The sequence below is a fragment of the Ochotona princeps genome, chromosome 5 (assembly GCF_030435755.1).
Source record: "Ochotona princeps isolate mOchPri1 chromosome 5, mOchPri1.hap1, whole genome shotgun sequence".
Classification (NCBI taxonomy): Eukaryota; Metazoa; Chordata; class Mammalia; order Lagomorpha; family Ochotonidae; genus Ochotona; species Ochotona princeps.
The window spans coordinates 8,735,016-8,789,940 of NC_080836.1; the positions used below are offsets into that span (position 1 = coordinate 8,735,016).

General features: G+C 48.0%; 1 protein-coding gene across 2 annotated transcripts; it reads right to left on the reverse strand.

Moving 5' to 3' along the window:
• Nucleotides 1-19,814: 19,814 nt before the first annotated feature.
• IWS1 (interacts with SUPT6H, CTD assembly factor 1) lies at nucleotides 19,815-51,591 on the reverse strand. 2 transcript variants are annotated; one of them, XM_058664348.1, is made up of 15 exons: nucleotides 51,534-51,591; nucleotides 49,065-49,180; nucleotides 40,614-41,601; nucleotides 39,531-39,714; nucleotides 38,629-38,686; nucleotides 34,743-34,840; nucleotides 33,637-33,787; nucleotides 31,531-31,613; nucleotides 30,389-30,518; nucleotides 29,527-29,644; nucleotides 26,718-26,829; nucleotides 25,382-25,438; nucleotides 23,780-23,891; nucleotides 23,161-23,316; nucleotides 20,035-20,158 (listed from the first exon to the last, which is right to left on the reverse strand). In XM_058664348.1, the coding sequence occupies exons 1-14, from the start codon at nucleotides 51,565-51,567 to the stop codon at nucleotides 23,188-23,190; spliced, it is 2,370 nt and encodes a 789-aa protein (XP_058520331.1). In that variant the 5' UTR covers nucleotides 51,568-51,591; the 3' UTR covers nucleotides 20,035-20,158; nucleotides 23,161-23,187. The 2 variants fall into 2 exon arrangements, with proteins under 2 accessions (XP_058520330.1, XP_058520331.1); XM_058664347.1 differs by lacking the exon at nucleotides 23,161-23,316 and having other exon boundaries at nucleotides 19,815-20,158.
• Between the last annotated feature and the right edge of the window lie 3,334 nt (nucleotides 51,592-54,925).

The following is a 54,925-nucleotide window of genomic DNA, read 5'->3' on the forward strand; positions in this document are numbered from 1 at the left end:
CAAATTAGCTAGAGGGGCTGCTCTAGAACTCACAAGCCAGGTCCAATCTCATCAGACACAGAAAGCGAGTCACTGGGGCTTGGATGGTGGGAGCTTCCAGCAGCCTGGCAGCTGTTGGGAGTACCCAAGCCAGGTCAGACTCAATGCTTGGGGCCCTAGCCACCGCCACCGCCACCGCTGCCAGGTGGTGAGCGAGTACCAGGCTTGCCTGAGCCTGAGAGGTTTCTCCCATCATGATAGGTACGCTGTGAAGGGATCTCTTGGGAGCGAGGAGCAATCCCTGGCTCTGCCCACTGCCACCATCTTGCAGTGGGACAGATCTAGGGGAGTTTTACCTTGGGTGTTTTGGGGGGGGGATCTTCCAGCATCTGGTGGGGATACCTGAGCCAGGTCAGACTCAATGCTTCAGACCCTAGCCACAGCCACTGCTGTCCAGCAGTGAGCAAGTCCTGGGCTTTTGGGTGGCCAGCACACCAAGTGGCACCAGGCTCTGCCCACTGTTCACCAGACAGCAAGCTCTGGGGTCTTGGGCTATGGAGTTACTGCCTAGGGACATCCATGGATAAGGCCACTGTGCGTGTAAGTAAGGAATAAACCCTGAGGGACTCTCAACAACAGGCTCACTATACTTGCAGGTAAGCAAGGGGACTGAGACCTGGTGGTTTGGAGGGGAGATACTGGAAAATCTGTATGGGTCAGACTGATAACATCAGCCCACATGGGAGTCCTGAGATGGGCTTGTTATCAAGAAACACTGCTGACCACCACACACCAGCTCATGTGAAAGCTAGGGCCGGGGGCCTGTCCAGCAGGATTTGGGGACCTGTCTAGACTGGATGTTGGAACAGGGGACGGTTCACATTAGGCAAGGCCATGATACTAACCAGCATGTGAGAGAACCAAGTCTAGGGGTAAATTCTGTGGGGGATATGTGGGCCCAACCCTATGGAAATACAAGTCCCACTGATTAGTTCAAGAGTTGGGGTAGGGATGGGCTGAGCTAGGTGTGACCATGGAACCTGCCATCATTCACAGGTACAAGGACAGAGAACAGTCTGGGCTGGCTTAGGCTGCAGCACCCACATGTGCATCCTAAAACAAGATGTGGGGCAGGCCGGGCCGCAACATTCACCAGCTCATACAAGGGCAAGATGGAGGGGCAGGCTATGTTGGGCAAGGACCTAATACCCACTGGCATGTATGAGATCTGGGTCCCGGAGTGGGCCAAGTGGGGGAATGTGTGAAACTCCCCTAGTGGGTCATAGCTCGCACTGATGAGCACATGGTCCAGGCCTGGAGGTTGGGCAAACTGGGCAAGGTAGCTCCAACTGTTGGCTAATGTATAGGTTGGTTATGGAAGGGGGTAGACTGGGCAGGGCCAGGCAAACCTTAGCTCACCGGCAAGTGCAGGAACCAGGTTTGAGCAGAGGTCTTGCTGGGCTTGGCTGTTACACCTACTGGTTTGCATGAGCCAGGGATGGGAGCAGACCGAGCAGGGCCAGGTTCCAGCACCTGCCAACAAGAGTTGGGACTGGGGGCAGGCCAGGGCAGGCCAGGCTACAGCATCCAAAAGCAAAGGTCATGACTATGCCAAGCTGGGTCAGAGTAACCACTGGCATGCCCAAGATCTATGGCTGGAAACAGGCCTGGTTGGGGAGCTAAGTGACCACCAGCTGGGTTGTGGTTCCCACTGAGTGGGTGAGTGCAAGGACCAGAGTGGGAGCTACCTTCTGGTTTGGATATGGCTGCAGTGTCCCTCAGCACAAATGTGGACTGGGGCTGGGCGCACCAAGCCGGGCTAGACTCCAGCACTATCTGCTGCTCTGGAGGACCAGACCGGGTGTAGGATGGGCTAGGCTAAGTTATGCCCCTACTGAGCCATGTGTAAGCTGTGTCTGCATGTGGACTACCCTTGGCTGGACTGTAGCCCCCAATAATAAAAACTGAAATGAGCTGAAGGCCGCTCAGGAAGGCCACTGTTCCTACTAGGACAGGAGGTGGACCGAGTAGAGCTGGCCCATGGAACTATCAATGGGCGTGAGATCCGGCATTGGGAGAGGTTCTGATGGAGGAACTTGGGCCACTCCTCTGTCAGAACACAGTCCCTGCAGGTGAGCACAAGAACATGTTAGGAAACAGCCCAGACCAGGCCATGGAATAGTACCCAGCGGCATACATTTGGCACAGGTTGGGGCGGACCAGAATGGGCCAATTCACATTATCCATTGGCGAATCTGAGCACCAGAATAGAGTGTGGTTCGGGCCAGGTTTTGTCGCAACACATGCCAGTTCACATTAGGGCTGGGGTTGGGTGCCAGCTGGACTGGGCTAGGCTGTAGTTCCCACCAGCGTGAGCTGGAATTGGGGTGGGCCGGGCCGGACCAGATTATAGCATCCACTGGCAAATGTTGAAGCAAGGTGGGCCATGCCAGACCGGGCCGCAGCACCCAACCAGCAAAGTGAGAACCAAGCGGGGAGGGGGCAAAGCCAGTAGTGGGGTACATGAGACTCCCCTGCTGGATCACCACTCCCACTGGAGAAAGCGTGAGTTGGGATGGGAGCAGATCAGACCAGGCAGGGCTACAACACCTGTTGGTCCCATGTGAGCTGGATCAGGGAAAAGCAAGGCTGGGCTGACTGTCTCTACTAATGCAAGCATCAGTCAGAGTGGGTGTGGTTTGGTTGGGCTCTGCCACAGCATCAGCTGGCAGATGCTGGCACAGGGGGGCTAATTCTGTCAAATTAAACTGCAGAACCACCTGGAGAATGAATAATCCAGGAGTGGGAATCGGCCCAGTAGGGAATAGTGGGCATCTCCCTTTTGGGTTGCCACTCCCACTGGTGAACATGAGAACCAGGACTGGGCAGGCATGGCTAGACAGAGTGGTAGCTTCCGGCACGTGTGTGGGCTGGATAGTGGGGCTGGTTGAGTTGAGCTAGGCTTCAATGTCCGTTGACATGTATGAGAGCTGAATGGGATGTGGGACAGACTGGACTAGTCTGCTGTACATACTGGCAAGCATGTGAACCAGGGCAGGGGGCGGGCCTGGTTGGGGTTATTGCCGGTCACTCTGACTAGGCTGCAGTTCCCACTGGTTCATGTGAGGACTGAGCGTCTGTTAGGCAGGATCTGGGTGGACTGTAACACCCGTACGTTTGTGTAGAAGACAGAGCTGGAAACAGAACTGACCCAGCAATTGCAACCACCAGAATATGCATAAGCTGACTGGGGCAACGGACTGTGCCAGACCCTGTAGTGGCAAACACACATAAGAATCAGGTCTGCGATCATCTCAGACGAAGTTTCTTTGGGGATCCCTCACCTGAACTGCTGGACTCAGAACCCCAACCATGGGCCCGGCGGCGTGGCCTAGCGACTAAAGTCCTCGCCTTGAATGCCCAGGGATCCCATACGGGTGCCAGTTCTAATCCCGGCAGCTCCACTTCCCATCCAGCTCCCTGCTTGTGGCCTGGGAAAGCAGTCGAGGACGGCCCAAAGCTTTGGCACTCTGTACCTGTGTGGGAGACCTGGAAGAGGTTCCTGGCTCCTGGCTTTGGATCACATCAGCTTCCAGTTATTGTGGCAACTGGGGGAGTGAACCAGTGGATGGAAGATTCTCTCTCTCTCTCTCTCTGTAGTTCTGCCTTTCAAATAAGAAATCAAGTCTTTTTTTTTTTTTAAGCCTTCTCTCATGTCTTCCTTCTCCTGTGGCTTTCCCATTATCCATATATTTTTCCTGTTGTGTTTGTGCCACAGTGCTTGACTCTTTTTTCCCACTCATTCCTTCTTTTTCTCCTCTTTTGTTTCTGTTTTGGAAGGTTTTAGTGACATTTCTCCAAGCTCACTGATTCTTTCCTGTCATACTGATGAGTCCATTGAAGGCATTCTTCATTTCTTTTCTGTCTTTTCTTTCTTTTTCTTTCTTTTTTCTTTCCTTCCTTATTTATTTTTGACAATCTTCACATAGTTCCTTAGGGCACAAAAGTTCAAGGGCTATAGGAAAGTGGGTAAGACTATTATTTCCACATTGGTATTCTTCATTTCTGCTACAGTGTTTTTTATTTCTAGCATTATGTCTTAATTCTTCCCTACTGTCCCCATCTCTGCTTCTATTACTCAAACGGTCTTGCACAGTGTCTACTTTTTTCATTAGAGTTCTTAGCATTTTCATTAGGGCCATTTTACATTTCTTGCCTAATAATTCAAACATCTTCCATATCAGTCTCACTCCTCTGTTCACTCCATCTAAAGTGCGTGCATTCATCTCTTCACATATGCTGTCATTTTTTGTTGACCCCCATCATGATATGCTGGGTCAAAGGATCAGACAGATGTAAGTCATTCTGTGTGTGTGAGGTTGTGTGTATCTCGCGAGGACTTAGGCTGTATCGACTGCTTGTCCTGGCTGTGAGTGTCAAAGAATAAAATTCACTGTCATGTCCCTGCTCTGTCCCCTGAACTGTCTTTGGGTTGACCTGCAGCTTTCTTCTTAAGTTAGATCTTCAGTTCTTTTAGGCCAATTATTTCTGTTTTTACACAGGAGCCCAGCCGATGTGCTGGTGGCACTGTGTATGTGTCTATGTGTAGAGAGAAGACCTCTCTAGTTCTATGGTAAGCTAAAACACTGCTTCGGACACCCAGATGCTCATAGCTCCTGTTGGAGCCCTGGGCTTGAGTTCCAGCTCAGCTTCTGACCCAACTTCCAGCTAATGCACACATACTCTGGGAGGCAGCAGGCGATGACCCATACAGAGACCTGGACTGCAGCAGGGGGATCAGTGGAGCTCCGAGAGGAGAGAACACCTCATCCCCAGTCACTGTCCTGGCAGCTGGGTGGACAGACCTAGAAGCAGAGAGATGGGGCCTTGGTTGGGACAGGCTTTGGCTGCAGGTACCTGCTGTGCCCAGCCCTTACACTGAGGGGCTAGAGTATTGCTTAGAGACCAGAGGCAAGGCACTGTTCCTCTCCAGCCCCTCCCAGGCCTCGGACAGAGGTGGCTGTCTTGCTGAGCGGGTGCTCCCAACCGCAGGACTTGTGCTGGACTCCACCCAGGCGAGAGGCACATGGTGAAGGCCACGGGGAGAGGAGACTGGCGCCCTCTAGAGGACAAGACAGCACAGCACCATCATGACTGTCACCAGCTAGGGACTGTGCTGTGCTTTGCTGGTGGCCACTGCCAAGTCGCACAAACAAGACCAGAGGGAAGGACCAACTCCCACTTGCAGCAGGAAAACTGTCCTCTCTTTCGTCCCAAGAGACCCATGTAGCCTCTCCTAGTACATGAATGCCTCAGTGTGGGGTGGGAAGACCCTGTCCCTACAGAAGGAGTCAACACAATTAATGGGGAAGGAAGAGGACCCCTAGAGGCGGATTTGGAGCCCAGGACTCAGGTGCTTTGTTGATGAGGATCCCTATGGCTTGGGGGCTGCCCATCCCCATAGTAGGTCTCCCAGAGGTCAGGCAAGATGGCCACTGGCAAACACAGCCGTGGTCAGTGAGCATGTCAGGGTGGCTGATCAGGCAACAGCCCCAATGCCACAAGCAGGTGCAGTCACCCCTGAGAAGACAGCAGTGAGTCCTGACCCCAGCCACCTGTCTCTCAGAGCAGCTCTCACTGACAATGACAGCCAGCTCCAGCTGCCCTGGATGTAATGGAAATGTGGGACAGGTGGGTCCAAAGGCAAATGCTGCCTGTCCCACAGGCAGATCCTGGAGCCACAGGACAGGCTGGGTCGCTGTCCTGTCACATGACAGCTGCTGAGTAGCCGAGTGGGCAGGAGGCCTCACCATGTCGTGCCCAGTCGCCTGCACATGGCTTTTCATCATTTGTGGATGAGTGACAACCAACACAGCCCAGGATTCCAAGCCTTTCCCTGCCATATCCTCTGAAGGAAATGGAAGATGGATAGGCAATGGAAATGTGTTCGGAGCCTTTGTGGTGACCTGACCACACAGTGTTGTGGGACTCCGGGCCTGACACACCAAGATCCTGGGGCAGCTGCAGTGGTGCGGTGGGTGAAGCCTGTATTGGAGTCCTATGCCAGAGTCAGGCTCTTTGCTTCCCATCCAGCTCCCTGCTAATGCATCCTGGAAAGTGGCAGATGATGTTCCAAGGGCTCGGGCAGCTGCCAACAATGGGGTGGGGGTATGACCCAGATGGTGTGCCTGGCTCCTGCTTTGATCTGGTCCAGCCCTGCCAGCGGTAGGCATTGTGGGTGTGAACCGGCTGATAAAAAATACCTCTTTCTCTTTTGCTCTTTCATGCGTGTGACAATAAAGAGCTCTTCTTCTTTCCTTGGCCTTCAGGTATTCCGAAACAGGTATCCTACCTACACCATTTCCTGTAACCCACATCATTAGGGCAGGTCTGTTTCTTTCCCAGCCCATTTGCTCCCTATCCTTTCTTACAATTGATCAGACAGCTAGAGGGGGAACAGCAGAGCAAACTGCCCAAAGCTACACAGCTACAAAATGTTCAGGGGCCAGCCGGTGGCTCCATAGGCCATTCCTCTCCTCGCCAGCACCAGCATCCCATATGGGCTTTAATTCAAATCCTGGCAGCTCCACTTCCCATCCAGCTCCCTGCTTGTGGCCTGGGAAAGCAGTGGAGGACAGCCCAAAGCCTTGGGACCCTGCACCTGCGTGGGAGACCTGAAAGAAGCTCCTGGCTTCAGACCAGTCCATCTCTGCAGCTCAAAGCACATCCAGCAGCATGACACACTCACAGGGGTGGGCTCCTCTGCAAGGGGGATGGTGAATGACCTCAGGAGGCAGATATGAAAGCCCAGTGGCCCACAGTGCCGCCTCCTGAGTGAGATACCTACCTCTTCTCTTCCTGTGTTTCCTGCAATTCTGTCTCCCGCGCAGGTGCAGGGGTCTCAGGCTTTGGGCTGTCCTCGACTGCTTTTCCAGCTACATAAGCAGGGAGGTAGATGGGAGGTGGAACAGCCAGGACTTGAACTGTTGCCCATATGGGATGCCAGTGTCACAGGTAATGGGCTAACTCAGTATGCCACAATGCTGACCCCATTTCTTTTCCCTTCCTGCCTGCCCAGCACATGGCTAAAGCATGAGGACCTGAGACCACAAAGAACTGACTAGAGATGGCAGCTCTCTGAGACTGTAGCCCCATGACCTAGGTCCCTTGTGAGCCTGCTTGCTGACCCCAAGGCACAGGTTGTATCAGGACTCATGCTACATGACTCTGGCTCATACCAAGCAATACATTGCAGAGAGGTGGCACACAGGCAGGACTTAGTGCAGGTTTCCAATGCAACCAGCTCCCTCTGCCCTTCACGAGTGAACTTGAAGCCCCTCCCCCTGGAAGCTTTGACATCCTTTGACTTCCTTCACTGTGCTCTGGAAACCCACCCCATGGCATTCACAGTTGGCTCTGCCCGCCTGCCTGCCTCCCTACCTCATAGGCTTAATCATACTCTGTGGACCAGACATCCTTTGCCAGGGTAGTGCCAGTCCAGGAGTCCAATCCCCAAAGTCAACAGTGGACAGAGTGCAGGACTTCTTCCCAGGACCTTCAGCCAAACACCAACAAGGATCACCTAACCATTGGCATGGGCAGAAGAATCCCAGTGCTCACCAGTGACCCAGTGAGCTTCGCGTCAGGCTGGCAGCTTCATCACCGACACTGAGGGCTTCCAGTGACCATCGGTTGTTGTAGGTGACATCACTGAGCCGTACTAGTGACACCTTGGAAAGAATGAACTTGAGGTTCAACAGCAACACTCTAAGCATACGTGTAAATTCCAACATTCCATCCAGAAAATCTCACTGCTTGATGAGAGTCCTGGGGGCAGGAGGAATTGACTTTCGATGCTCACACGGCTTGCTCCAGACCATGGGGAGCTTTGGGTAGTCATTCACTTTGACCCCATCTTCCAATGCCATTTACCGATGCACAGGCTGCCACCTCTTATAAGATATACATCCTGTGTCTAAAGGTCATGATTACATACCCCATGGGCACAGGCCAGGGCTCCTTCCTCTGCCCTTCAGTAGACATGCAACACCATCTGTCTCCACATTGACTGACAATAATGTTTTAAAAAAGAAAGTTGGCTGATGTCAGATCAATTTCTTTTTTTAAAAAAAGAAAGTATGAAAGGCAGAATTATAGAAAGGAAGAGACAGAAGCACTGTGTGGCAGACCCCGGCACACCAGCGGTGCCATGGCCAGGGCTTTACCAGGTTGATGCCAAGAGCCAGGGTGTCACAGGCCCAATCACTTGGGCCTTCATCTGCTGCCTTCCCAGGGACATTAGCAGGGAGCTGGGTCAGGAGCAGAGCAGGTGGAACGTAAACTACTTGCCACATAGTATTGGCTCTGTAGGCTCAATTTCTTTTATTTTTAATGATTTGTATTTTTATTTAAAAGGCAGAATTACAGAGAAAAGGAGACAGAGAAAGAGAGAGTGAGTGAAAGAGATCTTTCATTTATTGGTCTACTCTCCAAATGGCTGGAACCAAGCTGACCCAAAGCCAGGAGTTTCTTCTATATCTCCTAGAGGGTATAGGGGCCCAAGGACTTGAGCCATTCTCCACTGATTTCTCAGGCCATTAACAGGAGGCTCGTTTGGGAGTGGAGCAGTTGGGACTCAAACCAGCATCCATATGGAACGGTGACACCCCAGGCAGAGGCTCAGCTCACTAGACCGTGGCACTGGCGGCATAAGCTCCATTTCATCCTGAATGCTACTCTGAGGTTAATGCGGTTGTGTTGAAGCCCACTGGGTTGGATTATTTCATATGGAACACTGTTTTTCTAAAGAAAATCCTCAACTGGCTTTATCCAACTCATGCTTTTCTTGCTTTCTCCATAAAGACAGAATAGCAACAATTAGGAAAGAACTGAATGAAAGCTGGGGAAGAAGTCTGAACAATCAAGGCTGTCACATCCGGTGTGTGGGAGAGGTGCAGTAGTGAGGCTGGCCAGGAAAGTGAGGCTCTGTGATCAAGCAAGTGGGAGCCAGCATTCTGGCTGTCCGTGGTGGCTGTCTCTGTGCTACATCCCTCATCTCTCAGGTGAACATCATGTCCTCCTGTAGAATTCACTGAGATTGCTGCTTGCTCAGCTCAGATGACCAGATGGAAGCGGCTCCTGTTGCCTGGAGCTCACGGCCTTCTGCACCTGCCTAGCTCCTTTCTGACCTGGCTCTCCAGACACCAGTCTGGAGTATCTCCCCCAGGTGACATCCATGCAGCCTCCAGGAGGCCACTGCTTACTGACCTGCCACCCTTCTCTACAGGTCTCCCAAAGAACAAGCCTAGAGCTGAAGTGCTTATTCACTTCTTGCTTAAAAAGCATATGATAGCCAGTATGGTGCTGTATCAGGTTAAGCCTCTGCCTAAGGCACCAGCATCCACTATGGGCACCAGTTTGAATCCCCATGCAGCTCCCAGTTTATGGACTGGCACAGCAGCAGATGATGGCCTAAAGCCTTGGGACCCTGCATCCACACGAGAGACCTAGAAGAAGCTTCTAGCTCCCAGCTTCAGATCAGCTCAGCTCTGTTACAATTTGAGAAGTGAACCAATGGATAGATGTGTGTGTGTGTGTGTGTGTGTGTGTGTCTGTCTCTTCCTTCCTCTCTGTAACTCTCTGAAGTAAAATAAATAGATCTTCAAAAAAAACATGACGGGTCCGGCAGCGTGGCCTCGCGGCTAACGTCCTCACCTTGAAAGCCCTGGGATCCCATATGGGAACCGGTTCTAATCCCGGCAGCTCCACTTCCCATCCAGCTTCCTGCCTGTGGCCTGGGAAAAGCAGTCGAAGACGGCCCAAAGCTTTGGGACCCTGCACCCACGTGGGAGACCCGGAAGAGGTTCCTGGTCCCGGCATCGGATTGGCGCGTACCAGCCCGTTGCGGCTCACTTGGGGAGTGAAACATCGGATGGAAGATCTTCCTCTCTGTCTCTCCTCCTCTCTGTATATCCGGCTTTCCAATAATAATAAAATCTTTAAAAAAAACAAAAAACAAAAAAAACATGACAACAAATTCAAGAATTACAGAGACTTACAGAGAAATGCCTGCCACCACTCAAAACACTGAAAGCTCTTCTCCCACTCTCTGATCTCCTTCCCTCAGGAGATCCTCACCTGCTGACGTCATCAGCTTCAGACGCTGCCTCTCATCTCTGCAGCCCTTTCTCCCACACAGGCAGTACACACGGCACTGCACCTGCTCCATCGTCCACAGGGACAGTCGGGAACTGATGCTGCAGGACTGCCAGGGGAAGAGCACAGGTGCACAGGCACAACGGAGCTCGTGCCAATGGCTTCTGCCCATCTGAGGGCCACAGCACAGAGGCAAGTGGGAGAAAGCGGTTCAGAAACAGTGGTTCCTCCATTGGCCTTCACCAATGTGGAGTTTCCCTGCCTTCTAGATCACAAATCTCAGCTGAATCCTGGCAAGGTCAGAAGGCAACACCACGATATAAGGTTAAAAACCTATATATACATACATATTTAATATTTATTTATTTTGATTGGAAAGGCAGATATACAGAGAGGAGGAGAGACAGAGAGGAAGATCTTCCGTCCAATGGTTCACTCCTGAAGTGGTCGCAACTGCTGGAGCTGAGCCAATCCAAAGCCAGGAGCCAGGAACCTCTTCTAGGTCTCCCACATGAGTGCAGGGTCCCAAGGCTTTGGGCCATCCTCGACTGCTTTACCAGGCCACAAGCAGGGAGCTGGATGGGAAGTGGAGCAGCTGGGACACGAAGCAGTGCCCATATGGGATCCTGGTGCATTCAAGGCAAAGATTTAGCCACTGAGCCATCACGCCAATTTATACTTTAAGAAAAGTTGAAATAAATAATTCTGCTGATGGGAAGCAAGGCCACCAGAATTAGAATCGGCGCCCATATGGGATCCCAGCGTGTGCAAGACGAGGACTTTAACCATTACGCTATTGTGCCAGGTCAACCCATATATTTGCTAACTGAGAATACTGTTATCTGGCAAGTTATCCTTCAAAGATGAGGGAGAAATGAAGACATTCTTAAGTAAATAAAAGCCAGGCAGGTCTATTACTACTGTACCTGCTGTACAGAAAGTGGTACAGAGACTCAAGTTGCCAGGAGTGGGCAATGGAGAGGAGCACAGAAGTCACGTGAAGACATACATCGCTCCTGTGACAGTAAATGAGCAGGCAAATATAAACTGCATTACGGTGATAATTTTATTCATGGCTCCACTTTCCCTTACAAGATTTAAAATGGAGAAGCATAAAAAACTAAAAATCTCCGTTAGTTGATACACAATTTATAAAGACATAAATTGTGACAGCAATAACAAAAAGGGAACACAGCTCTAAAGGGATTCTGAATGCAGGGTAAGTTGTTACCAGTTTTTAAAAGATCGCCGTAACTATAGCTGTTTTGTGTCAGCTCCATGGTAACCATAAAGAAATTTTCCATGGAACATACACAAAATAAAATGAGAATGCATTTGCACATGCCGATCTGCTGAGTCAACTAGGCACAGAAGACACTAAAGGGGTAAAACAGGAAAAAATTAAAAAGAAAAAGCTGTAAGATGAGCGTAACGACAAAGACAACAACAAACCCTTCCATATTAGCAGCCTCTTCAACCGTAGTGGAACTTAATATCCCCATCAAAAGACACTGACTGGCAGAAAGCATAAACAAACAAGATCCAATTATACGCTGTCTGCAAAATACTTTTAGTCTAAGGATACTTAGGCGGACGATGAAAGGATGGAAAATGCATTCCATGTGAACAATAACCAAAAAAGGGAGGGCCATACTAACATCAGACCAAATACATCAAAGTAAAAACCGAGATAAAGACAAAGAGAAAGAAAACAAGAAATAAAGAAGGGTACTATATAATAGGAAAAGGATCAGTTCCCCAATCAAACAGAACAATTACCAGCTTATGTGCACCAGACAGAACTCCTGAATATATGAAGTATTTATAGACTGAAAAAGTCAATGCTATAATAGCAGCAAGAAGCGTCCCTCTCCCAGTTTCATTTGTAGCAGACAAAACAGCAACAGAGACCAACAAGGAAACAGAGGACTCCAGTAGCACTACCGACCACCTGCCCCTGAGAGACAAAACCACCAACCAATGGGATGCATACACACAGCATTCTCTGGGATAGACCATGGATTAGGCTATTCGAAGTCTCAACAAGAGTGAAATTATAAAAATACCTTTTAACCATAACTAATCATAACAACGAAATTAGAATAGGTAACAGAAGCAAAACCAGAAAATCTACAGAAATGCGGAAATTTAACAGTCTTGAGCAATCAATGGATAAAACAAAAATGATAAAATATCTTGAAATAAATGAAAATGGAAACACAAGATGCCAAAACTCACGGGATTCAGCAAAAGCAATTCCATGAGAGAAACTCATAGCTTTAAATGTGTACATAAAAAATAAAACATCTTAAGTCAGTAACACAACTCTATCTTAAGTACACCACAAAAAAGAACAAACTAAACAAAAAGCAAGTAGAAAGGTTAGAGATAGACTAGAAAAAGATTAAACAGAGCTCATTATCCAAGAAGATCAACAAAATTAACAATGTCTACTTAGACTAAAAAATGACATTCAAATAAATAGCATCAGAAATGAATGAGGGGCACCATAACCTGTTTTACAGAACAGGACTCTACGACTACTATAAACAACCCTATGCCACCAACATGCCCAACCTTTGTGAAATGGACACACTCCTACAAACATACCAAATATCAACTCAGAATCTAAATATAAACCTGAACAGATCTGTTCGCATGGGGAAACTGAACAGTAACCAAAAAATCCCCAACAGAGAAACCAGGCTCAGAGACTCTGCTGGTAAATATTATCAAACACATAAAGAAAAATTAACACCAATCTGTAGGAGGACATTGTGACCGTAGGTCAGCGAGCACAGAATTACAGTTGATGGGACAATATTTGTATGATAAACAACTGAATGGATGTCTTGTGTGTGACTGATTGGATATCCTTTGCCTGAGAACAACTGTATGGCTACCTTTTGTATACCTGATGAGATATCATTTGTATAAGAACAGCTGAGTGGGAAGTAATATACAAGGCAAAAGGACTTCCAAACTAAGGCATAGAAACAGTTGATGGTTCTGTTGATGAACTACGTATCTCTACCCTAATCCTGTATGACCCTCAGCATATAAAGTCTGTTGCCCCTAATAAATTTTGGCTATTGATCGTCAGTAGCCCAAGCGTGTTATTATCGGCTCCGTGCACCAAGTCCATCGCTGCAGGACAGCGACACCAATCCTTCTCAAACTATTCCAAAAGCTGGAGAGAAGGCACACTCACACTCACTCTGGACCAAGGCAAACCCAGACTGCAAGGAACTGCGCCCATATGGGATCCTGGTGCGTTCAAGGCGAGGACCTTAACCATTATGCTATCGAGCCGGGCCCCAAGAGGAAGCTTATTCTTAAAGATGTATTCATTTTTACTTGAAAGAGTTACTTGGACAGAGGACAGACATGAGAGAGAGATCTTCCAGCTGTTGGTTCACTCCCCAAGTAGCTGCAAGGATTGGAGCTGAGCTGATCAAAAGCCAAGACCCAGTAGCTTCTCCCAGGTCCCCCAAGTGAGCACAGAGAAACTGGAACTTGTGTGCATTCTTGGTACGAATATAACATTGCGCAGCCCTCAGGGAAAGTTACTTGGAACCACAGTGCTTCCTGAACAAATCTCAGCTTATTACATTACCTAGCAATCCTACCTGAGCATATCCAAGAGCGGCATCTTCACAATAGCCCAGCGGTGGGGGCAGCCCAAGGCCCACGGCTGATATCTACAGAAGATGGAGGATTATTCGACCTGGAAATACATGGTGGGATATTAACCATTACAGTAAAAACTGGCACAATACACATGGATGAACCTTGCAGGCTCAACATTAAGCGCAGTGAGCTGGTCACAAACGGAGAGTGTGAATACTTACATGAGCTGCACTGAAGCGACTGGAAGCAGAGTGCTGGCTGCCACGAGCTGGGGGCAGAGAAGGAGTCGTTTCATGGGTAGTTTCACAGGCCATCTCTGCAGATGGATGGTGGTGACAGGCGCACAGCAACAAGAATGTACTCAGTGCCACCATGTGCTTACATGGTCCCAATCGTCACGTTGGTTACCTATACCTTTATTTAAGATTCATTTTTATTGGAAAGGCAGATTTTATAAAGATGGAAATACAGAAAGATTTTACATCTGCTGGTTTACTCTCCAAGTGACCACAACAGCCGGAGCTGAGCCGATCTGAAGCCAGGAGCTTCTTCCAGGACTCCCACGTGGGTGCAGGGTCCCAAGGCTTTGGGCTGTCCTCTACTGCTTTCCCAGGCCACAAGCAGGGAGCTGGATGGGAAGTGGAGCAGCTGGGACACGAAGCAGTGCCCATATGGGATCCTGGTGCATTCAAGGCAAAGATTTAGCCACTGAGCCATCACGCCAATTTATACTTTAAGAAAAGTTGAAATAAATAATTCTTCACCATTTTATCCAATTCATCTCAACTGGATAAAAACTGAAGCATGTGTAGTTGGGAGTATTGGGGTCTCAGGTGATGTAAAAAAGTAGCTCCTTCTACCACGTGGCTGCAGCCTGAAGAACTCAGCTGCCCAGCAGTGCACCCTAGGGACTCGGGATGTGGGGATATAGGAGGTCTGGGGGATGGCACAGATGGGGGCAAGCAGGGATCTGAGGGTGGTTCTTGTCCAGGTGAGGAATGACTTCGGAGGGACTTCCATGGACAAAGCCATAGTACTTGCAGGGATGTATCATGGAACCCACCAGTGAGAGCTGGAACAGGGAACAGTTACTGTGAGGCTTGGCCACAACAGTAAACAAGCATGTGAGTGAATCGGGTTTAGGGGTAGAATCTGTGGGGCAGTAAGCAGGCTCATACATGTGGAACCACAATCTCTATTGGCAGGCCACAAGATCTGTGGCTGGGAACAGACCTGGTGGGTGAGCTGAGGGGATGCCCCGTTTGGGTTGGGGTTCCCACCAGTGAGCAAAGAGCTGGAATGGGGACAGTGGGCTGGGCTGGAAATGGCTGCAATATCCCCCAGCATGAGTGTGGACTGGGTCTGGGGAGTACCAGACTGGGCTAGACTCCAGCACCCACTGGTACTTGTGAGAGCCAAAGTGGGTGTAGAATGGGCTGGGCTAGGTCTCGGCTGCTGCTGAACCATGTGAGAGCTGTGTCAGGGCATGTACCCTGGCTGCAACACCCAGTGGGTAAGAATCGGAATAGGTAGGGGTCATTTGGGCAAGGACACTGTCCCTACCAGAACAAGAGGTGGACAAAGTCAACCCAGACCAAGGACCCACCAGTGTGCACAAGATCTGCCACTGGGAAGTGACCTGATAGAGACGCTTTGGGAACTCCTTTGTCAGGACATAGTTTCCACAGGTGAGTTCAAGGACCAAGGCTAAGGTCCTCGCCTTGAATGCGCCGGGATCCCATGTGGGCACCGGTTCTAATCCCAGCAGCTCCACTTCCCATCCAACTCCCTGCTTGTGACCTGGGAAGGTAGTCGAGGATGGTCCAAAGCTTTGAGACTGTGCACCCATGAGGGAGACTCAGAAAGAAGTTCCTGGCTCCTGGCTTCAGATCGGCACAGCACTGGCCATTGCAGCCACTTGGGGAGTGAATCATCGGACAGAAGATCTTCCTCTCTGTCTCTGCTCCTCTCTGTACATCTGCCTTTCCAATAAAATAAATAAATTTTTTTAAAAAAAGAATCAAGGCAAGCAGCAGCCCAAACCAGGCCAAGTTACAGTAGCTGTGCACATGTGGGTCAGGTCTGGGGGCAGGACAGGCTGGGCCAGTTCATAACATCCATTGGCATATCCAAGAACCAGAACAGGGTGAAGGAGGGGCCAGGAAGGGCCGTGACACCAGCCAATTCACAAAGGGGCCAGGACTAGGAGCTGGCTGGGCTGGGCTGGGCTAGGACGCAGCAGCCACCAGCAGCAACTGGAACTAGGGGCAGACTGGTGGATGCTGAAGTAAGATGAGCCATGTCAAGCTGGGAGTGAGTGCCGGGTCCGTGAGCCTGGGGGCGGGATGTCCAGGAGGGACCGGATAATCTAGCCCTGGTCCTTGGGCCCTCCTGTGCAATAGGTGCTGGATCCATGAGTTCCAGTTCCAGGGTGGCAGTTCTGGTGGGACTTGGGTCTCCTGGCCAGGGTCCTAGGGGGCTGTCTGTGCAGTGGCACCAGGTTCATGAGCCACAGAATGGGTGAGGAGGGGAGAGGTCTAGTGGGGTTCAGGTTGCCTGGCCTGGCTCTTTGAGTCCGCCCTCAAGATGGGTGCCAGGTCGGTGAGCCCCGGGGACAGAGTTCTGGCAGGGCCTTGGTCGCCTGGCTGGGGTCCTTGGGCCCACTTATAAAAACTCGTCCTCTTTTGTGGAAAAGACAGAGTAGTGGATACTTGTCCAGATCCACATAGAGAATATGGCAGTCCATTGGGGCCTGCAGAGGACATCTGGTACCCTAGCAGAGGAAGAACAGAACAGATTGGACAACTAACCCAGCCAAAACGATGACAGCAAATATCTGGGTGAATGGAGACTCTAAGGTCAACTGTGTCAGCCAATGGATATTGGAAGCGATTCCTCATTCACATAGCAGACTGACAGCATTTTAAAACTGTCGCATCCACCAGGGCAGAACCCTTGGAGTGTGAACCACATTGGGACCCTGGGATGCCATCAGCTGGCCTTTCCTCATACCCAGGTACTGGGGTGGTTGGAAGGCTGGGTATGGCTTCTCCCTTTATCTCCCCCCAGAAACAGAAATAGAAAATTCAGAAACAAAGATCACATTTACTTTTCCCTAACCCTGGAGGCTTTCTACCCTGATCAACTATGAAATATCATCTCAAGTAACAATAAAAAAAAGGCATTCTATGTACATCCTTAGAGAATGGACATGGTAAAATACTAACACATATTAAACACACAGGGGAGTTTTAACTGTTGCATTTCTTCCCAAGTGCTGTAAATTAGAAATGCCTTCCAAATGAATAACAAGTTATTCTGGCTGGCAAATTTCAAACGCCCAGAGATAAACTCTAGGAATTTCTTTTTCTTTTATAGGCCAAGAGACTGCCAGCATCTGGAATTCCACAGGTATGATTATCAGTTTATTACCTGGTGCTGCCAGTTGTACCCAGCATAAACGAAAAACTGTGGATGTGGCTTACCCCAGGAAGTGTCCAAATCCCGTGCTAAGATGACAGCCTGTGCTTTCAAGCCCAACTGCTTGCAAGGGTTTTTATACATTGCACAGCAGCTCAAGTCGAGTTTTGTCTCCATCTAGTGGCCTCACCCGCTACCTTCCAATGCTTTTCCGTCCCATCTGTGTTTCTATTTCTTCAATCTATCCCCTCCCCTAAGTTCTAAGAGGTTCTTACAAGCAGATGGTCTTAATGTTGTAAAGTTCATGATTTGGCTGTTCCAAAAGCCAACAGCATGTCATGTGTTTTTTTTTTTTTTTTAAAGATCTATTCATTTTATTACAGCCAGATATACACAGAGGAGAGACAGAGAGGAAGATCTTCCGTCCGATGATTCACTCCCCAAGTGAGCCGCAACGGGCCGATGCGCGCCGATCCGAAGCCGGGAACCTGGAACCTCTTCCGGGTCTCCCACACGGGTGCAGTGTCCCAATGCATTGGGCCATCCTCAACTGCTTTCCCAGGCCACAAGCAGGGAGCTGGATGGGAAGTGGAGCTGCCGGGATTAGAACCGGCGCCCATATGGGATCCCGGGGCTTTCAAGGCGAGGACTCTAGCCGCTAGGCCACGCCGCCGGGCCCGTCATGTGTTTTTAAAAACTGAAACTCCGACCTGTTTAAGTGCAGGATTTCTAAAATTAAAGTGATTCATCAACAATTTTCCTGAGCTTAGTCACTGGACACCAGAGACCTTATAAAATTGTCTATAGATTTAATAGTGCAAAAATAGTCTCAAGAAACATGGCTTCCCCAAGCACCCAACCCAATCACTCCTATAAGCAACCAACATAGGTAACTTCCTAGTTATTTTTCCTCTAAGTGTTTCTTGACTTTTTCCCCCATTACACCCTTTTGTTGCAGAACAGAATTAAGGGAAACTATTCCCTCAAAGGAGAAACCCAAGAAAAATGGCTAGGACATAGCCCCTTCAACTTTGCGGCAGTCCCATCATCCAGTTCCGATGGTGGACATGCAGGACTAGCCTCAGGCCCCTGGGTTTAAGCCCCCAACTTAAGGGTTGGCTCTGCACAAGCAGACCCCTCAGCTGACAGCTGCGGTGAACAAGCGTCCTCAGGCCACCGCCACTTCCAACTGGCAGTACCCATGACAACTTTTCAGAGATCTGCTAAAATGACTCCGAAACCCACAACAGACCAAATTATGAGGCCCCACCAACTGAAGAGACCTATGGGGAGTGTGGGACCGGTGGTCCCGTGCCCCTCCTTTCGGAGGCCCAGGAATCTTTCCGAGCCCCCGAGTCCACACAGGCAAGGCTGACGAAACACTGACTGCACCTCAACCTGGCCATTCCCGCCCTCTAACATACCACCCAGAGACCAGCGCCATCCCAAAGCTTCACCTGAGGCACCCCATTCCTCACGAGGCCCGGGTGAGACGAGGACATGAGATGTCACTGAAGCCACTCTAACATGACGGTGACAAGCTCTCAAGTCACTGTCGCATCACAAATCACTGTTAATATCTGCAGATTCTTTCACTCACCAAGCACCAGTTTTACCCCCACCAAATGAGAACACATACTCTTTTTTTTTTAAGTACTATTTAACTTGAAGGCGAAGAGTCAGAGAGAGATCAATCTTGCATCCACTAGTTTACTCCCAAATGGCCGCATTGGCCGGAGCTGAGCTGATCCGGAGCCAGGAGCCAAGGGCCGCTTCTGGGTCTTTCACATGGATGTAGGGGCTCAAGGACTTGAGTCATTTTCCGGTGCTTTCCCAGGCCATAAGCAAAGAGCTGGAAGGCAAGTGGAGCAGCCAGGGATTGAACCAATGCATATGGGATGCCGGCACTACAGACAGAGTATTAGCCTGATACACCAACACCTCGGCGCATGAGAGTGCACTATTTTTTTTTTAAAGATTTATTTATTTTTTTCAAAGATTTATTTTTATTACAAAGTCAGATATACAAGGAGGAGGAGATACAGGAAGATCTTCCGTCCGATGATTCACTCCCCAAGCGACCGCAATGGCCGGTGCTGTGCCGATCTGAAGCCAGGAACCAGGAACTTCTTTCTGGGTCTCCCATATGGGTGCAGGGTCCCAAGGCTTTGGGCCATCCTCAACTGCCTTCCCAGGTCACAAGCAGGGAGGTGGATGGGAAGTGGAGCTGCTGGGATTAGAACCGGCGCCCATATGGGATCCTAGCACATTTAAGGCGAGGACCTTAGCCGCTAGGCCATGCCGCCAGGCTCTATTTATTTATTTTTTATTGGAAAGGCAGATATACAGAGAGGAGAAGAGACAGAGAGGAAGATCTTCCATCCACTGGTTAACTCCCCAAATGGCCACTACAGCTGGAGCTGAGCCAATCCGAAGCCAGGAGCCTCTTCCGAGTCTCTCGTGTGGATGCAGGGTCAGAAGGCTTTGGGCCATCTTCGACTGCTTTCCCAGGCTACAAGCAGGGAGCTGGATGGGAAGCAGGGCAGCATGTTCAAGGTGAGGATTTTAACCGCTACACTATCAAGCCGGGCCCAAGAGTGCACTATTAAGATCACACAGGGACAGCCCCCTAAAACCAGAATGAAACTTTATTGTGTAAAGCTTATACAAGTCTGACTAATATTCCTCTGTACAAAGTACACAACAGTTTTAAATACAATGGAGGGAAACGTGAGTCCTACAACAACATCTGAAACAAGCTAAACCGTTTATAGACACACCAAAAAACATGTAAAAGATCTCATTTCCCACTCATTTCCTGGGATGCAGCTACCCAAAGAGGTCACAAAGGCATCTTATTGCCTTCAATGCTGATCTTCACAGCGTGTGCCGAACGGCTCTTTTTGCGGATGTCTGTGAACTTCCTCATCTGCTTGTCGAGCCGGCTTATGCCTTTCTTGGAGGACGCCTGAAACTGCGAGTGGGGGAATAAAGAGCACATTACTGTGGGAAGGGATAACCCCACACTGGCAGTCAACAGAGTTCCACGCCCTGGCAGGAAGAACATGGCCTCAGCACCAGCCCGAGTGTGCGCAGCAGGGCAGCGACCCCTATGAATCATTTCCACCAACACTACTTCTGCCGCTGCCACCGAATCCCCGGATGAGAGGGAGGCCCACGGCGAGCCTGGGCCCATCGCAACCTCATCACCTGGGCACCTTTCCCTCTACCCGGGGCTGATCATCTCCCATATCCCTTCTAACACTGGCCGAAACTAGAAGGAGCCTCTGAAATTGAGAGAACTCAGCTGAGAAAAAGCTCTAAGCACAGTGGAAGCTCTAGGTGCTGAGGCTCCAGACCCTGCCAAGCGGGCTCCAGGCTGGCACTCCTCAGAGAGCTGCTGGGACACATCCATAATGTGAGGAGGTCAGCACACAGGCCCAGGGCGAGTGTGTGCTCTGCCAGTTACCACTCATCATTGATTACACTTGTGAACCAAGTTATCTGACAAAAATAAGTTATGTCTCCTACTTGCCTGTCACGTTTAATGGTCTGCATGCTGATTCTATGTCTTGTAAGAAAATGACACTTTTCAGAAATATCAGAAAGGCCTGCCACTAATGTCAAAGGTCACTGAGGCGCTAACAGTTTACATGTTTGAGAATGGTGAGCGATTAGAAAAAGATGCGTCTGTAAAATCCTTCTCCCCAGACACTTACCACGGAATCACCTAAGAACTTAAAGAAATGCTAACGCAGGCACTGAGTCTGGGAGCCTGCCCAAGCAAGCCCACCTTGGGCTCAGTTTCATGTGGAGACGCGGAGACGCAGCCAGCCGAGGGCTCCTTGTGAGGACACCCCTGAACAGCTATGCTGAGTCATCAACACGCCAGGCTCGTTAGAAGACACCAATTCTTACCCCAAGTGTTACTCTCTCTGTGTTAACACCTGGCACTCTACTCTGAGTCAGTGAGCAGGGTCTACTGCCACCATCATGCTTCCCCTCAACTTTCCTGGACAACTCCAAACACCTGACTTCCTTTCAGGCAACAGGAAGGGGGCCCAGGCTGGAGACCTTTCTGGTTGGGACTGACAGCCAATCCACTCCCAGAAGCCCCACACACGACCTACACTTCTGACAGGCTGCAGGCACTGCCAGGTCAGTGCCCATCTAGCCCTGGTGACCACCCAGATGACTCATGGCTGGAAGGTTAGCTGCCCCAAGCCTGGAAGCACACAGACCCAGGGTTCCTGAGGGCCAGAGGCAGAGAACTCCCTCCTGACGCAGCGACTCAGCTCCCTGCACTGCCAAAACACATTACCAGTGCTCGACGCACTGCAGGCTCCCAGGAAAGCCAGAGGAGCTTTAGACTAGTTATGTGGCTTTGCTGTAAAAATAATGGTCTGTCTGGCAACACTGTGCTAAATTACTACAGGTTTATTCAAATGGATTCTTACTATGTTAAGTAAAAAACACCATACTGCTGCTTAAATTTTCTTAAAAAGGTAGCATTGTTTATGTATGAATATAACAAATTTTTAAAAATACAAATGCTAACATCAAGTTGCTGCAGGGATATAGGTAACAATAAGTTACACTTTTTGTATTTTAATTATAGAAAAACATGCATTGCTTTTGTCACTTCAGTGTTACTTTAAAGCACTCCAAGCAATACATGGACATATAAAGACAAAATGTAGTACATAATTATTGCACAATTTGGCAGTGACAATCAAAAGCCTTGAATAACCATGTAAAAATGTCTTTGAATGGTAGGACCCTGGGTGAATTTTCTATCATAAAAATGAAGGGTAGGGTGTAAGGGCAGTACCACGTTGCCAACAGGGGATGTGTCACATCTGTGTTTCCCTCAATGTTGTTTCACCTGAAACCCACTGCCTTCTTGGGCAGCACATTCTGCAGCAACTGCCCCTGTGTACCCAGTGAGGTCCTGAGGGAGTCCGTGAGACACCTCCCTGAAGGGGGCGGTGCAGGAGACACGGACCCCAGGCGGGAAGAGACCCCATTCTCCACAGGGCCGCTGGAGGCCTGGCACGTGCTGCACAGTGCAGTGTGCAGGGGAGCAACAGGCTCTCCTCCAGCCTCCCTCTCTGCGACTTCCAGTACAGCCAGGCCTCTGACAGGGAGCTGGGCCCAGAGCCTGCAGCACCGGCAGGTGGGCGACCCAAGAGAAGGCGCGCTCCCACTCAGGCCACACAGCCTAATGGCAGTTCCCAACTCTCAAAGAATCGGGAAAGAAGACTAAGAAGAGGGAGTAGACAGTGAAGAAACACAAACAAGCAAACAACCAAAAATCAAAAACAGTAAGAAAAGCAGAAAGAAGTAAAACTAAAGGAGCAGTACTGGCATGGACCTCCACCCTACCACTCTTGGTTGTCAATAAATGACGTATGTCTTGTGAAAGTCACTTAAAAGCAAATTAAAGTGGCAGCAAAGTGAGCAAAGCCTGGAAACAACTAGCAAAGCAGGTCTCCCAGGGTGTGCAAAGGCAGAGAACACACACTCGCCGTGTGCTGCTGTGAGGTCCACACAGGTCCAGGCCTCTGCTCAGGAACACTCTAGCCCCTGCCCCAGGCTGCCGCGTCTGCACATGCCCCTCTCAAACTCCAAATCAACATCCAGGAGCTAGCTTTACGTAGTGAGTCCTCAGATGTGTGTGCCGAGCTCCTGACACCAGAACAAGCCAAGACCTTCCACGCAGCCTCTCATGTGCTTGTCACACGGGCTACCATCACCACTGGAGCCAACAAAAGCCTCTTTCATAAACATGGTGGCAGCAGGAAGAACACAGCACTCACAGGAAGTACCGACCTACAGGGAGGAAGGTCCAGGGCACCTTCTAAAGAAGCAAGGTCTGGGGTGCCTACACCATGTGAGGTTAAGAAAGCACACACACACGTTTCGCTGGCTGCAGACAATGCAAGCCCATGCACAGAGCATGCTTCCTGGGGATACCTCGGGGACACACCAGCAGGGACCGGCCTACAAGGGCATCCTGTTGCCTTCAATGCTGAACTTGACAGCCCGGTGCACTCTGCTGAGTCGTTTCTGCTCTGCAAACCGCCTCTTATGCTTCTCCAGTCGGCTTAGGCCCTTTTTAAGAATACCAGGCTAGGAAGAGTGGTTTGATTGGAGAATAGAGAGAGATTACTCACTGAGTAGTGTTTACAGTGAGAGGAGGTGCCTTCTCTACTGCCACACAGAACAACTGCTTTGTGCCAACAGGTGGGCTGCTTTTCATGGTAAATATTGGGACATTCTAGGCTAAGGCCCTAAGAGGAAACTGGGTCACGTTGTTCAGTTCAGCAACAAATTGTCACCTTGTGTCACTTTCCGTCCCTCAACTGCGGTCAAATTGAGAGAGGTGAAAATAGTTCTTTCGAACCTGTTTCCTTTCTATCTCAGACAGACCTCAGAAACCACATGGGGCATCCAATAGAAAGCAAATAAACAAAGAAAACAAAAACAAACAAACAAAAAAACCCACAGAACTAAAAAATAAGTCCCCCGCCCTCCACCCCCCAGCACAACAGTCATCTGCATCTGAAGTCCTTGCTGCCTGCTGCTTGCTTACCCGGGACGACTCCATCTCCACATTCCACTTGGGCCTCACCACGTAGTCCTTGTTTGAGGGCATTGGGACCCGCGCGCGAGCACAGAACCCAGGATCTCCAGGTCTGAGAGCCCTGTGAGCAGGAAAGAAAAATGATGCTTACTAACTCAGCTGAAGCCCCCGGCAGGGCCCCCAACAGCTATCGCTTGGCTTCTCGACTCTCCTGGGGCCATCTCTCAGTGAGCATCACAGCACACCCAGGACCGGAGGAGTTCTTGACTCATGCTAAGCCAGCTCCCTGTGCACTGGCATGACCCTCTGCACCCACTCTTGGTTGCTCAATCCTGTCTCACTCCTTTCCAAGGTGGGTCCCTCTAGCCTGAGAATCTTGATTCTGTGCTCTAGTAGAACCCACTCAGGGAGACAGAATGACCCCCCAAACCTGAGGAAGCAATTATATGCTTTGTAGATGCAACTCTTACAGGAAAATTCACCTGTGTCTTTGTACAAAATCTTCACAGGCAGTTACAGGAAATAACAGTGAGACCCACTGCCTCACAACCTAGCGAGCTTGATGATACCTGTCCAGTTTTCCAGGAACGTGTGCGTGCATGCGCGTGTGCGTGTGCTAACTGGAGGGTGACCACAAGGGCTTAAATAAGACACCCCTCTCCAGAAGGGAAGCCTACTTGTCCACCCGTGTGGTGGTGAGTGGACAGCAAGTCTGCTGAGTGTGGGAGAGAGGATTTCTCCTCCTCCTTTGTTCATTCTGCAATGAACTTCTACAACCTTCCCACATGTAGCAGCAGACTAACCGGCTAGCCTCCTTCCTCCCTGAAGCCACCGTCTCATCATCACACTTACCTACAAACAGATAACACCCATGCCCTCTCTCACATGCCAGCACACACCGGCAGAGACCACCCTGTACAGCAGCCTGAGGGCATTACTGGCCCCGCCCCTCGGCCTGAGGACAGCCTTGGAGTGGGATGCCTGCTCTCCACACCACACCTACTCTCGTCCTCCCCTGGCTACTCTGCCTGGCTATCTCACTTTTCAAAGTTGTTTAGCTCATTGTGCCTCTGCACTCCTCACCTTGCAATCTTTTCCAAGGAGGTAACCAATGAATCGATAACTCTATCCCAAATCTCTTTTTAAACTCCAATTCTCACTGGACATCTAACACTTGGAAGAGACTTCTCCCTCCGTGTCAGTGACTGGTAACAAGTGCCGCCCCAGCTCCCAGTCCAGTCACACATCTCACCCAAAAGGCCAGGACAGTCCTTCCACCCACCACCCCGACAGATGCTACCAGCACCACCACTCGGAATCAGTGCTGATGGCTGCACAGCTAGGCCCAAGAGTTGTCTGGAATCACAAGAGTGAAGTGAAAACTCTATGTCTTAATTCAAAGTTGGGGCCTGACAAAGAGTCTAGCACTTAGCAGACACCAACATTCCACAACATTTACTGAATTATTTTGTCTTCATTTTACTGACATTATTAGAGAACCACCACACACTTTACAGAGGCTCAACAGTGCATAGATAGAAATCATTCTGAATCACCGTGAACATAATATTACTATTTTTCAAAGAGGGAAAATTAATGCAAAAATCTTACTTCTCTTCTCCTGTTAGCACCTTTTCCAGATCTCTGCGAGGCGTCTGACCACCAGTGCTGGGGAAAACAAACAAACAATGAGATACCAGGCTGACTAGAATCTTAAAACTACAAAAAAAGAATAAATCAAGCAGCCCATAATAGTTTCTTTACACTGTAACAGGGAATACTATTCCTCATCTTTTTAAGAAAGATTTACTTACTTGAAAGCTAGGAAGACAGAGAGAGGGAGAGAGGGAGAGAGGGAGAGAGGGAGAGAGACAGAGAGAGAGAGATACTGATCTTCCACCGCTTGGTCACTCCCCAGATGTTTTTAGCAGCCAGGGTTGGGCCAGGCTGAAATGTGGAACCAGAAGCCAGGCGCTCCATCAGCGTCTCCCATATGAGTGCCAGAAACCCAAGCATGTGGGCCACCTCCACTGACTTCCGAGGTCAGGAGGTGGGTGAGGAGCACAGCAGCTGGGAGTTGCAGGAGTCCAGCACACCCACATTCCAAATGGTGCCTAAATTGCTGCACTGTAACACCCACCCACAACTCCCATCTTTTAAAAGCACCACTCTAGGGCCTGGCGCAGTGGCCTAGCAGCTAAAGTCCTCACCTTAAATGTGCCAGGATCCCATATGGGTGCTGGATCTAATCCCGGCAGCCCCGCTTCCCATCCAGCTCCCTCCCTGCCTGTGGCATGGGAAAGCACTCGAGGATGGCCCAAAGCCTTGGGACCCTGCACCCGTGTGGGAGACCAGGAAGAGGTTCCTGGCTCCTGGCTTTGGATCGGTGCAGCACCGGCCGTTGCGGTCACTTGGGGAGTGAATCATCAGACAGAAGATATTTCTCTCTGTCTCCTCCTCTCTCTATATATCTGACTTTGCACTAAAAATAAATAAATCTTAATAAATAAATAAATGCACCACTCTTTTTAGTATGCATATGCACAAGGCCATTACCTGGCTCCCAGCAAGAGTTGCCTTTGTAACTGATGATCCTACTCCCTAGCCCCTACTGCCTTGACACAAATCAGCAATAATATTCTGATCTGATTTTTCCCTCCAAGTCTGAAAATAGTAAGGAGGAAAACGAGTTTCTGGCTGGACCGGCACAGTCTCAGTGAGGAGGGAGGCCAAATTCCCCCATCTACTCAGAGGTCTTGTGGCAGTCAGGGCAGGGGTAGGGGCTTCACTAGCCTTGGCCACATACTAGAGGACACAGGAACCACAGACATGTCAGGCTAAGAGGGCAGACAGATGCCTCCCATCTCACAGCTTCTTAATGACCCCCACCTACACCCCAACCCCCAACAACAACCCCAGGGTGCTGGCAACATAACACTCCTCATACCTGTTCATTCTCCGTCGCTGAGGCATCTGTTCTAGATCCCTCTGTTCTCTTTCCTCTCTTGTCATTCCTTTGTAGTTCGAGGTAAGACCGAATATAGGCCGAGACCACTCATCTGTAACATGCAAAAACAATGCTTAATCCAGAACTTAGCACTTTTACTATTCTTTCACATACATCCTAGTGTGAGGCCACACTCTTGGCAGCACTTAACAGTATTTTTTCTATAAACATCTCCCATTTTAGCACCATATATACGATAAATATGGTGTGATATGTGTATCATTAAGTAACTCTGGGTGATTCAGAAAAGGGTGTTAAAAAACCCACAATTATCAAAAAGATTCACAGAAAGTAACACGTGGCCCCTGTACTATCTCCATCTCTATGCTTCTGTGTAGCTCTCAAAAAACTAAAGGGATGCTAATTTCTAAGTTTATCTTACTGTAAATACATCTTGCAATTCTCCCAGATTTTTAACCAAAAATATGTATTTGTCAGGATGGTCTAAATATTTTAAAAAACTGTATTTTATTCCTGCAAGTATAGAGTCTGCACTCCAGGATGTCTGATAAAGCTGCTAAGCTGACCATGAAAACAAGTAGCACATGCCTGCGGTTCTAGTCCGTGAACTCCAGAGGCGCCAACGGATGCTTTCATTCTAAAACATAATGTAGTTTACTGCTGTGATCTCGGGTACTACATAAAACAGAAACTACAGTTTCGGACAGAACCCAACAGCTGTCACACTAAGCAAGCAAGGATTCAGTACGTCTATCTACATGTGGTTCAAAACGGTCTCAAGTGGCCAATGCTGTGGCAAACAGGAGTGAAGCCACAACTCGTATGTTAGCACCCCGTTCTAGAGCACCAGTTCAAATCCCATCTACTCCACCGTTGCTCCAGCTCCCTGCACTGCACCTGGGAAAGCAGTGAAGATGGCTCAAGTGCGTGGGCCCCTGCTACACACACGGGAGACTCAGACACTGGGTGGGTTCCCACTCGGAGTGTGGGCCTGTCCCAGCCATGGCTACTGCAGTCACTGACGATGTGAACCAGTCCATCCAAGATCTCTTTCATCTATGTACTTCAACTAAATCAATCACTCTCTTTGAAAGCTGGGGGTGGGGAGAAGCTCTGGTCTCTGCCTAGATTCAGAATCACTGTAAGTCAGCCACCAGTGGAGCCAAAAAAATAAAACGAGGTAAGAATCATTGCACAAAACCATCAAACCATCAAAAACTTGTCATTTAAGAAGAGTAAACCATACAATAAAGATGGGAATACACTGGTTTACCAAATAAATTAAAATTTTTCTTGATAATTTCCGAAATCCAACAGGAAAACTAAGTTATTATAATCAAATGTAGAAAGACTTTTTCCAACTAGCTTTGAAGTTTTAAAAATTCTGTTTCAACACAGAGTACAGGAAGAGTTAGACAATAAAAGCAAGCATGGGTTTCATTCTGGAAACTGCCCTGGTTCAGCTCTGGTTATTCCAGACATCTGGGGAATGAACCAGTGAATGAGGGAGCTCTCTGTCTCTCTCTCTGCTTTCTAAAAAAACAAACACAAACTTTAAAAAAAATCTCCACGACTTTCAAAAATGGTATGGTGGGCCTGGCATGGTGGCCTAGTGGCTAAAGTCCTTGCCTTGCATGCCCAGGATCCCATATGGATGCCGGTTCTAATCCCGGCAGCTCCACTTCCCATCCAGCTCCCTGCTTGTGGTCTGGGAAAGCAATCAAGGATGGCCCAAAGCCTTGAGACCCTGCACACATGGGAGACCCAGAAGAAGCTCCTGGCTCCTGGTTTCAGATTGGCTCAGCTCTGGCCGTTGGGGCTACTTGGAGAGTGAACCAGAAGATGGAAGATCTCTCTCTCTCTCCCTCCTTCTCTCTATATATCCGACCTTCCAATATTAAAAAAAGAAGGTATGAAACTTGATTCCAAGAGTTTCAGCTGGCGCCTCTGGCATCACTGAAGAACGTGGCAAAGATTTCAGAGACCATCATGCAAGAACCAACAGCGGTAGAGAACTCACTACTGAGATGCTGTGCTTTTATATGTGCCTTCTCAATCAAAGAAAGTACACGGGCCCGGCGGCGTGGCCTAGCGACTAAAGTCCTTGCCTTGAAAGCCCCGGGATCCCATATGGGCGCCGGTTCTCATCCCGGCAGCTCCACTTCCCATCCAGCTCCCTGCTTGTGGCCTGGGAAAGCAGTTGAGGATGGCACAATGCATTGGGACCCTGCACCTGCGTGTGAGACCTGGAAGAGGTTCCTGGTTCCCGGCTTCAGATTGGTGCAGCACCGCCCGTTGCGGCTCACTTGGGGAGTGAATCATCGGACGGAAGATCTTCCTCTCTGTCTCTCCTCCTCTCTGTATATCTGACTTTGTAATAAAATAAATAAATCTTAAAAAAAAAAAAAAAAAGAAAATACACAATTATCTTAGTTTTACAAAATGAAGACTTACGAGTTTAAGTCCCTAGCTAAGACTGTGCAGTGAGGAAGGGGAGCATTTAAAGCACTCTAAGCCCTCTCTGTGCTTCTTATCCATGGAGAGGGTATGCATGTTTTCACCTGCCATACCCCGGACTGGCTCGCCTACTTGAAAAAGCCTGAGGGCCTGTGGTGCATTGTAAGTCCAAGAAAGAAAGAAAGATGATTCCCATTAAAGATTCATTAAAAAATATTCTATGTTATTGACTCATTTTAAACAAACGCTGGTAAAAATGAAGTTAGCTATCCCAAACACGTTTTTCTCTATGTAAACACACACACAACAAACAAAAGGCAAAGTTACATACTGATTAATTTCCCTGCCATGTCCTTGTTGGACCTCGACTCCTTGGGGTGTTTATAGAGATACATCACTGCTCGTCCAATCCCACTATGCTTCAGAGTCTCCTGGCTCACACTAGGCAGCTGGGGAACACAAACACATTATACACACGTTAATCACTTAGCAGCTGGGCGTCCAGTCCATCTACTCTAAAGGACCTCCAAGGCACACGGTCCATTCACAACAGACAGAACACAGATACCTGAGTTGACGTGCAGAGTTCAGAGTATCACTATCAGCAGCTGATGCAAAAACTAACACTATGAGCAAGTGCCAACTGAGTAAAATCAGAGCTGAGGGGTTTAATACAGCAATCAGCCAGGAGTCTGAATCCAAGAGATTCGAAAGTGAACCCAGGCAGGGCCATTCTCCAGGTGCAAGTCACTTAATCTTTGAGCCAGCCTTCCTCGTCTGCAGGCTCACTGTGAGGAACTGTGCACAGCACTCAGCACAGAGCTGGGCACACACAAGTTCCTCTGGCGCTGCTTCAGAAGCTAAGCAGCCTGTCCAAAGTGTCAGTCACTAAAGTGCTCCAACCTAAGGTTCAATTACAAGTCAGTTACACACCTGACTGTGAGCTTGGTGCACTTCACTTCCAATGCCTCCCCAGAACACATCAACCCCCAAATACTCCTCAGGTACTCCACACTGACTGCCCAGGCCTTCTACTGCCTTTCCTTTAAGCCCATTTTATGTATCTTTTTTTCCCTACCCTTCTTCCAGCAGACTATGGCAAAAAGAGTGTATAAACACAAGATTATATAGAAGCTTTAACCATTTGGACCACATCACATAATTAAAGAACAGACAGACAATCTGCCTCTAACCTCTTGGAGGATCTTCAACAGTTCTTCCCGAATCTTCAGTGCTGGCAAGCTCCTGTCCGGGAGTGGGGAGAGCCATTCTTTGATGGCTGACATCACACCACTGTCGATAAAGGTTTCCTTCAGGTCCTGCCTGGGATGTAAAAGTGTTTTCAAAATTACATAAAGTAATCTTGATTTCACCCTAGCTTCCTAACTTCCGTTACATATTTATTGGCTTCCAAAGTTACTCATACACACTGAATATTTACTGAACATCTCTTTCAGTTTCACAAGTAGTGAAAAAGTCAGCTATTACCAGAAACATACAGACTTAGTGGGTAATGGTGACTTGCTAATCAAAGCAAACTCAAACCGAACAGTGTAATGCCACCGTGAGTGGTACAGACAGTAAAAACAAAGAACTCCAACTACTACAACTAAAACAGTTACTGTATCAGAAGAGTGATTCTCAAGCAGCCTCAGGTGACGTTACCCTTTGCAGAACACCAACCCAAATATTCTCCTAGCAGAAATTAAGTATCAATGAAATAACTGGTATTTAATTTCCACTTTATACATTAGAATAATTTACACTAATGGAAAAAAGGCCAACGCCAGGATTATACCTGCATGTGTGAGTCCTGCCTGCTGAGACAGAAGGAAGAGTTTCCTAGTGCCAGGTTTCATAAACCACACCGGCTCTCTACTGCACTGGTGCACTTCCGCAACCATCCAAAGTAGAATACGGGTGGCTCAGCCTGACCAACAGAGGGACGTGGCAACAGGATCTACTGGGCAAGGGCAGCTTCATTTCACAAAGCTAACCATCACGACCCAAGGGGCCAGACGAGCCTTGCCCGTAAGTCCTCCAGGAAGCCCCTGAAGCCCTGCTGGGGCAGCCACACCAGGGAAGCCAATACTACTCCACTAGACCCGACACTGCACAGGGTCCGACTGCCCAAGCTTTCCCTCAAGACGTCACTTTTATACTTAGGTTGCTTTCATTAAGTGCAAAGGGAAAATGATAAAAAATGTAATTTCAGAAAATTCTAGTCACTATTATTTTTTTGTGCTCTCAGAGAACTATCAGTATTGATGCACAGTATAAATATCACTATATTAAAGGTTCAGAAACAATTTTTTCAAGAAAGCACGATACTTACTTCTTGAGGTGCATAACCACTGTAGGCAATAAAGTTAACTTCTTCAGTGCTGGTTTTTTTTGATTGTTCAACTGTCTGTCTTCCTATTCAGAGAAATATTTTTTTGATTAGTATTATTTCTTAATAGTAAACTGTAACTATTACAATTCTGAATCTTAAAGTAAAGCAAAATAAAATAAACCATAAGTTTCTCGAAGAAACTAATTCTTCCTAAAAGAATGGACCAGTAAATCAGGAATTTTTTTTGCAGAGCAAACTCTCAAACTCAATAATGATTAGAATAATCTCCTTTAACAACTACAAACTGAGAAGACAGGAACAACTTTAATCTAAAATATCAATATAACTGGGGCTTCTAGGAGGCACAGCACACTAAGCCTCTCACAGCAGCGCTGTCTGGCATCACACCTGTGCACCTGTTTGTGTCATGGCTGCTCTACTTGTCATTCAGCACCCTGCTAATGGCCTGTAAGAGCAGTGGAGGACGGCCCAAGTCCTTAGGCCCCTCCATCCACATGGAAGACCCAGCAGCAGCTTCTGGCTCGTGGCTTCAGAGCAGCCCAGCTTTAGCCACTGTGGGTATCTGGAGAGCGAACCAGTGAAGCGAAGCTCCCTCTCTGTCTTTCCCCCCCTTTCTCCCTGTAACTATGACCTTGGGAATTTGGGTTTATCATCAGGAATAATTTTCTAGATTGTGAGGCTTACAGAGAACTGAAAACATTGTCAAGGGAGAGTTTTGGCTATTTACTTTGGAAATGCTTTTCCACTTTTCTAATCATTAAAATATTCAAAATTTTAAACACCAAATACACCTGTTACAAACATTTCAGTAAGTTAACACACAAGGCCTGTCATACTTTAGCTAGATCTCTAGTAATTTTTCCTCTACCCCTCTGCTGTTTTGTAACACTGAATCAATTAGTATTTTATCAAGTGTTCTAAAAGATCAAGCTCATTTTTAAAGCTTAACAACCAATTATTTCAATCTTTTATTTGTGAAAATTTATAATTTGTGGGCCCGGCACAATGGCCTAGAGGCTAAACTGCTCGCCTTGAATGTGCTGGGATCCCATGTGGGCACCAGTTCTAATCCTGGCAGCTCCACTTCCCATCCAGCTCCCTGCTTGTGGCCTGGGAAAGCAGTCAAGGACAACCCAAAGCCTTGAGACCCTGTACCTGTGTGGGAGACCTGGAGGAAGTTCCTGGCTCGTGGCTCCAGATCGGCACAGCATCAGCTGTTGCGGCTCACTTGAGGAGTGAATCATCGGACGGAAGATATTCCTCTCTGTCTCTCCTCCTCTCTATATATCTGACTTTGCAATAAAAATAAATAAATCTCAAAAAAATTGACAATTTTGCTTATTTAAGTAATTTCTGAGAGACAGAGAAAGTTCCCATCCACTGGTCTATTTCCCAAATGCTTGCAGCAGCTGGGGCCAAAGCTGGGAACCAGGAACTTAATCCAGTCTCCCATGTGGGTGGCACAGACCTCAGGACTTGAGCCACTGCCTCTCAGAACCTGCACAGGTGGACAAATGGAGTCAGGAATTAAACCCAGACACTGTGATGGATGGCAAGAGAATCACAAAGGTTTACATTTTTTTATACATGGTGAACTGGCTGAATCTGAGAACAAAACCTACAAAACTAGCAAAGCCAGGGCAGGCGTATGCCACGGCAGCTGGGCCTCCACTGGGCATGTCCACACCCTAGGTGTAGGGTCCTGCTGACACCAGCAGCGATGGCTTCAGGACCTAGGTCCCTGCCTCCTACATGGCAGACCCTAGCCCAACCCTAGCTACCTACAGCCAGGTAAGCATCTGGGAAGAAAGCTGCACCTGGGGGACTTCGCTCCCTTTCTCCATTTCTCTCAACAAAACCAAAACAGCAGCAACCGAAACCCAGAGTCACTCACCTTAGTCTTTCAACTTTTTTAAAACGCATGACTGAACAAAATCATTTCCATGCTTAACATTTAGATAGTACATACTTTAATCAAAACATAGTATCTGAACACGGTGTAAGTATGGATTCAGTGTTTTTAAAAAATCACTCAAGCAATTCAGTGGAGAAAGGTGAGGTGAACCAAGCAGTGCACCGTCTCACCTCAGCAGCCTCGTTCATCTTCACGATCATGGCACTCACTACGTCGTCTGCGTCACTAATGAAGGTGCCGCCGTCACGGTTACGCCTGCGCTTGCCGCTCATGCTCTTTTTCCTCTGCAGCATCATCTCAAAATCTGACAGGAAGTCCATGCTAGGCAGCAACACAAAATAAAGGGAAACAAAAGTGCCCTTTTATTAACACCAAATGTCTTAATTCTGATGCAGTGTGTGCTACCTTCTTTTGAGCACAACTCCCAGCCGAAACACCAGCTCATCCTAGACTCCCATACACAGCTCTCACGTACCCCGCGGACACACACGTCACTAAGAGTAACACTTCCATACTCAAGAATCGTACTGGCACCTGTCAGCAGGCATTCTTCCACTGTGGCCACACTGCCATGTTTTGGGGAATAGGAATATTTGACTATTTTTGTTTTAATATGCTGCTTTATATAAGCTGCACAGGTCTCGATGCAACTGAGATGAAGATGGAAATCTCTGGGCTTGCTAAGTAAGAGTCTCAGAGCTTTACAGTTTTCAACAGAACCATCAAATTAAGAGAGGGCACCTCCCTCCACCACAATCACATAAACATCCCCAAAGACTGCCAAGGTACTGCATGTCACTGGAAACTAAACAGCAAACTTAAAAGCATTATCTTTACAATAATAAACAGTTACTAATTATTCTATGCTTTTAAGACCTTTTTCAAGATATCAAAATTTTGCTGAACATAAATCCCCTAAGTTAATAATTTGTAGTCAACACTTCAGACTTGGTTCCTCTGTCCCGAATCACCTTTCCTCTCTAATAATTAGACTATGCTGGAAATATACTTGGTGAGCCAAATTAAGTATATGGTGCCATCAAAGCACAACTCCACAAAGTAAGGTATCTGAGCTCAGAAAAATACTTGAAAAATTAAAACAGCAAAAATTTTGACACTGTCCGTACAAACAAAGGCTGAAGGAAGAAAAACAGCAACAGATTCTCTCCCATACTGAGTGAGGAGCAAAGCGAGACATAAAAGAAGTCTGTCTGTATCTTAATTTTGTAAATTCTCTTCAAACAGACTCCTGAAGGGAAAAGCACCCCACACTTACTGCTTGCCTCTCTTGATGTTGTCATCAGAATCCGAATCTTCAGCCTCCTTTACCTGGCTTTCACCCTTTTCTTCTTCCAAATCTTCTTGGTTGAAACCCTAAAGGCACGAGTAAGCACAGGTCATCATGACTGCCTCACATCTTCCTCTATGTAACTGCTCTCAATTTTCAACATTTCCAAAGTAAAGAACAATCATTAGATAGCAAAAGCTCCTTCCCTGGTAATTACCATGATTAGTTTCTTGTGTTTCCTTCTAGAATCAGTCTACATTTATATCAGCACATCTACACATATTTGGGATCATAAAAAAGGTCATGGATAACACGTATTCTGGAAAATAAAAATGTGGATTTCAAACTTTTAAAAGATGTATGGTCTTGGTGCAGTAGCCTAGTGGCTAAAGTCCTTGTCTTGCATGCACTGGGATTCCATATGGGTGCCGGTTTGTGTTCCAGCTGCTCCATTCCCATCCAGCTCCCTGTTTGTGGCCTGGGAAAACAGTCAAGTATGGCCCAGGGCCTTAGGACCCTGCACCCACGTGGGAGACCTGGAAGAAGCTCCAACTGTTGCAGCCACTTGGGGAATGAATCAGTGGATGGAAGGATTTTGTCTCTCTTTCTGTAAATGTGACTTTTCAATAAAATTAAATCAATCTTAAAAAAAGATTGATTCTTTTTTTAACTTTCATAATTGCCAAAGTGCTTTTTTAACCCAAATGATACAAAGTGGGGGATCTGTTCATCCTGTCAGTTATACTCCACCTAGACTGTGGGTGTGACCTTTTTTTGTAGTTCTATCAGCACATACTCATATCCATGGATTTCAAAAAGTTTTGCCAAATTTGAACTTACTGAAGTATCCTTGGTACACTGCAATGTATGTGCAAAGTGACCTTTCTCTCAAGTAACCACGTACGCCTTAAAGATTACATATTTCAAGTATCAGTTTTCTTCTGATTACTGCTCACAGAGAGTATCTTTCTTTTCCTATCCTTTCATTTTCAATTTCACTTGACCTTGTTTCAGATCAGTCTGTTGGAACTCCTCCAGAGCCAGTTTCAGAAATCTGGTCTGTTGGGAGTCCTTTGGTCCTTTAATCGGACATCAAGTTCTGACTTCATCAAAACTCGTGTCTGCTAGCTTTCCATGCACTACTTGCCAATTACTCCACATTGTGCTCCCTTTTCCATTTTCTTACCTTCTTCTGACTGAGGAGTTACTACATTCATTCCCCCCCTCAATCTGTCTGGAAGTTACACATGCTGAGTCTTTTTACACTCATTTTATCAAATCTGTCTAATGAACATACCCATACATACGTCAAGACCTATGAACACCTGTGTTGCATGTATACTCCGCACCTGCTGCTGCGGACATGCCTGTTACCGCTGACGCCACGCCAGGCACGGCTGCTTCCTGGTACAGCCATCCTCACGTGGACTGATTCACTGCTTTTCTCCTGGACCTCTACCCTTCGCCTGAGATCACTCCGTCTCTGTATTTTCTTAGATACATTAATTCCTTATTTCATCTTCATTTCTAAATAGCACTAATGCTGAATAAGACAGACTCCTCAATTTGTGGTTATTGCGGTTTGCTGAGAGATAATTCTTTATCTACTGTTCTCCTGAATACAGCTTTTCCGTAACTACTTTTAAGACTCCTATTTCAGTGGCCAGTACAATGCTTCAATTGGCTAATCCTCCAGGATGCAAGCACTGGCATCCCATATGGGCACCAGTTCGTGTCCCTGCTGCTCCACTTCCCGTGCAGTTCCTGCCTGTGGCTGGGAAAGCAGCAGAGGAAGGCTCAAGACCTTGGGACCCTGCACCTGCGTGGGAGACCCATAGAGGCTCTAGGCTCCTGGCTCTTGACTTTAGAGCAGCTCAGCTTAGCCACAGCCAACAATTTGGGGCGTGAAGCAGTGAATGAAAGATCTTTCTTTCCCTTCTTCCCTTTGTAAATCTGCCTTTCCAATAAAGATAAATAAATCTGAAAGAAAAAAAAAAATTGTTTCCTTTTACTTCTTGCAGATTTACGACGATATATTTAGTGGTAGACTTCTAGGATCTGTACAATCTAAATGGCTTTATGTAGTTTCTTTAAATACTGCTTTGACAGTATATATTTTTCCCTCCAGGTCCTCCAATTTATTATGCTAAATCTTTTCAGGCATAATCTCTCTTTTATTTTCTTTTACTTTCTCCCTAATAATATATTTCAATACTTCATCCTAGATACTTCCATCCAACCTATCTTGTAGTTCACTAATTGTATTTTTTCAAAAATGTCTAATCTGGGCCTGGTGCAATGGCGCAGTGGTTAAATCCTTGCCTTGCACATGTTGGGATCCCACATGGGCACTGGTTCATGTCCCGGCTGCTCCATTTGCCATTCAGCTCCCTGTTTCTGGCCTTGGAAACCAGTGGAGAACAGCCCAAAGCCTTGGGACCCTACACTCCCGGGGGAGTTCCCAAAGAAGTTCCTGGTTCCAGATAGACTCAGCTCCAACCGTTGCCACCACCTGAGCAGTGAGCCAGTGGACAGAGGATTCTTCTCTCTGCCTCTCCTTCTGTGAATTTGTCTTTCCAATAAAAATAAACCAACCTTAAAAACAAAAAGTCTAATCTGCTATTAAATCTAACAATTATGTTTTTTAACTTTAAAATTCTGAAACTTCTGAGAGGGTCTTTTTCAAATCTGCTTTGTCAATTAAAAAGACATTTTGTTCTGACAATATTTTTAACACTTTCCTTTATTTCTCTGAACTAAAGTTCCTGTATCTGGAGTATCTACAATGACTGTCTATTGCTACCAATTTTATTTTATTTTATTTTATTTTTTTTTTTTAAGATTTATTCATTTTATTACAGCCAGATATACAGAGAGGAGGAGAGACAGAGAGGAAGATCTTCCATCCGATGTTTCACTCCCCAAGTGAGCCGCAACGGGCCGATGCGCGCCGATCCGATGCCGGGAACCTGGAACCTCTTCCGGGTCTCCCACGCGGGTGCAGTGTCCCAATGCATTGGGCCGTCCTCAACTGCTTTCCCAGGCCACAAGCAGGGAGCTGGATGGGAAGTGGAGCTGCCGGGATTAGAACCGGCGCCCATATGGGATCCCGGGGCTTTCAAGGCGAGGACTTTAGCCGCTAGGCCACGCCGCCGGGCCCTATTGCTACCAATTTTAAAAGGTTTTTGGGGGGGGGGACCTTACTGTATACATAAAGACTAAATATTAAAATTTTTGAGTCTTGAGTTCTATCTAGTTGTCTCAAAGCTGCCCTAAAAGCACTGAGCAAAGGCTGTTTCGCTTCTAGTTCACTGTTAGTCCTATGGCACTGCTCTCTTCCAACCCCAATCCACAGCACGGGGCTTATAGGACACTTTAACCTCATGAGCCCTGCATCTGCCATTCTGACCCCAAGCCTTGGTGCTGCCAAAATAGGAGCAGGGTCAGCATGGCAGGCCTACACCCTGACAGAAACAGCACTCTCAAATGCTGAGCTACCTTTTGGGGTTCTCTTTTGGTCTGGTAATGTTCTACTCTTGTTCTTCAGGCAGTAAGCACAACTTTATTTTGTTCAGCTTTTCCAGTTGTCCAAATCCCTTGAATAGTCACTGCTAGAACCAAAATTCCCTTACTGTGAGCCTCACCCTTTATCACAAAGTGACTTTCCTGTCTCTTCATGTGCCCTTCCCGTTCACATTCCATTCTGCTCATTTGTGTTTTTGGACACCACTGTACTTCACTGTCAGAATCCCTTTCTTGTACACTTCTCTTCTGAACACATCACAGCTATTTATCACAACTGCTGTGAGAACCACAGCCATAAACCAACCAAAGCAGCATACTGAAAAGGAAACTAGGTCCATCTTAAACTTACTGTGAATTCTTCTTCCTCTTCATCACCCGATTCTCCAAATATGTCAGCGATGAGATTTCTAGAAAGCAAACAAATATAGCATCACTTTCCTTTCTTCACAACTGCATAGGAACCACTTTTAAAAACAGGTTATAGGGCCCGGCGGCGTGGCCTAGCAGCTGAAGTCCTCGCCTTGAACACACCGGGATCCCATGCAGGCACCGGTTCTGATCCCAGCAGCTCCACTTCCCATCCAGCTCCCTGCTTGTGGCCTGGGAAAGCAGTTGAGGACGGCCCAAGGATTTGGGACCCTGCATCCACATGGGAGACCCGGAGGAGGTTCCAGGTTCCCGGCTTCCAATCGGCACAGCACCAGCCGTTGCAGTCACTTGGGGAATGAATCATCGGACAGAAGATCTTCCTCTCTGTCTCTCCTCTCTGATATCTGACTTTGTAATAAAAATAAATAAATCTTTAAAAAAAAATAAAATAAAAACAGGCTATAAGTTACATATAATAAAAGTACAGATTTTAAGTGCCCAGGCTCAATGGGTTTTAATAAACACATACAATTCACATCCCAGCACCATAATCAAGATAGAACCACGCCATTTCCCCAGGAAGTGCCCCATCTTCCAACTAGTCCCTCAGCTACAGCACCCCAAAGGCAATCACCACTCTGTGATTTCCATCACCTCGGTTTCAGATGTCCCTAAACTTTATATACACAACCAGGTAATTCTAATGTATTGTTTTTCATCCATCTTATGTCACATAACAATTCAGTTACTAAAATTCTAAATCCTCAAAATCATGATTAGGAAGGATGTATTATACCTCAACACAAAACTTGAATACATCTTAAAAATCCTGAAGGATGAGCCCTTCTCACCCTCAAAAACTCACATCACACTGTCACTTACTCTTCTTCATTGCCTGACTCGCTGTCACTTCCAAATAAATCCTTCTCTTCATTCTTCTTATCAGATAGCTCTTTCCCCACTTCCTCTTCACTGTCAGAGGCGACAGCCTTCTCTCTCTTGCCGGATGGAACGTCACTGTCAGAGTCATCGGCATCAGAAACCACACGACTCTTCTTCGCTGCGGCTGGAAAGGAAGGGTCCTCACTGAGGTCATTCTTGTCAGGGTCCCTGCACTACGAAGCACAAGCAGGTGCTGTCACGTGGCAGTGGGGTCTCATGACACACAGTTTACACCTAAACGAGCTCCAAAACATCAAAAAATCCTAAAGGCTGAGTCATCTTTCAAATCACCTGTTGCCTTGCTAAGAAAAAAGGGCCCAAAGGATGAAGAAAGAAACCACTGTACAAAAGTGGACACCGACAGCTGAATACAGAAAATCAACAACACACGTGTAACCGCGGGGGGAGAGGGCCAGACACTGCCTGTGAGGGGCACGTGGCACACTCCCCAGTTGCTGCTCATCATTGGAAATGGTCCTCTTTAATAAACCACGGAATGTGCTTCCTTCTCCTATAATAACCACCTTATAAACGAATGAGTATTTTCCAAAAACGAAAAGTTATCAAGCACAAACTACACATGTATAAAGCTCTCAGATAGGCAAGACTGGAATATTCTAAATGTCAGAGGATGCCTCCACCTTCCTGGACTGGGGTAGTCAATAATTCCGTTTAGCAAATGAAGAGAAGTACCTGCTACTGTTTAGACGAGACTTAGTGATTGAGCCATCAGACCCCCTCAGCCAACTCTGAATGCAATCAGGTTGCCATGTCAACACACTTACTAGAAACATCATGCTTTCCAATAGGAAAGAAAAGAAACCAAACTTTTTTGCTTAAGTCTTATAAATTTCCATTGAATTGTGTGACCCACCTTGTCACTCTGGAGCAACTAGGAATCAGCAGGTGATGCTGCAACAACTCAAAGGAAATGGAACAGATCTTACGTAACAGAAGTGACCACAACATCACATGTATAAGCCCAGACAACAAACTACAAAGAACAGTCAAAATCATTCTTACACGCTTTCTCTTCATCTTCACTATCAGAAAGCACTGCTTTTCGCTTGGTGACTTTCTCCTCACCCTCTTTCTCCTCCTCTTCATCGCTGTCTACTTTCGGCCTTTTGGGTTCTTCCTCCTCACTGTCCGAGCTGTGAAACCTTTTCCTGTCCGTGTGGCTCTCTGCATGCAAGGGGTCACCCTGCACCTCTGTCCCCTGGCCCTTATTTTCCCCATCACTGTCATCATCTGACTGTGGCTTCTGTTTGTGCCTGGAGGTGGCCTCGCTCTCCGAGTCACTGACGGGTCCCTTCTGGGGCTCCTCGCTCTCAGAGTCACTGATGCGGGGTTTGGGGAGCTCCTCCGCTTCTGAGTCACTGGCCTGTTGCCTTGGGGGGTCCTCACTTTCAGACTCACTGACACGGGGTTTGGGAAGCTCCTCTGCTTCCGAGTCACTGGCCTGGGTCCTTGGGGGCTCCTCGCTCTCCGAGTCACTGACCCGGGGCTTGGGGAGCTCCTCGCTCTCTGAGTCACTCATCTGCGCCCTGGGAGGGTCCTCGTTCTCCGAGTCGCTGGCCTGCTGTCTCACAGGCTCCTCACTCTCCGAGTCGCTAGCTTGGGGCTTCAGAGCTTCCTCAGCTTCCGAGTCGCTGGCAGGGCTCTTGGGGGGCTCTTCAGGCTCAGAATCGCTGGCAGCACGCTTTCTAACCTCTTCACTTTCTGAGTCACTTGCGTGCCCGTTGAGGAGCTCCTCGTTGTCTGAGTCGCTCCCGGGTCCTTTCCTGGCCTCCTCACTCTCGGAGTCACTGTGGGGCTGATTGGCGTCCTCATTTTCAGAGTCACTCGCAGGAGGCTCGGCCTGCCCCTCCGACTCGGAACCGCTCTCCTTCTGCTGGTGCAGCTCCTCACTCTCAGAGTCACTGGCGTTGAGGTTCGAGCGCTCGTCATTCTCAGAGTCTGTCACGGGATGTCTTTTTGTGAGGCCATCTTCTCGATCGCTAGATTCATTCTGAAAAACAATCAAGGAAACTTTAGGAAAACGTAAAGAAAAGTCTGCAGTGAAATACAGAATTTTCCAGCAATTTTTTAAATGAAGGAGGGATATGTGGACTTGACTGACACATCTCACTGTTACTAAGGCCAATGTGTGAAACAACTAACATGGTTTAGATCTCGAAGTGGGTAAAGATGACTAGCTTTCACCAAAACAAATTTGTGAAGCATATAGGAGGTTGTTACAGTGACTTTTTAAAAAATGAGCCCAAGTTTCTCATATAAAAATATTACTCTATTTTTCAAAGAAACAGAACAAACATGTAACCATTATTTTATTTTTTGAAAGACTTTCCACATGCAGCTCCACTCCTGAAATGGTCACAACAGCCAAAGCCAGGTCAGGCCAAACCCAAAAGCCTGGAACTCCATCCAAGTCTCCCACATTTTACTGTCTTCCCACTTGCTTTTTGCTGCACTGGAAGTAGAGCAGCCAGAACTCAAACTAGCACTCCACCAGCATGCCAGTACTGCAGGTGACAACTTAGCCTGTGGTGCCACAAACGTTGGCCTTATCACATTGAACAGGATTTAGAAGGTAAAGATAATTTTAGGGAAAATATAAAACTTTATAAAGAATCTACTTATATACAGAACACATTCAACTCAGAGAACCTAACCCTAAGTGACCACAATGGCCAGAGCTGAGCTGATCCCAAGCCAGAAGCTTCTTGTGGGTCTCCCACGCGGGTGCAGGGTCCCAAGACTTTGGGCCGTCCTCGAATGCTTTCCCAGGCCACAAGCAGGGAGCTGGGTGGGAAGTGGAGCTGCTGGGATTAGATCCAGCGCCCACATGGGATCCTGGCACATTCAAGGCAAGGACTTTAGCCACTAGGCCACCATGCCAGGCCCTAGACAATTTTCTAACTCTAACCTAGAAGAAGGCTGACAGGTTTTGGTCTGCTTACCTCATTGAACACCCTGAACGCATAGTACAGTCTCTAAGACATACATTCACTCTAAGCAGTATTGGATCTTAAAGAGGTTAAATGGACATGATACAAAATGAAGATCAACTAACCCAACAGCAATTATTTAGTATACACTGTGACAGGGTGCAGCTGGTTGATTAGCTAGCACTCACTTTCGGACTAACTGATAATGTAGACAGCATGCAAACTGAAGTTCCACACCCTACCCTTACTACCTCCTCCCTGGCCATTCAAGTTAACTGACAGTGAAGATGGCTCCAGGCCCCTCCTGCCTCCCACAGTACTGTTATAGATTAATTGATTGTATGGAAACTTTACCATTCAGCAGCCCCCTTCCTGCCACTTAACTAAATATGTGGAAACTATACCGTACCACTTTCAAGCAGACTGGAGGAGGAGAGTTTAAAAACCCCTGACTTTGGCAGCCCAGCAGGGTAGCTCTGCTGTTGCCAAACTTGGCCAACAGACTCCTCCTAACATCCCACACTCGTGTCCAGTGAGATCTCTCCTGCACCCTGCAGCAACACTACATACCAGGTGCTAGAAAGGCCGAACCATCTGACTGTAACAAGGAGCTAGGTAAACACATGCTAAGCATGTAGTGCGCTTGTCCTACCATGAATATATGCATGGATCTGAAAACCCACTGGACCACACTATAGGGAACACTGCAAAAGGAGTGCAAACAGCACGGATTTCTGCACTTAGTTGATAACCACAGAGTTAAGTTGTTAACAAAATCGGGGCAGAGGATGGACACAGGTACCAACAGAGGCAATTAAAAAGGGACAAGGTCACTGGCTTCTGGAATCTTTTAGTGACATATCCATCACATAACTTGTTTATTTAAAAGGAAAGGCAGAGTGATGATTTCCATGTGGGCAGCAGAGGCCAAAACACTTGGGTCATTTTCTACTGCCTTCCCAAGCACATTAGCAGGAAGCTGGGTAGAAAATGTAGCGCTGGGGCCAGCACCAAAATGCAGAAGGTTAAGCTTCTGCTGGGGGCATCAGCATCCCATATATGTGCCAGTTTGAGTCCAGGCTGCTCCACTTCTGATCCAGTTCCTTGCTTATGAGCAGAGAAGAGAGCAGAGGATAGCCCGTGTTCTTGGGCCCTCCCACCCATGTGTGAGACCCAGAGAAAACTCATGACTACTAACTTTGAGTCAGCTCAACTTGCAGGCCATCGCGGCCATTTGAGTGAATCAGTGAATGAAGATATCTCAGTCTGATCTCTCTCCTCCCCCCCTTCTCTAATTCTGCCTTTTAAATTAAAACAAGAAAATTAATAAAATACATCTTAAAGAAAAAAGTGACCACCCAGGACTCAAACCAGTACTGATATGGGATGCATTGCAAAGAGTGGCTTAATCCAGTGTGCTATATGCTAACCCCCAATACCATGTTTATGTTTGATTCAATTTAGTTTAGTTACAAACAATGGAAATCTTCTCTAAGTTTACAAAAAAGAACTTTTACTCATATGCCAACACCATGGCATAATGGGTAAAAGTTGCTGCCTGCAGTGCCAGCATCCTATATGGGCGCCAGTTAGTGTCCCAGCTGCTTTATTTCCCATCTAGCTCCCTGATAAGAGCCTGAGAAAGGAGAAGACAGCCCAAATACTTGGGCGCCTGCACCCATGTGAGAGACCTGGAAGAAGTTCCTTGTTCTTTGCTCCAAATCAGCCTAGCCCCAGCTGCTGTGGCCATTTGAGGAGCAAGCCAGCAGTGGAAGATTTCTCTAACTCCACCTTCCAAATAAATCTAAAACAAACAAAATATTAATCTTTACATAATAAAAATTAGATGAATAAAGACTCAGGGAGCAAAAAAACCAAGGCAGCCCAGACAGTACAGAAAAGTCAGTGGTCCAGTGACTAGAATACACTCGCTGGTATGACTCAGCAATATCCAAGCTAAATTTCAATGTCCAGATCTAAATCTTAATTCCTCAAGAGACGACCTAATTGGCCAGGGAATTTATCAAGCACAACAACACTATCAGTCACAGTCGAAGCAGGGGCACAGCACTGGGAGTCACCCCTAAAGGCAGGAGAGACACCACGAACTGGACAGTTATCTCGGACTGAGCTGCTACACTCTACCCTACAACCCCAACACAGGGCGCCTGCACCGCAAAGCAAGCACCCATCACAAGCACATACGTTATAATGATGGCAGTGCTTGTAAGCTTCCATCACATTTTGAAGTTTCACAAACACATGAGTGTCTATCAATCCTATGTGACATGAAGAAGAAAGAAAGGAGGAGGAAGAAATTACTATACTAAGAAAGCTCCAGTCACAGGGCCTGGTTCTAAGCTTCATCTGAGACAGCTGCTGGTTCGAGTCCCGACTGCTTCGTTTCCAATCCAGCTTCCTGCTGATGGCTTAGGAAAGCAGTGGAGGATGGTTGAAGCCCTTGGGCCCTTGCATTCATGTGGGAGACTCACCAGGAAGCTCCTGGCTTCAGATGGGCTCAGCTCCACCCACTGAAGCCATCGGGGAGTAAACCAACACATGGAAGAGCTCTGTCTCTCCTCTCTCTGACTTTCAAAAATAAAACAAATCTTTAAAAGAAGAAAAAAAAAGGAAAGAAGCTCTAGTCATAGATTCAAAGTAGAGGATGTCCTTAGCAAGACATTACAGAATCCGGGAAGAGGACAGCAGGAACTACACAAACAGGCTTACTGAAACTACACAAACAGGTTACTGAAACAGTACTCAATATTTTTACATTAGTTCCAGCAATTACATAGCAAACTTTAAATCACTGTTTTTTGTGACTTGGACATGAGTAAAAATCAACAGAAGAAAACGGTTTTGTTATTTTGTTAATAATGTAACAAATCCCCCGGTAACCATCAGGGTTCTCAGAGGATTAAAGTCAGTTCCTGACAGGGGCAGTGTCACGGTGTAGCCTGTGTGGCACTTAAGATGTCACCTGCAGTTCTGGCATCCCACAGAAACACCAGAATGAATCCTGGTTGCTCCACTTCTGATCCAGCTCCCTGACTATGTGCCTGGGAAAGCAACTGACGCTCTTGGACCACCGCACCTATGTGGAGACCCAGTCTGAGCTCCAGGCTCCTGACTCAACCCCAGCCCAGCACTTGCTATTGAAGTCATTATTAGCGGAGTAAATCAGAGGATGGAAGATCTTTCCTTCCCCCTTATCCTCACTCCCCCACCCAACTGGTGAGTGACTTTCAAATGAACAAACACTCGTAAAAAACAAAGCTGTGGGCCCAGTGCAGTGGCCTAACGGCTAAAGTCCTCACCTTGGACGCACTGGGAACCCATATGGGCACCAGTTCTAATTCCAGCGGCCCCGCTTCCCATCCAGCTCCCTGCTTGTGGCCTGGGAAAGCAGTTGAGGATGGCCCAAAGCCTTGGGACCCTGCACCCAAGTGGGAGACCCAGGTTCCTGGCTTCAAATCAGCTCAGCTCTGGCCATTGCAGTCGCTTAGGGAGTGAACCATCAGACGGAAGACGGTTTCTCCTCTTCTCTGTGTATCTGACTTTGCAATAAAAATAAATAAATCTTAAAAACAAAAAACCAAGCCTATGATGCCTCATACCTCCTCCCAGTAAGTTGGCTCAGTGCAGTTATAAACAACTGCTGGTTTACCCATCAAAAAGAACAATCTTGTTTATCACAGCACACAAATAGTAACTACATTCCTCAGGGACTAGGGCCTCCATTCACAGAAAATACAAAATTCTGAAACTGCACAGTAAACCAGAACTGTCACACAGCAAATATTCTCTCACACTCAACATCCTCTTACACTCCCACCTCACTGAAATGTGACACACACACATTTAACTTACCATATGCTGACCCTGACGTCGGAGACCATTTATAAAAAAAATCTCTTACCTACAGCAAAAAAGACTCAAAATACATTCCTTGAAATGAAAAACAAACCCCACAAGAAATGCCTCACAGAAAACAGTGTCTGCAGTGATTACAACGTCACTTGGGATGCTGACACTCCATACTCAAGTGCCTAGGTTCAAGTCCTGGGAAGCATCTCATGATGGCTCAAGCACATGGGTCCCCGCCACCCAAAGGGAGAGCCAGAGTGGGGCTCCTGGCCCAGGCCTGGCTGCGGCGGACACCTGGCTCCTGGCTCCACCTGGCCCAGGCCTGGCTGCAGGGGACACCTGAGGAGCGCACAGATAGAAAATTCTTCTGTTTCTGCTTTTCAAATACAGTGAAAAAGAAATACATACATAAACACAAAGGTATATTTGTGTTATACATAAACGTATATACATATATAAAAAAGACTTGTACTTAATGCAAAACACGCTTTTCTCCTTCATTTTGAAATGTATATATAGGAAGCAATCTTCATAAAGTCCCTTAGAGGGGCCTGCGCAGCGCACACTGATCCACCACCCGGTGGTGTCAACATTCCAAACGGACACGAGTTTCTATCAAAGCTGCTCCACTTTCGATCCAGCTCTCAGCTTATGGCCTGGGAAAGTAACAAAGGACTGCCCAAGTCCTTGGGTCCTTGCACCCACTTGGGAGACTCCATAAGAAGCTCCTGGCTCTTGGTTTTGGACCTGTCTCGCTCAGGCCACTGAGGTCATTTGGGGAATCAACCAGCTGACAGAAGACTTTATCTCTATAAAATCTGCCTTAAAAATAAAAACAAGGGCCTGGCGGCATGGCCTAGCAGCTAAAGTCCTCGCCTTGAATGCCCGGGATCCCATATGGGCACCGGTTCTAATCCCGGCAGCTTCACTTCCCATCCAGCTCCCTGCTTGTGGCCTGGGAAAGCAGTTGAGGATGGCCCAAAGCCTTGGGACCCTGCACCCGCGTGGGAAACCCAGAAGAGGTTCCTGGTTCCTGGCTTCGGATCGGCGCACATCGGCCTGTTGCGGCTCACTTGGGGAGTGAATCATCGGACGGAAGATCTTCCTCTCTGTCTCTCCTCCTCTGTGTATATCTGGCTGTAATAAAATGAATAAATCTTTAAAAAAAAAAAAGGGAATCCCAGTGCATAAAAAAATGTATCACAAAATGCAATGTAATTAGTTTTTAAAAAAAGGAAATGCAATAAAAATGTATGTTAAAAAAAATAAAAAGAGAGAAAAAAAAAACAAATCTTAAAGGGCCCGCCCCCTCCCTGACTGCTTGTTTTAGATTTATTTACTAAAGGGCAGTTAGAGAAACAGAGACTGATTTTTTCACTGCCACAGTGGCCAAGCTGAAGCCACAGACACATGGGCAGCAGGGGACCAAGTACTTGGGCCATTCTCCACTACTTTCCCAGGCACATTAGCAGGGAGCTGGATCTTAGTGGAAACCAGTGCCCAAATGGGACGCTGGCATTTCGGGCAACAGTTCAACTGGCAACACTACAATGTTGGACCCCTATTTATTTACTTGAAAGACAGGGTGATAAAAGGGAGAGAGTAAAAGAGATCTTTTACTTGCTGTTTCTTTCCCAAACAGTGACAAGGGCAAGGGCTGAGCAACGAAGCAGCCAGAAACCTAGAATTCCATGCACACCCTCACATGGGAGGCAGGGGCCTAGCACTCGCATCATCTCCTGCTACTTTGCCTGGCACATCAGCAGACAGCTAGGCAGAGGTGGAGCATTCAGGACTCAAACCTGATTCTGAGCTCTGACACAGGACACCAGCATCAAAAGGCAGCAGCTTAACACAGGTGCCACAATCCCCACCCTTAGCAAGGCTACTGAATGACATGAGAAAATACTAAGTGATAAAAATAACTATATATGCTAAAATCTCAACCTGAAATGTGTATACATGGGAGACAATTAAAAAGCAGGAGAAATGCCAAATGATTAAGTCCTTGTTGGGGTAGTATGTTGATTTTAACTTTCGTCTTTACATATTTCCAAATGTTTAATTACATGCAGCTTTGCACAGTATCACTATAAAAAGCTGAAGCTGCTTAAAAGTAAATGCATAAATGTTTTAGTGACACATCAGAGGAAAGAGCTAGTAACAGAATTTCTAACAGTTACACCTTCTACCTAGAACTAACAACTGTCTGCACAGGTTCAATCAAGCCAAATACACAACACCCAAAGTCTCACAAGAAAACCTGTGCATCTTTACCATCTTAAATTGTTTCTGTTTGCATCTGCCAAAGACATATGGCTAACTAACTGAAATAAATCCCAAGCGCCAGCACGATGACATAGTGGGCTAATTCTCCACCAGCATCCGTTATGGACACCGGTTCAAGTCCCAGCTGCTTCACTTCCCATTCAGCTCAGGCACAGGGACCTGGCTGCCCCATAAGTCACTGTCTGGGAAACCAGGCCTTCTCCTGTTGGCTGAACCTGATCCCTCACAACCATTTCCTTTCAGCAGCCGCCACACCTCCATCCTCCCCGTCAGGTGGTTCACAGAACTCTCCCACCCCTGCGACGGGGCCTCCACACCCCCACCACCCACACCGGGTGTCCCAGCTGCCAGGGCTAAGCCGTACCTCTGAGTGGTGATCTACACTGCCAGCCTCCGATCCCGAGTGCTGCTCATTCACATCGTCTTCGCCATCTGACCCAGAGTCCCGCTCATCCTGAACCGGGGTAGCACCGCCATCATCTGCTTAGAGACACAACAGAAGCCCACTGATGGTGCAGGCGGACGACAGGTACACCTGAACCAAGGGACACTGAAGAACCCAAGTAAGCACTAACATCACTGGTCCTCACACAGACCCTACCAGGCACTGGCATCTAGCATGGCACAAGAATATGAAGACTAAGAAGCATCACTGGGGACCAAGAACACAACTTAACAGTGTACTGCTTAAACTAGTTCAAACACGAGTGAGCACTGTGACTTAGTTATTCTTCTGCTTACAGTGCCAGCATCCCATAGGGGCATCAGTTCAAGTCCCAACTGCTGGACTTCTGATCCAGCTCCTTGCTAAAGGACTAGAAAAGCAACAGAAGATGACCCAAAGCCTTGGGCCCATGCACAAGAGTGGGAGACACGTTCCCAAGGAGGAACTTCAAATGACTCTTGCATTTGGACCTGTACAGCTTTGGCCGTTGTGGCCACTCTGGGAGTAAACAAGCAGATGGAAAATCTTGTCCCACTGTGTCCCTCCACCTCTCTGTCAATCCTCCTTTGATATAAAAATAAGTACATCTTAAAAAACAAACAAACGGCCCGGCGCCGTGGCCTAGCGGCTAAAGTCCTCGCCTTGAATGCCCGGGATCCCATATGGGCACCGGTTCTAATCCCAGCAGCTCCACTTCCCATCCAGCTCCCTGCTTGTGGCCTGGGAAAGCAGTTGAGGATGGCCCAAAGCCTTGGGACCCTGCACCCGCGTGGGAAACCCAGAAGAGGTTCCTGGTTCCCGGCTTCGGATCGGCGCGCATCGGCCCGTTGTGGTCACTTGGGGAGTGAATCATTGGACGGAAGATCTTCCTCTCTGTCTCTCCTCCTCTGTGTATATCTGGTTGTAATAAAATGAATAAATCTTTAAAAAAAAAAAAAAAACACCAAAAAACTAGTTCAACTCCATGCTAAAAGCTAGGGGGAGGGCCCGGTGCAATAGCGTTATGGTTAAGGTCCTCAACTTAAACGCGCCAGGATCCCATGTGGACGCCAGTTCTAATCCGGGCAGCTTCACTTCCCATCCAGCTCCCTGCTTGTGCCCTGGGAAAGCAGTCAGACAGCCCAAAGCTTTGGGACCCCACGCCCACGTGGGAGACCCAGAAGAAGCTCCTGGCTTCAGATTGGCGCAGCACCAGCCGTTGCGCTCACTTGGGGAGTGAATCAGTACATGGAAGAGCTTCCTCTCTGTCTCTCCTCCTCTCTGTACATCTGTCTTTCCAATAAAATAAATAAATCTTAAATTTAAAAAAAAAGGGGGGGATTCAGTCTCTCTCTGCAGCACTTTTGCACCCTGCGATACACTAAAGTAGACAGCGACCGATTCTGACTCAAAGAGAGTGCCTCCGAGCAGGGATGCTGGAACACAGGGCACACAGTGTTCACAGCACGAGTCCACGGGAAGCACGGACTGCAACAGTGTGAAACAACGGATAACCAAAGCAAAGAAAACCACGCCGGCAACCGAGCTCTGCCATCCAACTTTAACCAACACTTTAGACAACGTAAACTCCGAAGAAAACAAAATAAAAAATAGAGAGAGAAAGCAAGCTTCTACTGAGAGAAATTTAAGTTGCGGGCACAGAGTCACGGCTTTAATAACAAGCAGACTTCCCTAAAGGAAGAGCTCCACTACTGGAAACCCCTCAAGTTGTGTAGGAATGGGATCGCCACTGTACCTGACTAGGTGCAGAGCTTACCGGGGCACAGTCAATACCTACAAAATGGCAGGAAAACCTCGCTAAAGCGACGGGAGGACGTTATTCCAGCCACTTCTTTAATACTCCACACCAGTTTCATGTATGGCTATTTTTTTAAAGGTGAGCGTAAAACACGCATGCTTTGGAAAAGCACGATTTTGGAGCCACGAGGAAGATGCGTTCAGTAACTAGGTGGGATGCACTTGAAAAAGCACCTGCAGCCGCGACCGTTCGCTGTCATCGGTGAGGACAAAAAGGGAAAGTCACCCAGCCGGTCGGCCTCTCGGGTGCCAGGCGCAAGGAGGGCAGCCGGGGCTGCTGCAGGCAGTGCACGGACCCCGGACTTGGGGCGAGGGGAGCCGAGGCGGCGGCTTTCCAGGGGCGGAGACCACCAAGCTAAGGTCCGAGCGGGAAGACCCAGAGACCCCAGCCGGCGCGCGGACCTGCCCACGCTCCCCAACTCCCCGAAAAGTCCGGAACCGGAGAGCAGGGGCTTCCCCCGCGGAGCCCACTCAGCCTCGCCGGTGCCCTCTCCTCGGGGTCCGCCCCCGCCTCCCGCCAGGCTCCCGGGGACCCCAGCGCCGGCCTCCCCGCAGCGCCGGCCTCTCCCTCCCCGCCGGCCGCTGGCCCACCTGACTGGTCGCCGCCGTAGTACTCCGAGTCCATGGCAGGCGGGCTCCCGGCGGGGAGTGTCGGCGCCCCGCGCCGACCCCGACAAGTCCACCCGCCCCCGAGAGCGCGGCCCCGCTGCTCAGGAGCTCCCGCACCGCCCGAGAGTTAGACAGGGACGGGGGGTACAGAGAAAGCCGCCGACTGCACGACCGGAAAAGCCCGTCCGAAAAGGCCGTGGTCCGGCACCGGCGTGCAGATCGCCGCTCTACTTCCCAGCAGCACCTCTGGGGCCAAAATGGCGGCTGCCCGCGACCCTCAAAGGCAGGCGGTGCGCAGGCGCAGCCAGCTTCCAGCGAGCCAATGAAAAGCCTGAAGCTGATGATGTCAGGACAGGCCGGAGAGGAGACGCCTGGGAAAGTGGAGCGGGGCGCTCGGATTTGAGTTACGAATTCTCCTGAAGAGCGACTGCTTGGCCTTCCTGGCCTTGACAGTGGTCCCTCGCCGGCTTCTGTGCCCGCGGCTTGGGTGGAGGAGCTCTGGTTTCCCGGGGAGCCGCCAGGCGCTCCGCCCACCCGCGGGACGCGCAGGAAGTGGCGCGCGGCTCTCTGGGACCTGTAGTTGGAATTCCTCCTTGGGAACGGCGTTGCCGTTGCTAGCGGGACCGAAAGCGCTGCCTTCCGGGGGCGTCTTCCTTCCTTTTGGAAAGGACAGCTTCCGCTTTCAGCAGCTTGTTGGTCAACCCTGAGTAGAGCCGCGTCGGAAGGTGACTCTGGGACCTTCCTCAGCTTTTTTGCAACTTGGGTCGACGCCGTGTCTGGAGCAGCCCTTCTCCAGTGACCACTGCTTGCTGCCTTCGTCCGTACCCGTGGATAATGCTGGACCTTCGGATCCCCCGTCGCGGCCAGCTGACATTGGAACTCTGGCCGCCAACAGCTAGCCAGACAGAGAAGAGCACTTCTTTTTTCACCTATGTGAAATTGTTGCTGAGTGCTAACAGTTCTCACCGTCATCTGTGGCATCTTCCTCCCTGGTAAAGTTTAAGGAAAAAGAAAAATCTGGTCCTATCCAGGATAAGCTCCCTGTGACAATAATTGGAATAAAACCCATTTCCTTTCCTTAAGAGTAGAGGGAGAACATTCTTACCTTTTGCTTGGTGAGAGGGTGGAAGCAAAGAGCCCCCCAGGAAGCAGAAATGTGCAAAAATGGGGTCTGTGTAATTGCTACAGATAGGTGATTCTGCTTGAGAGTCTTTGAGCATCACAAGAGCCCAGAAATCCAGGCAGAGGTTCAGTGAGTGGGAATCCTGTTGGTAAAGACCACGGCCATGGCCGTGGAAGTGGTTGGACAGCAGGCAATCCAAAGGGAAGGGGGATAGTTCCGGAGTTTTAACATACAAACTAACCGTCTGTTGCAGAACGGACAGACAATACCCAGCAATGTACGGGGACCCCAGAAAGCCAACAAAGCTTCCCATCCACTTCTTGCACTTGGGAAATGGATGATTTAAGTTAGTGAGATAAGACAGACGTCCAGATAATTCAAGAACCTTCATTACAGCCTGGAGCTCATCCATGTAAACACAGCTGTGGAAGAATTCCTCAGAGCCCCGTTGCACCAGCACACTGTCTGTCTCTCGGGACTTCTGGTGGAGCAGCACAGATGTTGCTCTCTGAGTGTCCTGGTTGCCTTGTGTGGTGAAGGTGCCTCCCCCATGCCCAGCCACAGCACACCTGGCTCAGGTGACGCACCAACAGAGAACCTTGTCCCCATCCAGGATACTGAGGGCAGAGAATTTAAGAGGCAAGCTTGCAGCAATCCAACACTCTCCTTTAACTGACTCCTACCTGGAGATACTGAAAGCTGTAGAATGTGTCAGGGATCATTGTGTAGAAGGAACAGCCTGGCACCCGCAGAGCTGGAGTCGAGGGACTCAGGACACTACTTTCTGCTCCTTGCTCTGGGCTTATTGTGCCTCAGTTTCCCCATGTGTCAACTGAGAGGGCTGATAGATGATCTCCCTAAGCTTTGGTATTCCATGTCTGAGAAGTCTCATATCCAAGTCCTGGTCTTGGATTTTGTGCTTGAGCCACTAGGGGGCTGTACAAGCAAAGAAGCCCATGCAGCCAGTGCGTTCTAAGCCTGCTGGGTGCAAGGTCTCACCAGGCCAGCCTCACAGCTCAGAAGGGCACAGGCACAGTACACCCCATCCAGATGACTAGTAATGGTGAAAGTTGGGAGCCACTTGAAAGCCTGTGCGTAGAGGATAAGGAATAACTAAACATCAGTACCATCATGCTTAAAGGGACCCTGCTGCCATGAAAGGAGCTAATGAATACATTCATAAGTGAAAAACACAGGGCCATAAAAGGCTATCAAGTCATCTGATTTTACTTATGTGAGCAATAAAAACAGCAAATGAAACTACACCAGGAATCTCTTATTGGCATTGTAGCTTAGCCAGTAAAATTGCCACCTGCTATGGGTGCCAGTTTGTCCCCGTTGTTACACTTCCAATCCAACTCTGCTAGTGCGCTGGGAAAGCCATGGAAGGTGGCCCAAGTCCTTGGGCCCTTGTACTCATTTGGGAGACCTGAAAGAAACTTTAGGAACCTGGCGTCAAACTGGCCCAGCTTTGGCTGTTGCAGCCAACTGAACCAGCAAATAGAATATCTTTCTGTCTGTCTTTCCCTCTGTCTCTATGCAGCTCTGCCTTTCACGTGAATAAATAGATCTTTAAAATTTTTTAAATCATTTATGGAGGGAAGAGCTCTTTCCAACAAGGGTTTAGAAGCCAAAAGTCACAACATAAAAGATTAAAAATTTTTGACAAAGTGACATTTAAAAAATAAGGACAAATACATGTTCTCTCTGATATATGGCAACCTTCTTATAAATACAAGATAAGTAGTTATACAGCAAACATATATATATATTTTCACAGATGAACTGTAGTGTGGATACCAGCATACTGAGCAGTGAAGCTCTGTTGCAGTATGCATCTCTACTCATGAAGAGGACTCCCAACCAAACTATTAAATATACCTTGACAGTAGAGTACTAGACTTTCTATTATTGTCTATACCTACAATCAGTATACACTTAGGTAGAAAGATGGACTTCCAACTTGCTGAAGGTCTGTGCTATTGTAATAATAGGGGCGAAGTAGTAGGGAGGATTGAGGGGATTGAAGGGAGAATCCCTATGCCTGCGGAACCATATCATGAAAGAAATATTTTAATTTAGAAAGCTTTTAGAAACTAAACCAGATACGCATTAATAAAAAGGAATTATGTAATTCATGTCACAGGTCTAGAGCTGATTTCTTAGAAGTCATTGAGAAAACTAATGGCTCTGGAAAAATGAGCACAAGGCATGATAAGTCACAGGAGAGAAAATGCTAATGGCTCTAGGG

What these genes read in the sequence shown, in the direction of transcription:
- IWS1 (XM_058664347.1), bottom strand. Translation starts at nt 51,567, where the DNA reads ATGGACTCGGAGTACTACGGCGGCGACCAGTCAG. An exon ending in GTGTAGATCACCACTCAGAG is followed by an intron (nt 41,602 to 49,064) that starts GTACGGCTTAGC and finishes ATTGTTTTTCAG; the next exon opens with AATGAATCTAGCGATCGAGA. An exon ending in GTGGTTATGCACCTCAAGAA is followed by an intron (nt 30,519 to 31,530) that starts GTAAGTATCGTG and finishes TTTACATCCCAG; the next exon opens with GCAGGACCTGAAGGAAACCT.